At 37.4% G+C, this 72089-nt stretch overlaps 1 long non-coding RNA gene and 2 pseudogenes across 1 annotated transcript; all 3 read right to left on the bottom strand.

Annotated features, from left to right (window-relative positions):
- Positions 1-10309: 10309 nt before the first annotated feature.
- LOC116559231 lies at positions 10310-14222 on the bottom strand (annotated as a pseudogene).
- Positions 14223-28263: 14041 nt separating this feature from the next.
- Positions 28264-44528, bottom strand: LOC116559530. The gene is made up of 3 exons (XR_004272496.1): positions 44501-44528; positions 38646-38651; positions 28264-28383 (listed from the first exon to the last, which is right to left on the bottom strand). It is a non-coding gene; the product is annotated as an uncharacterized LOC116559530 (long non-coding RNA).
- A 1668-nt stretch (positions 44529-46196) lies between these two features.
- LOC116559230 lies at positions 46197-49045 on the bottom strand (annotated as a pseudogene).
- Positions 49046-72089: the final 23044 nt, after the last annotated feature.

The following is a 72089-nucleotide window of genomic DNA, read 5'->3' as shown; positions in this document are numbered from 1 at the left end:
ACCTCAATTTCTCAAATTCACTTGCAATTTCATTACTGTATTCTAAGCCAAGAAGATTCTTGGAAGCCAGTGCCTGCAAGAGCCTGTCATACTTTTTACTTCAAGAATTAAAACATTATCCATTTACTCTTGCTTTCTACATGCATTCATTAAGGAGTGCAAATTACACAATTAGATGCATTTTGTTGCTCAAATGAAAATTTCATATGCCAAAATCTGAGCTCAAGAGTGCCAATTGGTAAATCTCAACCTCAGATTCTGCACTGCATACTGATTTGTATTTTTGCTTGAATCTTTTCTACTTGAAGGTTTAAAGTATCACTCTTCATTCTAAGTATTGTTTTCTTAGAATGCTTTTGATTTCTAACTGTGGTGAGAATGATGGATTGAGATTAGATAGTGAGATTCATTGAGTGTTGAATGTTATTTACCACTGTTTTTCTTCTCCATCACTAGATAAAAATGAATCAAAATGAGTTTTACTGTAGAACATGGCAAGTATCACTACTTTAAATAAACTTCTCAGTACGAATCAGGAAGCCTCTTTATGAATACAACAATGATTTTAAAATGCAATAAATTAATAGTGTAGAAAATCTTTTTATCTTCCATTGTAATTATTTCTTAAGTGCCATTCAATAGCCACAAATATTTTATAATTATATTACATGAGCTAACATTTAGCAAATATGCACTTGGGCTAGGCACTCTTCTACAAGTTTATTCATTTTACCTCATTTACTCTTTACAAAAACTCATAAGTAATTTTATCCCTATTTTATAAATACATTTTCTAAGCCACAGAATCAGAGCTAATAGGCAGTGGAACCAGGATTGGAATGCAGATTAGCTTCATTTAGAGCTTATAATCTTAACCATGAGGCTATGTGACTCTCAATGAATATTCATTGGAATATTCATTAATGGAATATACATGCACATATCTACATATGTAAAGACGTGTGTGTGTGTATATATATATCTACTTCTGTGTCTATACGCTCTTCCAGTACACCTGTTCTTCCAATATGCATCTATTAAGCATAGTTTATTAACAGAGAAAGATTTTAAATTCTAATTTGTTGCCATTTAGGTCAATTGAGATGGGATATAAATTGTATCATTCAAAAGAGAAAAGTTGTTATAATATGAATTATTATTTTGACACCCAAATAATACGATTAAGCTTATTTTAACACAAATGGAATCTAAAAGTTTGCCTTCATTCTTTAGTAATATGGGAAGCATTGTCCCAAATTTTAGTAAAGGATAATTTTATCTATAAAATTCTAGGTTTATGCATATTTGGCAAAAGAACAGTTTAGAAAGTAAAAGTTATTCCAAGCTGCTATATTAAAAATAAAATTGCTTGCATTTTGCCATAATACTCTTTATTAAAAAGTTAAGTCTATTTTAAGTGGCTCCATTTTGTACCCAAATTCATCTGAAATACTTACTAATCTACTGACATTCATTTTTTCCTCTAAAGTGATACCATGGTTTTGGGTCCCCAGTCATGCTGTGCAGAATAAAAATGGTATAATTCTACAAGTAACATTAATGCTTTCATAAATTAGAAACTGTCTAACACAGCTATTTTAAAGACCAAAATAATGAAATGCTCAATGGACTCAAAAGAATTAACATAATAAATAGACGATAATTTCACATGTAAATTATACCGTATTTCTTCTTGTATCCAAAGTCTGTAACATTTCTTACTATTAATTAGATATTTTGACTAAAGGAAGCATTACATAAGGTGGTAGGAATCTAAAATTTCAGACAAATTGCTACTAATGTAGTATAATATTGTGTTAATGGATATTCAAACTCACCAAGAGACTGATCTGGCAGTATGAGTTACTCTTTCTGTTTTCTGAGCTCTATCATCCTAATAGCTGGGAAATTTAGAAGAAATCACCTCATAGATCTTTCTACAAATTGAGGATAGCAATAGTTACCAATCAATACAACATCAATTAATCAAGACATAATATGTTTAGACAGTGCTTATTTTAAAACATGTGTTTTGATTATTTACAATATTTTTTGAGTAGTGCAATCTCATAAACCTACATTTTTTCTTTACTTGTCTGGATTTTGTTTACTTTTGCCCAAAGAAACTCTATAACATAAATGTGGTTGTTTCAATGAGTCCTGACACATTGTGAAGATAAAATGTCAGTGGGCTTTAGAAAAAATGTTTATCGTGTATTTGATAAAAGTCCTTAATTATTTACTCTTTCACTCATAAATGCATTTATTTATTCACTGAATATTCTTTGAGTGCCAGTCACTGAGGACAAGATGCTTAATAAGACCAGCATGACCTCTACCTTCCTGGAGTTTAATAGCCATAATGGAGACAATTATTAGTGATCACGTTTGCTACAAGCTAGGATATATGCTAAGAAAGGACAAGGGAATAGTGATAGATTTCAACAAAGAAACTCAACTGAGGTTGAAGGGGGCAATATTCTGAAAAACTGACATCTAAGATGAGACCTAAAGGATGAGTGAGAATTTGCTGTATGAAATTGTTTCTGGAGGAGGGAACAATATGCCGAGGTGTTCTGAAGAAGGAAATGAACATGAGCCAGTGTTCATGTTCATTGTTGTGGGCAGAGGAGAGACGCGGGTGACTTTGACTGGAGTATGGACAAGACCACATCTTATAAGTCTCAAAGGTAGGGTTAGAAGCTTGAGATTTTTCTCCTATTCATATTAAGAAACTGTTGAAGCGTTTTAAGCCAGGAAGAGATTGGATAGAGTTTGCATTTCAAAAAGAAGACTAACTATCGTGTGGAGAATGGATTGCAGAGGCCAGAGTGGAAGCCAACAAGAGGTCGTGACAGTTGCTTGATAAAAGATGACAAAGTCTAGAATGCTTTGCCCAAAGCAGTAAGGATGGAGAAGGGGACAGAGAAAGGGACACATTTTGGGGACAAAGTTGCTAGAATTTTCAGTAAAATACGTGGATGACTGACTTTGGTATAGTGCTCGGTAAGTATCTATATCTCAAATATTCTGTATATAATTCCCTCCTGTCTTTGAACTGTGGTCACATATTCTTGCCTATCTAGTCCACTAATAATAATTCTTAAAATCTTTGCTTTATCTTAGGGGATTTTTAAAATGTTACTTTTCCCATGAAACTGGCTCTCAATAGGAATGAACCCTCAACCAGTATGCTTTGCTTTTTGCTGCATCTTGGTGTTTGCAAGATGTTAGAGTGCAGCAGCACGGCCTGCATAGGTGCCTTATTCCTGCTCCTACCCTATTTTGTAAACGTCTCAGATGCCACAGCAACATCTTGATCATACTACACAGCAGATTGCATTACTTAGTATTCAACAAATATTTCCTGAAATTGATTTTTGTTTAAAGGTAAGAATAAGAACTTATGTGACAAAAACCCAGACATTCTATTTTAAGGGATGTTAGGAATTTTTAAAACAGTAGCATTATAACAATCAGTGCATAGTACAGGGGTTACTATGTATTTGATTGATGTTCTCTCTGGCTCACTTAAAAAAATCTATGGTGTATGAATGCAGATACATATATCTACTATGTGACCGCAAAAACTAAAAAGTAAAACTAAAAAAAAAAAAAAGATTAGTCACAGGCACTGTTTTAGTATAAATATTTCTGGTTTTAGTAGTTAATGATGCCAATCTCCCAACATTGTTGTTAAATTCTTTCACCTATGTTAGCTCTGTGACCACCAATGAGATTGTGTGTGTTTTTTTTTTAAGAACAGAAAACATATTTTGCTTTGTCTCTTCCAAGATGTCTGTCCAAATTCCTAATGGCATTGACTCTGTTTCCCTGGTGTCACCCCCATATTCTCACAGCTAATGGCATTCTTTTTGGACTCACCTTGCTGCCCTCTTTGTAGCCCCACAACCTAGGGCCTAATTCTGTGAGTATATATTCTCCAACTGATTTCTTCAAATCTAGTTTTATTTCTCTGCATCCATACTCTCAGAGTCTCAATGATTGTCTGCTCAGTTGTTGCCTACTTGCTAATTTCTCTTGGAAGCATTCAGCGGTAAATTTTAGATCACAACCTTGTCATATACCCTAGAAAGGGGGTGAGTCTGCCTTTGTTCGTCCTCATGGGGATTTTATATCTTAACTATCTCATGTGTGATACAATTCTCAGCATATGCACATAACTTTTTGGCTCAGTGATCTAGAAAGAAGGAGAATGAAGAAATAGAAAATAGGCAATTGATACAAAATTCACATTTTCACATAGGTTAATGTTTGTGACAGAAAATGCTGATTATTGCACATGTCTATTCTGTCTTTCTTTAGAAATAGAGCTCCCAAATTATTGTTGGGGATATGTCAACCCAAATAAAGATTATATTTTCTAGAAACCCTTGCAAACAATCGTGGCTATATAAATACATTCAGGCAATGGCACCCAGAGAGAATTGATGTGTAGGGCTTCTGGGTCATGGCCTTAGGGGACAAGAACATGGTTTCTTCTTCACTTGCTGGAAAAGTGAGCAAAACAGTTAGAACTGGGGTAGTCCTTTCAGACCATGAAATGGAAGCCATGTATTGAGGCTGAAAACATGCAGAGATATTATTGAATCCCCAAAGTGAAGAACCACCACTGCAGCCCTAGGTCACTTCTATTATGATACTTAATTAATCCACTGTTACTTTGTTTTGGGTTGAGCAGCCCAAGTTGAATCTAAACACAATCACACAACGTTTCCCTTGATTTCTGGAGAAGCCCCTGCTGTTCATTAGGTACTTTATGTTATTTAAAACACATGGCTAGTAGTAGTAGAGCTTGGATTTGAACTTTCCAGTTTCCAATTTGCATTAAATTGTTGCACAATGCAAGGAGTACATGGTTAGCATTGTTTCTAAAATGCATTTGCCTATGAATCTGAATTAAAGAAAAACCCCACATCTATGTTCTTTCGTGTACTATCTTAAGTCTATAGTATTACTGTTATAAGTCTATAGTATTATTGTCATATAACTTTATGGGAAAGTTTTTTTTCAACAAATTTAACTCCAATACACTTAGAGAGGACCTCTGTGACTTGAAAATGAGTTAGGGACATGTATTAAATTAGCTTATTACAACAACTTAGCTTGTGCCTGAAGAGAACCTATAATACAGTGGCTCAAACAAGCTAGAATTATTTCTCTCCCTGGTAACAGAAGAAGGCACATTGCCCATGATGGAGAGGCAATTTTGCTTCATGAGATCATCCAAGTGTCCCGTTACTTTTCTTCTTGTTACTCCACAAATTTCTGGGTTAGAAGCTCACAATTTTTTTCTGTAAAGTATCATAGTGAATATTTTAGATTTTGAGGACCATGTCATCTCTGATATATCTGATGCAACTCCTCAGCTAGCCATGTCTGCTGCAGTGAAGATTTGTCCTTGAGCAGCTCATAATTTGCCATGGGAAATATTCAAATAAACAAATATCTGCCATCTAATACAATGCATGTGCCAATATGTCTATGCATGCAAATACACACACACCTTTATGAGATACAGATGTAGAACAAGACTGGTTATAGAGTATAAAAGAAAACCAAAGAAGAGTGTTCATACCTGAAGAAGTCTTTACTTAGTTTAAATAGGCATTCATCAAGAAAAAGCACATAGAGGAAAGGAATTTTTTTGCAGAGACACATAGAGGCAAGAAATTTCTTGCAGAGAGAGCCACAGAATTGTGTTAGGATGGCCAAAGTTATGCTGTACTAACAACCCAAAAATTCAGTGGCTTAAAACATATTTTTTGATAATGATAAAGATTTGTTAAAGACTGGTCTCAGCTATGCAGCAGGTCAAACTTCCTGAACTAGCAGCATTTCCACCATCTAGAGCATCCCCAGTCACTGCAGCAGGAAAAGGCACCATGGTTACACCAATACTGGCTCTTACTTTTCCCCAGAATCACACGCATCACTTTTGCTCACATTTTCTCAGTCACAAGAAATCCGGTGAACACGTCTTAATTCAACAAGATGGGAAAGTGCAATTTTACCATGTTTCTTAAGTAGCTAGCAGAGGATATTTGTAAGCCCTAATGTCAACCACACTTATTAAGGACTCAGAGACGAGAATGCAGGAGTAGCGAGAAGCCAGGTGACTGGAGCTTTTAGAAGAGGGACATTAGATGAATTGTGATCTATCTGTATGAAATTATCAAATGTGCTTAAAGAGGATCCATCCAACCGAAGGATAGTCATGATGGTAGTGAAGAGAATAGATTACAACAGGAAAAGTATTTTTCTTCCCAGAGTGAAAACGTGTATTATGGATAATTTCAAAATGTGAGGATGAGGTTAAGAAAAGAGTCAGGAATGTTACACAAATCTATTCATGTGATAAAATGACATAGAAGTGTACACATACACACACACACACACACACACACACGTAAAAACTGCTGAAATCTGAATAGGATCTTTATATTTTCCCAATGTCCATTTTCTGGTTTTGATATTATGTAAAATGGGACTTCAGGAGGCTGAGGAAAGAGTACATGAGGCTTCCCTGCACTGTTATTTCATTTTCTGTGAGCCTATAATTATTTAAAAATAAAATAAGATGACTCCAATATTTTAGAGGGTTTTTAAAAATTGGAACTAATAATTAGAATTTGCACAGTGCTGTGTATTTTGTCATCACTTTCACAAACATCATCTAACCTGAATAACAACCCTCAGATATTTGACAGATTGTAAATAGTAATTGTTGGAATCGTTGTCTTTGTGAAAAGGTCTTCTGTGGTCCTATTAAACAGTATTTAAGAACAAAAGTAATTAAAGTATAACGTAAGAGGAGCTTTTAAATCTATCCCCCTTTGGCATATTTTTAAACAGAATATTGTTCCTGGATGACTCACAGCACTGGCATCTAAAATGATGTGTGATGGAGCCATATATTTTTTAGGCAATGTACATCATAACACTGTCACATGATGAACCTGAAAATGAAACATTTCTTAGTTGACCACAGCAACAATAATATAGAATCCAAATAAAGAAGGCCTAATGCCCTTTCCTGTTTTCTTTTCTCAAAACATATAGTGGAAAATGTGTGGGTCTTGAAAATCTTTAGAATATTTTCTACATGGCAAATTATTACCAGCTATTGCCAATGACAAATTGGAATAAATACTCATTCTTTGAGACCAGGCACAGTGGCTTATTCCTATAATACCAACACTTTAGGAGGCTGAGATTGGTGGATCCCTTGAGCCTGGAGATCAAGACCAAGACTAGGTAAGACAGGAGACCTCATTTCTACACACACATACACACACACACACACACACACACATACACACACGAAAAAAAAAAAAAGCAAAAAAAGAAATTAAAAAATTAGCCAGGCATGGTAGCATGTCTGTGGTCCCAGCTACTGGGGAGATTGAAGTGAGAGGATGACTTGAACCCTGGAAGTCAAACCTGCAGTGAGCTATGGTCGTGCCACTGCACTCCAGCATGTGTCACAGAACAAGACCCTATTTCAAGGAAACATTGATTCTTTTTTTATGTAAAAAATTAAGTTTTGGTCCACCATGGGGTTTTTGTATTAATTCTGATTTTTTTAAAAAAAGATTACATTAAAACATTATTTATCTTGATTACTGATTATTTGTTTGTACCCTTAAGCTTTCTGCCCAAAGCAAGTGCCTCCTCTGCTTCTCTCTGAGTAGAAAAATAGATGATTCTTTAAGACAGTGAGGGAAGTTGTCTACCTGCAGATAAGCACCAAATGTCATTTCACCTGCTAGCCTCACCCTGGGCATCATACTTGACTCTGTATCTTAATATCGAAATGATTTTCCATGTTATCAGAGAAAATAAATCAGCTAATCTCTGGCAAAAAAAAAAAAAAAGAAAAACAGATCTCTACAAATGATAAAATGATTTTCCATAAGGAATTTTATAAGCAGGTTATTTGACATGACATACAGTTTTCTTTATGAAATGTATACACCTGCATACACTGAAACACAAATTTTCATTGTTTTCAAAATCATTTGGTTTTGACCTTACTTTGCAGGACTCTGGATTTTGTTTTGGTTTGCTTATTTATTTTCTTTCTTTTTAATCTGTTGTACACCTACCAAATCTCAGGAGATACGCATCTAAGCCAATTTGTTAGCTTTTAGATTTATCATAGTTTCCAGTGGTAAGCTAAAGTTAATGAGTTAATAAATAAAAATTCATCAACATATACATATCATGTCCTTGACAAGAAAGTATCATTTGTGTTGTAAGTTAATGTTCAGAAGTTTTGTTTTATACATGGTTGAACTTCGTATAAAAAGGGAGATATTATCAAACCCAAGTATTCTTCTATTTATTTCAATTTTCTCATTTTTATCATGAAGGGAGAAATTAATATGAAAAGCTTTAATTTATTTTTACAAAGACCTCATGAAAAATTCCTGGGCAAAATTCTTTAAATTCATATCAGATTGCTGTCCTGATAAATTCCAGGTGCTTATGTCACTCTTGGATGAAAGAGCATATTGTTGATATCCCATTGTTTAATGTAATTGTTCATTATCACACTTATACCTAAGAATATGAATTCTAGCCAGTTGCCTACATCATTGTTGGTCTTTGTTTTTAAGTGGTTTTCATTTTCATCACATATAAAGGGTAATTAACTTGCTATTTATCTGATCTTATATGAAAATAATTTAAAGGAAACTATGGGTTAGAATTGCAAAGAATCTAGGCTTATTAAAGAAGTGGCCAAGGTGTAAGATATGTATCTATATCTATATATGTGTGTGTGTTTGTGTGTGTATATATATGTATATATTATATGTTTATATTATTATTATTATATATTTATACATTTATATAACTTAATACCAAGATTATATCAAGAGGAATTTGAAGGGTTCTATTTTCTTCACGTTTTATTAAACTGTATTTTCATTTCCTGAATATCTTTACTTACAAAGTTATGCCTAAACCAAAGAAACCCAGAATTGTTTAAGGAATGAAAACTTAAAAACAATTCTAAGAAATGCTCTTAGAACCAGTTTAACCTGGAGAAGAGGAAACAGAAATCTAACTTCACACAAGGGACAAGAACAGTTATAAACAGCAGCATCCTTTACTGGGAAATGCTCAAATGGAAATAGTCCTTAGATGCATATGAGGCATTAAATTGGATAAAACAATAAACTTTCTTCTTAAAAGGAATAGATGAGTTATATATTTTATTTTTTCTAGAAGAATTTTAAAGTTATAGAATCATTTGCCTAAAATAGCTTAAATTTGATTCTATTCAAAGAACAATCAATAGATATATTGAAGTCATCTTTAGAACTCTGAGTTCCTGAAAGTAAAAATTTCAGCTCCCAACCTCTTTAACCTGATGTGTATCTATAGCAAACTCTTAAAAAAAAGAAAGCCCTAGATACCATTTTCTTTAATAGGGTGCAGTGATAAAAATCAGGAAATAATATATCCCAAATAATGACTTTTAATCCCACTAGGAAGCTACTCTTTGTTTCTGTTTTAAATGTTATTATTCCAATTTTGAAATATATTTCTGGTACTAACATAATTCTAACTCTATTTTTAGAACTTTGGCAGGACAAAAATTAAAAAATAAAAGATATCATTAAATAACACAGTTTTTCTATAGTGATATTATACTGGTTCCTTAGCTTGAAACATATCAGTATTTCAGAATACATTCAAATATTCCACATTCTGTTCATCCACTATCACTGGAGACACTCAATATCTCCAAGTACTAGGAACGGACTCTGTGTTTAAGCCTGCCTAAAATTCAAGGGATCCAAAAGTCTAATGAGAGACTTGACAAAGTGATGCCTTAAAGAAATGTTTCAGTTTTTCCTACTTTTAAAGAATCCCAAGGGTATTTTTTGAACTGACTGTCACTCTTGCAATTGGTGTAGCAAAGTGCTTGGATCTCCTGTTGGTGTGTATTCACTGATTACATTTAGTGTAGTTTTTTAATGTTGCCGATCTAGATTTAAATTGAACTTGTCATGCTGGAGTGCATGTGTCCTGGTTCTGAATCTCTCCAGTTCTTGTTGCTATAGTGACCAGGAGACATCAGGAGGAAAGTAGAAAAGAGGAATTTTCACTGAAGCATGCATGTCCATGTGACACCCCTGTAAAGCAGTAGTTCTCTTTACTTCTGTACCTTTGAGGGTTACTGTAGCAAAAGGAGTTATCCTATTTTGCAGGTTCAGCTTTTATTATAAATTTTAAAAAGTATATTTTTGGTTAGTACTAAAGTAATAATGGTAACAATGACAGAATTTAAAAGACAAAGATTATTTTTATTCTGGATCCCAGTTGTCTCATTATCTTAGAAAAGTATTTCATAGTTTTCACTATTTTCCTTCCAGTTTTTCAAGCAGCGGTTCTCAACCAGGAACACATTTGCACCCCAGGAGACGTTTGGCAATGTCTGAGATTTTGGTTGTCTCAAAGAGGGGGTGCTGCTGCTGGCATCTAGTGGGTAGAAGGTAGGGTTGCTGCTAAACGGGCTACAGTGCATAAGACAGTCTCTGCAATAAGAAATTATCTGACTCAAAACGTCAATAGTGCTGTGACTGTAAAACCCTACTTTAAAGCAATGGTGACTCATTTTAAAAACTGACACTACCCTGTGAATCTCCTAGGATGACAAGTGACAACTCTGAATAAGGGCTGATATTCTAATTGTAGTAATGGAGTGGGCAGAAAAAAGACAAGATATTTAGACATCCGTCTAATATATTACTATTCACATCCATTAGTCATTAAAAGAAAGAGTTTCCACAGGAAAATACATGTTTCTTAACTATTTGATCAATCCTATTTCTATAATGCAGTTGTACAAAGCTTTTCTTATTTTTGCTTGTCTTAAAAAACACAAGATTGAGAAGTAGATAAGAGTTCAGTCTTAGTCATGTGACTATTTCTTGGGGTCTACGCTGGGTTTCTGGGAGCTAGTATTTATGATGATAAAGAGTAGTATTGGTTGAGTCTTGGGAACCTGCCTTGATGTACATTTTCCTAGCTGTATTACATTCTGGAAAATAGAGTTTTAGTCATAGAAAGTTGATTTTCTTTGTTCAAGTCACTTAAAAACCCTAAGTTTAAGTAATTTTTTTTATCAACAATAGATGAATAAGGGAGAGCATATGAGTAAAGTGGGCACCGAGCTATGCTCAAAAGAGAGGATTTCACATTCAACAAGATAAAACACTTAGTAAGGCTGACCACAGTGTGCTCATTCCATCACTTCCCCCAGCCCTCAGGTTTCTTCTTTATGTACTGTGGTACTTCAAGAATTTATGATTGGGTGCATCAGGCATTTCCTCGTTCTTAAAATTGAGTTAACATAGATGTGTTGTAAGTTTCTGCTGCAGGGTAAAAACAAAGATGAAAAGATGATTTTCTAAGCTCATTTCTCCTGGACTTCTCAAAGGAAACTTAAATTATGTATCGGTCTTAAGGGCAATTGATGTAGGACCTCTTTTAGAGTAGTATTTTTGCCTCCTTGAGTGTTTCTTCCCCTTCTCCCTTTTCTGGAAGAGATCCTTTGATTACCCTTTGGGACCTCATTACCCTCGCCTCTTCTCAGTTCATGTAATTTAAACTGGGTTGGCCCTATCTCCAACTCCACAGAATGAGCACAAACTCAAGATCTTGCCAAGAAGTATCTCCTTGGCTATAAATCTGATTCAGTGACAGGCAATGGAAACATGATCAGGCAATGAGATATATATTTGAAGATTATTGGACATAATTGCCAGTTGTGGGGTACAAACAACTGAAAATTAAGCTAGTAAAGAGAAAAAGCAGAGTCTGGAGAAAGAGAAAGACTAACTCTGACATAATTTGAGCAACTGGATCCAGCAGCATCTGAAGTCAGATATCCATGGATATTTTAGTTATATGCACCACTAAATTCATCTTCTTTTCTGTTTAAGCCAGTTTGATTTCATCTGCTGCTGCTCAAAACCAAAAGTGCTGAAAATGTAGTAAGGGGCAAAAATAGAAAAGTGAAATAGGTGAAAATCAGATGATATTTGTGTCTTAGCAAATAATGTGCTTTTTTCTTTAATCTTTCCTTTTAACATGTAAACTTAATTTTAAAGAGATGTTTCAACCAGTTTAGCCAATTTGTTTCTTGACTGACACTTTTTTTCTCCTAATGGATGTGTTACATTTTGAAAGATTGACTCTGATTCCACAGAGAGTTGATTTTCTTTGTTCTTAGTATCACAGGATAGGCTTCCAATGAATAAAAGAAAATTTTTGTTCACTGTTATCTATTGTGTAGTGAACATGATTGACTTGCTAAACACCAACCATGAGACCAGTCAATCTTGTTGATTCAACAAAAGTATCACCTGCCATCAAGAAATCTTTTCAGTTCCTGAAGCTAACTTGCAAAATATTTACAATAATCATGCCTGAAAATGTTGAACATAGTTAAGATTCTTTATCTCCTTTACTGAGTAATGATTTGAGAAATAAGAGAGAGGAATCATTCAATTTGAAAAAGCAATCTTGAACTGTAAATGCTATTTAAAAGCAAATAATTGTTTTATCTCTAAGTGAAAAGACTCAGCAAACTTTCTGGACTAAATGACTGTCAGTTATGGACCTATTTCAAGTTAAAATTAGCATCATCAGAATTTGGGAAATTTAAGCATTAATTATATGACAGAGTACATTGCAATTTTTTTTTTTCACCAAAGCACTTTTTATATGAGGCAAAGAGGAGTCTTACCGAAGGGATTACGTTCCAAGCAGACAAAACTCAACTGTTAGTGGCACTATTTTGACCTGGTATATTTTGCTTCCCTTTGGTCAGAAACGGGTATTCAGGTTTTACTTTTCCCAGTGGGGCAAAAAGAACAAAGCAAATTGGAAGAGACTTCTACTCTACTGACACTGTTCCTCAGATCCAATATCAACCCAGACAAGCCCTCACGAGCTGCTCTGTAGGTTGATGTCCTGCTGCTGAGTGACACAGGCCATACTACATTTGCAGGGGCAGAAATGAGACAGGAAGCACAGGTACAGGGTCACTTGGGGATGAACAGGCATCCACAGCTTCAAAACTTCATGGAAGGGGTAGTCGTCATAGGAAGCCCAGCTCACCAAGGCACAGACCCTCCAGTTCCTCTTGTGGCTGAGTACGGTGTTCATATCCTGGCTGCTTAGTTCAAAGTCAACGACCTTAGTTCTCAGCAATGCACAGACTTGGAGATCACTACCAAGTTCCTCTCCATGGGGAACTAGATCAGAACCTGGGCTGTAGTTTTATTGTGCTTGCCTGCAATCACCTTGATCTTGGGATTCTCCAGGATGGAAGGGGCCTGAGGCTTGGCCCAGAGTCTGTCAGGAGAGCCAAGGGGGGTATAGATGGTCACCAAGATGCCTTCGGACTGGCAGTACTGGATTAACTTCTCCTGAGTAAGGTACAGGTGGCACTCAATCTGGTTAACTGCCGATGTATACTTTAAGCCAGGTTTGTTTAAGATCCTTTCCACCTGGAGATGGTTACAGTTGGAGATACCAATAGCTTTCACCAGCATCTACCCCCTCTTCTATGGCTGCCATTTGTTCATAATGTTGGGATCATTGGGAACCACATTGTCTGACTCATCCAGTGGGCAAAATTCCTTTCCAGGCTTAAAGCTGCTTAGCCAGTGAATAAGGTGGACATCCAGGTAGTCCAGCTTCAGGTTGCTGAGTCTTTTGGCAGGCTCTTTTCACCAGGACCTTCTCATGGTGCATGCACCACAGCTTGCTAATGAGCCTTATGCTTCACCACCTGCTCCCTAAGCATCTCCTGATTGGCCACCCCCACCTCATTCTGGTACCCGTGGGTGCAGTCGATGTGGTGGTACCTGACATTTCTCTCCACCTTCACAGCCTTGGTCACCTAGCCTGGAGGGGACTTCCAGGTGCCCAGCCCCAGATGGGAATCCTGGTGCTGTTGGTGAGGACAACGTGGCTCGCCATGGCTGCTGCGCTCCCTAGACCCCCACCCAGAACGTACGTTGAGATTTTTAATATCTAAGTTGTCTGGAAAACCCAAGTGGTAATTAGTAATGCAAAGTTTGGAGCAAGTTTTCATTTGAATGCAAATACTATTATTATCTTTAAGGCATGATTCCTCAATATTGGCTGCATGTTGGAACCAGTTGGGTTTAAAAAAATACTGATAATTGAGATACATGAGATAGAGTACTGCCTGCATTAGGGATATGTAAAAACCTCTCCAGGTGATTCTAATGTGCAAAGTTTGAGCATAATTGTTTTAAGTCATTAATTCTGTCATTTTAATGTTCATAGAAATCACCTGCAGGTGTTGTTAAAATCAGTTTCCGATTCAGTAGGCCTAGAATGCAGTCCGAGATTCTGTATTTCTAACTCTATTGTTGCCAGTGTGGATATCACATTTGGAGTAGCAGGGTTGTAAGGCATTGGTTGCATTTTTGGAGTAAATGGGTATAAGAGAATTTTCTAGTGTCCACTCACTGCCTATCTTAAACTAAGACTGGAAATCTCTTGTAATGTACAGGGTTGTGGTAATTGAACTTAACTTGTAGAGGACTTTCTATTATAATGAAGACTTGTTGAGAGTTGCTATTCCTGCTGATGGTACTACTTTTATAAAGGGTGCAGGGAAGGAGAACTGGGATGCTACTAAGCTTTCTGATTTCATAGCCTCTGGCTCTGTTCAAAGGGGTGCTTGGGCAAAATGGCAAAGCTTGACTGTCATACCTTCACCCACACTCTTCCCTCCTCCTCTCCTTCTGGCCTACTAGCCCAGCCAGCCACCTTCCTGCAGTGATTTTCTCTACCAATGAAAACACAGCTTTGAAGATCTTACTCCCTCCAGTTGTACCCCAGTGGGAGACTCTTAGTTGATTCCAGGTTGGCAGCCCTCTTTGTGGATAATTCAGGAATGTTATAAACTTCCATTTGGAAGTGGAGATAGAATCTCCTTTCCTTCACTTTGTGTTCAGTGTTCTGCTGACTTTCACCACTTCCCAAAACAACATCCGTTTCAGAAATAAGATGTAGAAGATGTAGATGCAACTATATTATAGTTTGTGATATATTAGCACCCACACCATATTATTATAGACCATGAGCTAAGGTGCTAACTTGAACAAAGACCCCAATCCCTATGTCTCAAAAAAAACAAATCAAATTCTGTTTGGTCTACTTAAATAGTAGACAACATAAACATAACAACATGGAGAAATTTTTATTTTCTTAGCAAAATCATCCCCAAGAAAGTCATTTTTTGGGGTGAACGTTTTTGTTAAGTTTTGATAGAGTGGGGAGTAAGACCTTCTAAGGGCATGCTTGAGGAAAAAGATAGAAGTTTGCTCTTAGAGTTGAATAAAATGCATTTATTTGGCCAAGTGAGGTATGTAAGTTGAGCACAGGAGCTTGGAACAGCAGAAAAGACTTGGCAGTTGTGTCAGGAAGAGGGAAGAGGGATGGTGTTACTAATGGAGAGAATACTTTGGTTAGGACAAGTGGATATTAGATATCTGGAGGAAATTTCAGTACATGTTAAAAATGTTTTATTTTTTATGGATATATAGTAAGTGTATATATATTTATGGAGTACATTGAAATGTTTTGATAAAAGCGTGCAATGTATGAAAATCACATCACGGAAAATGAGCTATCCATCCATTCAAGCATTTACTCTTTGTGTTAGAAGCAATCCAATTATTTTTTATTTTAAAATTTACAATTAAATTATTATGGACTATGGTCACCCAGTTTTGCTATCAAATACTAGATCTTATTTATTCTTTCTATTTTTTTATACCCAAATAACCCCTGTGCTCCCTCATTACCTTTTCTAGGCCCTGGTAACCATCATTCTATTTTCTGTATCAATGAGTTCAGTTGTTTTGATTTTTAAATCCCACAAATAAGTGAGAACATGTGAAGTTTGTCTTTCCATGACCAACTTATTTCACCTAACACAGTGACTTCTAGTTCCAACCATGTTCCAACTCATTTTTTATGGCTGAATAGTACTCCATTGTGTATATGTATCACATTTTCTTTGTTCAGTCGTCTATTGATGGATGTCTAGGTTGCTTCCAAATATTGGCTATTGTGAACAGTGCTGCAACAAACATAGGAGCTCAGGTATTGCTTCAATATACTGATTTCCTTTCTTTTGGGTATATACCCAGCAGTGGGCTTGTGGGATCAAATTGTAGCTCAATGTTTAGTTTTTTTGAGGAACTGCTAAACTGTTCTAGTTAGTGGGTATACTAATTTACATTCCCTCCAACAGCATACAAGGGCTCTCTTTTCTCCATATACTTGCCAGCATTAGTTATTGCCTGTCTTGTTGATACAAGCTGTTTTAACTATGGTGAGGTGATATCTCATTGTAGTTTTGATTTGCATTTCTGTAATGATCAAGATGCTGGGCACCTTTTCATATGGCTGTTTGCCATTTGTATGTCTTTTGAGAAATGTCTATTCAAATTGTTTGCCCATTTTTAAATTGGATTGTTAGATTTTTTCCTATAGAGTTGTTTAAACTCCTTAGCTATTCTGGTTATTAATCCCTCGTCACTGGGGTGATTAGCAAATACTTTCTCCCATTTTTGTGAGCTTTCTCTTCACTTTGTTGATTGTTTCCTTTGCTGTTCAGAAGCTTTTTAACTTGATGTGACCCCATTTGTCCACTTTTGCTTTGGTGGCCTGTGCTTATCAGGTATTACTCAAGAAAACTTTGCCCCAACCAGTGTCATGGAGAATTTCCCCAGTGTTTTCAGGTAGTAGTTTCATGGCCTGAGGTCTGATATGGTTAGGATCTGTGTCCCCATCCAAATCTCATCTTGTAGCTCTCATAATTCCCACGTTTCGGGAGGGATATGGTGAGAGATAATTGAGTTATGGAGGTGGGCCTTTCCTGTGCTGTACTCCTGATAGTGAATGGGTCTCATGAGAGCTGATGGTTTTAAAAACAGGAGTTTTCCTGCACAAGCTCTTTTTTTTTTTTTTTTGCCTGCCACCATCCATGTAAGATGTGACTTGCTTCTCCTTGCATTCCACCATGATTGTGAGGCCTACCAATCCACGATGTGAGTCCAATTAAGCCTCTTTCTTTTGTAAATTGCCTAGTCTTGGGCATGTCTTTATCAGCAGCATAAAAACAAACTAATACAATAAATTGGTACTGGGAGTGGGACAATGATGAGAAGATACTGAAAATGTGGAAGCGACTTTGGAAGTGAGTAACAGGCAGAGGTTAGAGCAGTTTGGAGAGCTCAGAAGAAGACAGGAAAATGTGGGAAAGTTTGGAACTTCCCATAGAGTTGTTGAATGGTTTTGATTAAAATGCTGACAGTGATATAAACAATAAGGTCCAGGCTGAGGTGGTCTCAGATGGAGATGAGGAACTTGTTGGGAACTGGAGCAAAGGTGACTCTTGCTATGTTTTAGCAAAGAGACTGGCAGCATTTTGCCTCTACCTTAGAGATTTGTGAAACTTTGAACTTGAGAGAGATGATTTAAGATATTTGACAGAAGAAATTTCTAAGCAGCAAAGCATTTAAGAGGTGACTTAAGTGTTGGTAAAGGCATTCAGTTTTGCAAGGGAAGTAGAGCATGAAATTTTGGAAAATTTGCAGCCTGACAATACGATAGAAAAGAAAATCCTATTTTCTGAGGAGAAATCTAAGCCGACTGCAGAAATCTGCATAAGTAACAGGAAGAGCCAAGAAGGATGGGGGGGGGGGGTAGAATATCCCCAGGGCATGTCAGAGGTCTTCACCACAGCCCCTCCCATCACAAGCCCATAGCCTAGTAGGAAAAAGTGGTTTAGTCATCTGGGCCAGGGATCCCTGAGCTATGTGAAGCCTAGGGACTTGCTGCTCTGTGTTCCAGACACCCCAGCCAGGGCAAGAAGGGGCCAACATAGAGCTCAGGCTATGGCTTCGGAGGATAAAAGCCTCAAGCCTTGGCAGCTTCCCCGGGGTGTTGAGCCTGCCAGACTACAAAAATCAAGAATTGAGGTTTGGAAACTTCTGCCTAGATTTCAGACGATGTATGGAAACGCCTGAATACCCAGGCAGAAGTTTGCTGTAGGGGTGGGGTCCTCATGGAGAACCTCTGTTAGGGCAGTGCAGAGGCAAATGTGGGGTGGCAGCTCCCATACAGAGTCCCTACTGGGGCACTGCCTAGTGGAGCCATGAGAAGAGGGCCACCATTCTCCAGACCCCAGAATGGTAGATCTACTGACAGCTTGCACCCTGCGCTGGGAAAAGCTGCACACACTGAAGGCCAGCCAGCCTATGAAAACAACCGGGAGGGAGGCTGTACCCTGCAAAGCCACAGGGGTAGAGCTGTCCAAGACTATGGGAAACTACTTCTTCCATTAGTGTGACCTGGATATGAGACATGGAGTCAAAGGAGATGATTTTGGAGCTTTCAGATTTGACTGCCTTGCTGGATTTCAGACTTGCATGGGCCCTGTAGCCCTGCTGTTTTGGTCATTTCTCCCATTTGGAATGGCTTTATTTACCCATTGCCTCTACCCCTATCTAGGAAATAACTAACTTGCTTTTGATTTTATGGGCTCACAGTGGAAGGGACTTGCCTGTCTCAGATGAGACTTTGGACTGCGGGCTTTGAGATAATGCTTAAATGTGTTGAGACTTTGGGGGATTGTTGGGAAGGCATGATCAGTTTTGAAATGTGAAGATGTAAGATTTGGGAGGCATCAGGAGTGAAATGATATGGTTCGGCTGTGTGTCCCCACCCACATCTCATCTTGTAGCTCCCATAATTCGCAAGTGTTGTAGAAGGGACCCAATGGGGGATGACTGAATTATGGGGGACAGCTCTCTCCCGTGCTTCTCTCCTAATAGTGAATGAGTCTTAGGAGATCTGATGGTTTTAAAAATGGGAGTTGCCTTACTCAAGTTCTTTTTTCCCTTCCTCCATCCACGTAAGTAACATGTGACTTGCTTCTCCTTGCAATGCACCATGATTGTGAGGCCTACCAATCCGTGTGGAACTGCAAGTCCAATTAAGCCTCTTTCTTTTGTAAATTGCCCAGCCTCAGGCATATCTTTATCAGTGGCATGAAAACAAACTAATACAAGGTCTAAGATTTAAATCTTTAATCATATTGATTTGACCTTTGTATACAGCAAGAGATAGGAATCTAGTGTTATTCTTCTGTATATGGATGTCCAGCTTCTCCAGCAACATTAATTGAAGAGATGCCAATACCATACTGTTTTGGATACTATGCCTCTGTAGTATAATTTGAAGTCAAATAATGTGATTTCACCAGTTTTGTTCTTTTTGCTTAAGACAACTTTATCTAGTCTGGGTCTTTTGAGGTTCCATATAAATTTTGGGATGGTTCTATCTATTTCTGTGAAAAAAGTTATTGATAGGGATTACACCCAATCTTTAGATTGCTTTGATTATTATGTACATTTTAACAATATTGATCTTTCTCATCCATGAACATTGAATATCTTTCCATTTTGGTGTCCTCTTCAATTTCTTTCATCAAAGTGTTTTATAGTTTTTATTACAGAGTTCATTCACTTCTTTGGTTAATTCCTAGGGATTTAATTTTATTAGTTCATTTCTTCAACATGATGTACACTAGGAATCATTTTTCTTATTGCTTTGTGGCAACTGTAGTAAACTATCTGTTTCCTATAAACACAACGGGGCATTTTGGTATCTATTTTATAATCATAAAATGTAAATTAAGTTATATCACTCCTATACTCAAAACTTTCTAGTAGTTCTCCACCATAGGCAGAGTAGAAGCTGATGGTTTTATAGTTATCCTCAAGATCCCACATGATTGCTTTCTGACCTCATCTCTTTTTCCTGGCTTCCACACCTCACTGTTCTTAGAACAGGCATCTCTATTTCCTCCCTGTGGTCTTTACCTTAGTTCTTCCCTCCCTCTAGAACACTTTGGTATCACTTTGCTCAAATGCCTCCTTCTCAGCCGATAGATTTAAAGTGGCTATGCTCCCTCCCTGCTTCCCAGGACATTTGTCATGCTCTACTTCATTCTTCCATACCACTTTTCTCAGTATGTTTCAGAATATATATATTATTTTCATTGTTCTCCTCCACCCTCTCAAATGCAAGCGCCATGCAGCCAGGGAGTCTATCTGTTCAATGATGAATGTTCAATGTCTACAACACTATCATGGAAAAAATAAATGCATAGAAGTGCCCATTAAGATTTCCAAAGTGCTCATAGGAAGTCAGCCAAAACCTGATTATTTGAACTCTTCTTATTGCATTGCTTCTTGTCAGTTGCTAGCAAATTTAGTAGATTGGAAATAAATAAAATTTTCCCCAATGACCCTCCCACCTCAGCTCCAATCTCTTTTAAGACACCTAATTTTCCTATGTTCAATCTAAAATATTTGAAGGAATAACGTTAAATTCTTAGAACACATCTGAGGCTGTCCTGGCAGGAGTTCATACTGTGTTAATACTTTTATCTGTTCCTCCTGTTCTCCTATTTCCATCACCTGCCAACTATTCCTCAAGGGTACACCCTACAGATGGTTTCTCTTTGGCCCAGGATTTCTCCATGTTGTGTCCTATTTATCTCTTTGAATTTATACTTGGCCTTCCTGTATCTCTTCCAGTAGTTCCATACCCACATTTTTTTCCTCTGTTTAGGACCTTTGCTTAGAGTCAAGAAGATCAGGGGTTCAATCCTGGCTTTGTTACACAGCTGTGTAGTCTTGGGCATGTTATGAATATACTCTTAGTCTCAGTTTTTATATCTATGAAATGGGAATATTATTTCAGTTCCTTCCTGTATGCAAGATAAGGATGATTATGTTGTGCTTTTGGACAACATCATGGTGAATGTTAAGTGAGATGGAGTTGAGTATTTATAACTAGGTGGTCAATAAGTGTTTCTTCCCTCATTCTTCCCTTCCTCCTTTTATTAGTTTCTGTTTTATCATAGCATCATAAAATCTTTAGTTTTAAAGGGACATTAAGTCCATTTGTTTCAGCTACTTATCTAAAAATCTGTCTTTATCATCTTTGCAAGCAATTGTCATTCCTCCATGATGACTAGAAGCTTTTATTTCCTTCTAAAGCACCCAATAATCTATTTGGCATAGATAAAACTAGTTCTTCTCTTATACTGAAATTGAATTACTCACCCTAAGACTTCTATTTTTAATGCTGATGTATGAAAAAATCTAAACTATACTGCATGATAATCCTTCAGAGAGATGAAAATAGTTATTCTGTCTTTTGGTGTTTTTAAACATTCATACAAACTTAGCACAGTAATTTTGATTTCTCAAAAAAATGACATTTTTTATTTGCTTTCCATGGCAATAATTTTTTTTGTGAAACTCCATTTCATAAGACAATAGAGCACAGTGATTAAGGACACAGCTAGGGAGTTAGAATAACCTGAGGTTTGAGTCTGAGTTTGGTGACTTATTAGCTGTGAACCTGGGATAAACTTCTTTAAATGTTGTGTGTCTTCACTTAAACTGGATAATATTAATAAAAGATATTCCACGAAGGCTGCTGGGGGATAAAGCAGATGATGTGTTTAGCACACTTAGCACATTGCCCAGCATGTGGTTTGTGATGTGTGTCAGTGGTTGTTGAGTCTTGCCTGTCATACACAGCCTGCATGGTGCAAAACTAGAGCAAGTCTATCTCCCTTTGTTCTGGAAATTGTAATTTTATCTATGCAGTCTTAGATAGAATTAGGTTTTGTTGGCACCTACATCAGTCAACTCATTCTCATTGCATTTGGAATCAGTAGTACTAGGGATATAAGTAACATGTTCTCAATGAGGCATTACAAATGCCAAAGAAATGAATAGAAAAGCCAATAAAAGGTTTAAAATGAATGAAATAAAAAAAAAATCTATAGCTAGGGAGATCATATGTTAAGAAAATAAGTCCAGTGGGACAAGAGTTTATGAGTTTATCCATTTACTTTTCAAAAACTATTTGTTTAGCCTCACCTTTTATCCAGACAACAATGCTAGGCACAGGCATGGTCCCTCACCATGGCATTCTCAATACGGGCAAGTATAACAAAGAATTAAATTCAATGTTATATAGACTCACCTATCTTCATAAACCTAGATGAAAGAACAAAATACAGTATCGTTTTATTTTAATTTGGACTGTGGCATTTGAAAGCATACAAGATGAAAATGTTAATAAAGTCTAACTTTATTTTTTAAATGAAGTAATGTGGATCTCAATTTTTTTTAATTCCTCAGAATTGCAGGGTATGCATGTTGAGTAACTAGAGTGACCCACTGACTTTGTTGAGTCTATTTCCATGTAAGCCGGAATGCACAAAAAAAACAGCCAGCGTTTGTTGGAGCTTGACAAACGGTGTTTGTGTTGAGTTGTGCAGGAACTTTAAAATGCCTCCTTTTTATAAAATGGGACTCTCTTAATTTGTGATTACCGATTCCATTATCATCTAAATGATTCTTAAAATGTGGCATTTATGACACCAATAAAATATCCTTCAAGTTATCAATAAGACTTCAAAGGATGACTTAGGATGAAGACTTTCAATCATAATCAATCAATGGCAAAGCAATATAGCAATCGTGTTAACCATGTGGCAGCAAGGAGTTGCCACCATGCCTTAGAATGATCATAGCTGTGAGAGCGATGACATTGTGTAAGCATTCAACAGACCAGGGAAAATAAATCTATAGAGAGACACTGTTGCTTGAACCAGTCAGGAATAGCAAAATGTTACTTAGGGATTTGATGCTATTGGCTGAATACTGACTGAGCTACTGAGCTATTCTCAGGAAAAACTTTCTTTTTTTTAAACTGGATACTGTGGTACCGAACATACAGCAGGGAAAATAATATAGGACTATACATGTGATCAAAGCTATAATTAAAATATAAAGTAAACACATACAGTTATTAAATATTAAAAGAGATTTAACCCACTGGCAGTTTCAAGATTCAAGCGATTTCAAGAAGGGGAAAAACTGAGGCTAATGAGAGGGAAGTCGTGCCAAGTGAGAAATTTGGTTTTTAGAGTAGAAATGTTTTATACTCCATTACAGAGGTCTTGGGTCTTACCTTCTGTGCTCCAAGTATGACAGATAGGTAGTGTACCAAAATTTAAGCTTTGTTCTTGTGGTGTATAAAGTCAAAAACACCCACTAGGTGTGATTCAGGAAACATGTAGTCTCTAACTGAAAGGGTGGTAGAGGGGTTTTTCTTTTATTAATTTTAACTTAGTGTTCAAATAGAATGTAGTCAATAAAGTTTTATGTGTTCATTTATTTTTAAGCATGAAAGGTCTTGTCTGAGCTTCTTCACATAGTATGAAAGAAGGCAGTGCATTATAGTGATAAATACATGGATTTAGGAACATAATTTCTTTTTATTTTTCTTTTTTCTCAAGGAAAAATCTTACTCTGTCATCCAGGCTGGCGTGCAGTGGTGCAATCATAGCTCACTGCAACCAGCATCTCCTGCGCTCAAGAGATGGTCCTTCCTCAACCTCCTGAGTAGCTGAGATTACAGACATGCACCACCATGCCCAGCTATATATATATATTTTTTTATCAGAGATGAGGTCTTGCTACATTGCCCAAGCTCAAACTCCTGATCTCAAGCAATCCTCCCGCCTCAGCTGTCCAAATTGCTGGAATTACAGATATGAACCCCCATGCCCATCCAAGGACCAAACTTCTTGGGTAGGCATCCCAGCTATAAATTGAGATAAAAACAGTACCTACTTACAAGGTTGTTGTAAAGTTACATTAACATGGGCATAATGCTTAGAACAGTGCCTGACATATATAAGCACTCACTATATATTGTCTGTTACTATTATATACAAAAGCAAAACAGAACCAGAGCACAATCTCTGAAAATACCATCTTTCCTTTCAGTTTCTGCCTAAAAGTTTAAAAACAGAATAAAATATGCAAAAGAACAGAATTAATTCCAAGTAATCAAAATATCCTACCTTTCTCTGTCAAGATGGTAAAATAAATGTGACAGTGGAAGCCCTTTCCTACCCACTTTCTCTCTGCATCATCCCAGGTCCCCAATAAAATGAAGAAAAGGATAGAGAAAGTATAATAGAAGGTAACAGGAGTTCAGCCCATCCCAAAAATGTTTATGGAATATTTAAAAGTTAAAACCTCAAAGAATGCTGAACCATTTAAAATCCATTGTGTCCAGAAGGAAGAAAATACAGGTACAGAAGAATGCATTACAGAAACACCCTATCAGTGACAGGTATAAGAAGGAGCAAATGTGGTTCTTGGAAGAATTGGTGGAAATTGTCAGGCCCTGGACACCACCCACTGTAGGAACACTTCCTGAATGTTTAAGGGCAGTGAAGCTCAGCATAAACAACTGGCTACACGAAAACCAACATCCTAACAAGAATACCCATGCTGAAACTGACACAAGAGCAGAAAATCAAACACCGCATGTTCTCACTCATAGGCGGGTGTTGAACAATGAGAACACATGGACACAGGGAAGGGAGCACTACACACTGGGGTCTATTGTGGGGAAATGGGGGAGGGACGGGGGTGGGAAGGAGGGGAGAGATAGCATGGGGAGAAATGCCAGTTATAGGTGAAGGGGAGGAAGGCAGCAAATCACACTGCCATGTGTGTACCTATGCAACAATGTTGCATGTTCTTCACATGTACCCCCAAACCTAAAATGCAATAAAAAAAATAAAGAATATCCATGGTGAATTCAATGCAATTTGCCACAATAACACAGAAAAAAACATTCCTTCAGTTCAGAAAATCTTGCCAGTGTTTCTGTCCTTACTGCCTTTTAGCAAATGGGAATTATTTCCCCTGCCCTTCTCTCTCTGCCTTGATCCTTTTTCCCCTCTCTTCTTCCCTCCCTTTCTGGAAAGGTTACTCTTCCTCATTTATCAATCTTGGCGTTCCCTCAGAAACCTCTTACCTGTTGAGGCTAGCTCTCTAGGTAGCCCTCAAGGGAAAGTATTTAGTGAACCCCCTTTAGCCAGGGAAGACTTAAAAAGGTAGCACTATAGCCAAGAGAATGAGACTTGGAGCATTTGTTCACACCCACTTCATTTCTGGATGTATTATGGAGACCCAAATGCTAGTGTCAGCAAGGAGTCTAGATAAATAGGCAGCTACTGTGCTTCTCCCTGCTTCTACATGTATTTATGAATTGCTCATTTTCTTTATTTTCTACTCCCACGTACTTAAGAAATGGTTGTTTTACTGAGTAGATTGTTTCTAGAAGGCCTTCCCCATCTGCTTGCTGACTCTCAGATCAGGCTTCAGAAACATTTTCAAACAGTACTTTGAGAAAGAGCTGGTGCTGCTGTTTTCTCTAGATACATGTTAGCTTTTGTTTCTCCAGTGGGTCTCTGGCTTAGGCCTTTTTGGAATTCCTCATGGTGGAATCCAAAGTTAGTTAGAGGGAGTGGTTTCTAAAATGTATGGGAGGTGATAAGAAAGCTTAACCTGAAGGGTTATTCTGTATGTCAAACCCAGTATGTTCGTCATGTACGTTTTTTGAAGTTTTATTGACAATCAGCTGAAAAGTACGTGCTGGTTATAGCACAATATTATGCAACCAAACATTTTTAAAAATCTTTGAATAGGAGAACTTAGTTTTTAAAAAGTCAAACAGATACATATACACATACACACACAAACACAGAACAAAATATTGAAGTTGTTTAAGTCTAATTGGATAGCTTTTTGCCCCAACGTTCATTTGAACTTGAAAACAACAATCAAATGTACCAAGTCAAAGGAATGATTTTCCTTTATTTTTCTCTCTGTCTCTCTCTCTCTCTCTTTCTTATTTAAACTAGTCATCCTGGTTTTAAAACATGAGATACAAGTCATCAATTTCACTGTGACTTAGCAATTTATTTACACAATTTTAGTGCTTTGGACATAACAGAGCTGAGTTTTGAGCTTGATAAAATATTGTTATCCACATAATTCATTTTCTGCTGCTTCAACAAGGTGTTTGGATTTGTGGGAACTCCCATTTGAGGTTGAAATTGAATTGAAAATTCATGTGAAGGCTACACAGATGAGGCAAGTCTGACTTCGGGGAAGGGTCCATTAAATTTACTCCCTAGTCTCCAGCATGAAAACCTGCTTCTAAGGCCTTGAAAATAGCTCCTGTTATCATGTCGATTGGAGTCAGCAAATATAACTCAAATTCAAGATGAGTATAAGTTTGTTCCTGCATATGTGTAATAAATTGCTAATATATATTTAATATATTGGTCACATTGAGTTCAGTATAAGTTACTAATGTTTAACACAATGATTTATTGGTTCTTCATGGACAATCCTTATTAAATATGTTATTGATTTAACTGAAATTAACAGTTCCCTATTAATTCATAATTCGTCTTTTAGTGGTAGTCATAAAATTTAAAAAAAGCTGTGTCAGTCATTAATTTAGAAGCAGACCCCACATAAGAAGGTAGAAGTAAAACAGTAACAGCTATTTTCTCATTGGATACTAAGGAACTTTACAGCCAAAAAAAAAAAAAGTTTGAATAGAAAAAAAAAGTTCTTCTTCCCCTAAATTTTGTCTTTTATTTAGGGAAATGGAAGGCAATTTTCTAGACTCTAAGGGAAAAATACTTTCACAATCTGTGGAAGCCAAACATTGAGTTTGTTAGATCTTTATATTTTATATAGTATTCCAACCTCACAAATAGAAATACAGGTTTTTTCAGAAGATGCATTAAATTAAGAGTCCCCAAAAAGGAATTTTTAGCACTCCATTGAAAAATCTTCTTGTAGATTGTAGCTCAGAATTCAAAATGATACCTTCTTATATCTTTAGGAAAGGTATGAGTGGCAGAGAGACTGGAGATGATTTTTTTCTCCCCATGTTCTACTGAAAGAGCACTGTCAGCCAAAGGCTGTAAAATTTATTTGCTTTGGGGGAAATGCTGTTTATTCAAATCAATTAATGCATCCAAGAGTCTCATATACAAGTCCACAGCACAAAGATTAACATCATGAAGGAAAGGTGTTAAATCTGGTTAGCAGAAATGATAAAGATGAATGAGACACAGCCTACAGTAAGAACATGTACCCGAGGGGGTGCATTCCCAATGGGAGGATTTTACTTCCAGTGGCTCCTTAGGAAGTGGTAATAAAAACATGGCTGTGAAACATAGATCTAGCCTAAAGAAAGTAAATTGCTTGACACTGTAGAGCATAGTATTTGAAAAGCATGGGATTCCTGAAATTTGACCTGCTTACTATGAAATCTTGAGCAAGTCTAATCTGTGCTTCAGTTGTCTCATTCTTGAAATGAAGATAAAAAGAGTATCTACCACGTAGCATTGTTAAGTTATATAAAGTACTTAAAACATAGTAAATTTAAGTGTTTTTTATTGCTATGTCTAATTATTATTTTTATTATTACATGAATATGAATTGTCAAAACAGCAAATCTGGGCTCCAATTCCCATTTTTATATTTATGAGCTTTGACCTTGGGCAAGTTACTTAAACTTGGCAAAATGTCCATATGTACAAGCTGGAAAAAGTGGAGAAATTCACCTTTTCAGTCCTCTTTTTAGTATAAAGTGGCATAATGTATGTAAAATGTGGGATACTTAGTTACCACTCAAAGAATAATTCCTCTCCCTTATGACACAGGTAAAAAGAAAAAAACAGAAAGTCTGTGAAGCTTTCTCTTTCAGTGACCTCTATACATCAACTGCATATGTGAGCTATTCATATTAAATATGAGTATAGAAAATGAAAATAGGCCAGGAACAGGGGCTCATGCCTGTAATCACAGAACATTTGAAGGCTGAGGTGAGAAAATCACTTGAGCCCAGGAGTTGGAGACCAGCCTGAGCAACATGTCAAAACCCTGTATCTACAAAAAAAAATTTCTTTAATTACCCGGGTGAGCACCTGTAGTCCCAGCTTTTTGGAATGCTGAAGTGGGAGGATTTCTTGAGCCTGGGAGGCAGAAGTTGCATTGAGCTGAGATGATGCCATGGCACTCCAGCCTTGGTGACAGAATGAGACCCTGTCTTAAAAAAAAAAAAAAAAAAAGAGAGAGAGAGAGAGAAAAGAAAAGAAAAATCGCAAATAGAAAAATGGCAAATAGAGAAGGGTAACTATTGCAAGTGTTAAGTGAGTGAGGTACCCTTGTTTTGCATCCACAAGTTGAAGGTCTTTGATATGGTTTGGCTGTGTCCCCACCCAAATCTCATTTTGAATTGTAACTCCCAAAATTCCCATGTATCATGGGAGGAAACTGGTGAGAGGTAAATCATGAGGGCAGGTCTTTCCTGTGCTTACGTCTATGTAAGATGTGACTTGCTCCTCTTTGCCTTTCACATTCCACCATGATTGTGAGGCCTCCCCAACCATGTGGAACTGTAAATCTAATAAATATCTTTCTTTTGTAAATTGCCCACTCTTAGGTATATCTCTATCAGCAGCATGAAAATGAACTAATACAGTCTTCAAATAGGATCAGTTATTTTGAGAGTGTTTATGGACAGATGCCCTTCCTATGTGGCTAATTTAATCACTCACCTCCTCTCCTTTTTGGGAGATTTTAATTTATTATTTTCATAGTTTGAAGTTGTATGCTGAAGGAAATCGTCCATGTTTCACTATTCATAAACTGTAGTTGGTAAAAACACCATCACACATATTCATAAGATTTAATGTCAAATGTATTTATCAAGTGCCAAAAACTCTGACTCTTGTCCAAAAACAAACAAACAAACAAAAAATGTTAGTGGGAGTACATACAATAGCTTCAGGCATGGTTGCATCAAGAAGATCAAGTCATTTCCAGATCCTGCCTGGCTTTCTTGGCTCAAAAGTTGAAGATTGATGATTTAAGGTCCTGGGGAGACTATCAGGCATTTTTGTGCATTATAAGGATAGAAATCTCTGAAATTCCATTGGAGAAAGCTTCTATTCCCACCTTCTCTTCTATTCCTAGTTCTAGCAAAAGTTTCCCAACTCTATCCAGGCAACCACAAAAGGTCTTGCATGCATTTCTCAACCCATCAGTGTAGTCAGAGGGCCAGAAGTACACTAAATTATAGACTGAAGTTATCTAGTTTGAAGACTGGTTCTGGAAAAGTTTCTGAACATGACTTCCTTTCTCAGATGGCTGCCTTTGGAATGGAGTTTGGAAACTTTGCATAATAACTGAATGTTATTAGAGTTAATAAAAGGGTAGTCGAATGTGTTGTTTTAGAGGAGAAATATAACAGTTTCAATGGTATGCCTAGAAACATTTTTGAAACTTAGTTTTTATCATTGTTATACTTTATTGTGGTGAAAGAAAATGGTGTTTAAACATGAAAGCAAGAGAGCACAAAATAAATGAAACCCTGTTAAGGTCAGTAGACCAGAAAAAGAAAGCAGAATTTCCTTGAGTGCTAATCTGCAAAAGGATGTTTGCTTCTAAATACAAATTGCATCCATTAAAAAAAAACATGTAGTAGTTGCCTTCTTTCATCTCTAGAAGCTCTTGATGGGTGGAAATGCAGACATGCATTCCTCTTTTGTCAATCCCGTGATCTCCATTTGTTTCCCCAGCCCCCTCATTTATTGGACACACGGATTACAACTTGCTTCCTGTCTCCAGTTTGTGCATTAATATTCCACTAGCATTCAAAGTGATAGTCTAGCCTTCTTTCTTCTGGATTGAATGAAAGAGCTGAAAGATCAATGGACTCAGTCACCTCTGGGGTCTTGAGCAAGCCTCTGCTTAGACTTGTTCTTTTCATTTGAAAACATTCTTTTTTTTTCCCCATTTATTTTATTGCATTTTAGGTTTTGGGGTACATGTGAGGAACATGCAAAATTGTTGCATAGGAACACACGTGGCAGTGTGATTTGCTGCCTTCCTCCCCATCACCTACATCTGGCATTTCTCCCCTTGCTATCTCTCCCCAGCTCCCCACCCCGCACTGTCCCTCCCCTATTTCCCCCCAACTGACCCCAGTGTGTGGTGCTCCCCTCCCTGTGTCCACGTGTTCTCGTTGTTCAACACCCACCTATGAGTGAGAACATGCGGTGTTTGATCTTCTGCTCTTCTGTCAGTTTGCTGAGAATGATGGTTTCCAGGTTCATCCATGTCCCTACAAAGGACCCAAACTCATCGTTTTTGATGGCTGCATAATATTCCATGGTGTATATGTGCCACATTTTCCCTATCCAGTCTATCGTCGATGGGCATGAAAACATTCTTAACACAGGATAGACAACTGCGGGTAAATTGTTTTTACCTGGAGTTCTTGAGTGGTCTATTCCCCAAGAGCCCCCACATGCCCTGTATTGTCTCCCAGGAACTCCTAGGATGTCCCAGTGATGCAGCAGTTAGAAGGTAAAAACCAGAGCGATGCTCCAGTGCTGTGGCTGGAGGCTCTTCTGCCTGCTTGGTGCTAGTGTCCTAATGGTTGTTGAACATTCTGACCATCACTTGGCTCCAACTCATTCATTCCATGTGGGAACACTGGCCTTGTGCTCTTGGATCTTCTGATTTGGAAGAAATATTAGAAATCTCAATTTATACATCAAAATTACAAAAATACTTTGAAGTTGGAAGTGAATTAAAGGTATTAAAATATTTAAAATCAAAGAAAGAGACTACATTTGAAGAAAGAGGACAGTTTTGGTGGTCGAGGATAAGTGAGGCAAAGAAAAATGTTCCAGGCTGAAAGAACAAAACAAACACAAGCAGGAAGAACTCTGTTTATGTTGAATTTAAGAGATTTGAAACTGGCAGCTCTATGTTTATGTTGAGTTTAAGAGATTTTAAGCCAGCAGCTCCCAAGCCAGCCATGGATAATTTATTCTTTGTTTGACCAGCTTTGGGTTTGCTCTACACAGTATTTTTTAAAAGAATAATATACTTCAGTAATATACTTTAGTTCATGGATATCCTGTAATTTTTAAAATAATTCATCTTTGTTGGACATTTAGATTGCTTCCAAATTTTTGCTGTTTTAAACAACCTTGAAAAATACCTTACACATAAATTATTTTTGCACATCTGTAAATTTTGGACAGAAGGGCAAAATAAAAATCCTAGAAGTTAAATGGATGGATTAAAAGGGCATGGACACATGGAGATGGTTGGAATGCCTATTACTTATTTGCCCTCTATAAACCTTGTGCTAATTTACACTTCTGTGAATCTTGTGACTGCCTACTTTTTGTAAATGTTTGGCACTAGGTTGATAATTATATTTTAATAAGCACAACAAATTCTCAAATGGTAATATCTATTTTATTATTAACATTAAAAATTTTTTTCAGATGACTTATAGAATAGATTTGAACCATTCTGAAAAATTCAGAGTTTTTATTTCTATTCTCCCTAGGCTACTCATAAAGAGAGAGGTTTACTTATTGGATTTTTATCAGTAAAGGAAACTCACATCTAGGTTCTTAGACTTATTCTTCCACTTTATATCACTGGGCAAGATTTTCTCATGGTCCTAGCTCCCTTCTCCCAGCAATGAATTCAGCTGGGAATGAAATCCTATCAATGGCTTACTGAACAGTTGTGCCTACTCAATGGGAGTGAGATGTAGAGTCAGATCTTAGAATATCATAAAAACAGAACAGAATTTATGCCATTTCTACAAGGTTCTTTCTGGGTTCGGATCTTAAAACTTTTGTAGGCATCCCTCTTCATCTCCCTCTCCATGAAAGCATGGCTTACTTCTAATTGGTCCAACTCTTATCAGAATTTTTCCGTAGGAGCTGGAGCATATCTCTCAGTGCCTTATCTTCCTCAACCAATTTAGGGAATATATAGAACTAATGACTAGTGGCCCAACTGATGGAAAATACAAATTTAGAAAATCTAAGCTTTTTCTGTTCCAGTTATGTCAATCTTTTTTTCCTGTAGCAGATACTGAGTAAATAACAATGAGGAAGATCCCAAATGATACCCATCTGAATGGTGTTTAAAAAGTAAGCTTAGGCCAGGTACACTTTGGGAGGCAGGTAGTTCGCTTGAGCTCAGGAGTACAAGACTAGGGTGGACAACATGGTGAAACTCTGTCACTACAAAAAATACAAAATATTAGCTAGGTGTGGTGATGTGGATCTGTAGTCCCAGCTACTTGGGAGGCTGAGGTGGGAGGATTGCTTGATCCTGGGAGGCAGAGGTTGCAGTGAGCCAAGATCATGCCACTGCACTCCAGCCTTGGTGACAGAGAAAGACCCTTTCTTTTTAAAAAAAAAAAAAAAAAAAGAAAAAGAAAAAGAAAAGAAAGAAGTAATCTTAGTATTAGAGCACTTATCTTAGATTCATAATTGAGTCTAAACAACAACAAAAAAATTGATGTTTTATTTCAATGTGGTGGGCATTTGTCTCTTTTTCTAAGGGATAATAATCATGAAAATCTATGAAAAATTATTTAGCAGTGCCGAGAATTTGCTGTCTTTTTTTTCTTCTAATCTCTCAAAGCAAAATAGTTGTACAGAGAACTTTAAATTTCATTAAATATAAATCATTTATTATTCCACAAATATATATTGAAATCCTAGACTATATCAGATGCTGTTTTAGGTGCTGAGGATATAGCAGTGAAAAAAAAATCGATAATAGGGTGAGAGAGAAGGAATGAATAAATCCGAGTAGGTAGTGCTATAGAGAAAAATAAATCAGAGGAAAGGAATGCTAAGGGATGAGGAGGTTGTTATTTTACACAGGTACATGGGATGGTCAGGGAAGATTTCTCTGATGGGTGACATCAGAGGCAAGAACCCATGATGCAGGGAGAGAGCTGTGATGGGGAGAGAACATTCTAGGCAGGAAAAGCAGGGAGGTAGAAGCTCTGCAGAAGGGTCATGCAGGCATGAAGGAGGTACTTAGAAAAACACAGCTGATGTCTTTGGACCAGGTTGGGGAGTATGACTGGTGAGAAGTGGTCAGATTCTGCATGTGTTTTAAAGGTAGAAGTGATGGGATTTGTGAGTAGATTCAATATGTAGTACAGACAAAAGATAGGAGGAGTAAGGATGACCTCAGATTTAGGGCCAGAACAACCGAACCTGTCAATTTGTCATTTACTAAGATGAAGACACCACATAAAAGTGGTTGGTTTGTGCATGAGGTTCCTCGTATATAAAAAATAGGATAATTGCAATTAGTACCATGAAACCTGGAAAGAATATATTCCCATCTCCCATTCATTTGGGGCAGGTGCTCACAGAAAGGAGTGGCAGGCAAAATTGCACATATTTCCATGCTATTTGTCTTTGTGGTTACTATGCATAATAAATGTATGAATGAAGCAACTTCTACTAAGTGACAGAGCTGGAATGACAAAAATATATATATGATACAATGTATTTGATATAAGGGATGTAAAACACAATTTCTATATGTGTCATTCTTTCTTGTTTGATTACAGTTTTTACTTGGAGCTTTTTATCTCACTTGGTGTTGGTATAGAACTAAACCACCTGAAAATGTTTATCTTTATCCAAGTCCTATTTTCCTGGAAAACAGCGGTGGTCAAGAAATCTCTCCACCTTTTTATGTTAGGGGAAATGACTTACTGCAAAAAATCGCATATGACTTTTCATATTACTTTTATACGATTTGCAGGTGCTCCCTCACCTTGTTTACTTACGTCAAAGTCAAACACAGACTGCAAGTTCTCATTAATTATCTCATCAATGATTAGCTGAAATGTTCACCTCCATTGGACAATCTGGACAAAATACCCATTAACTTGAGCTGACCAAACTGTAATCAGGTTTCTCACTCCCACAGGTCCTGGGACATTGACTCATCTTTTTTTTTTTTTTTTGAGATGGAGTCTTGCTCTGTCACCCAGGCTGGAGTGCGGTGTGGCAGGATCTAGGCTCACTGCAACCTCTGCCTGCCAGGTTCACGGGATTCTCGTGCCTCATCCTCCCAAGTAACTGGGATTACAGGCACCCGCCACTATGCTCAGCCAGTTTCTTTATATTTTTAGTAGAGACAGGGTTTCACCATGTTGACCAGGTTGGTCTCAAACTCCTGACCTTGTGATTTACCTGCCTCAGCCTCCCAAAGTGCTGGGATTACAGGTGTGAGCCAGTATTAGAACACAGAACAGCACCTCCTTAAGAGTCCCTATGAAGAATGGGTTGACCTCAGGGAAAAACATTCTCTGACCAACCATGCAAAGACAATATACCCTGCTCGCTACCTTTCCCACACCCAATTCTTCCTAGTCTTGCTTGCTCTTTCCCATAAAACAAAAACCTTTTTTGGCTTGATCTTTGAGACATCCATGGATCTTTGGATTGGGGCCATCTCCCACTTCCACATATTTCAGTAGCCTTTTTGAATTAAATCTCTCCTTCCCCAAGTCTAGATTTGGTTTCCACTTGACTTCCTTGATTAACTAGTGGTTTATTACTGTGTGTGTATATAGTGACTCATTTCTATTCAACAGACATTTGTTAGACCTGCATACTTAGTGAGCTCCTGGGGACACAGCAGTGAACAAAATGGACAAAACTCCTTCATTATTTGAGTTTACATCCTAGTTTGTAGAAATAGATAAATGAACAAAATATTCTGTAGGTCTGATGGTGATTCCTGCTATGGAGAAATTTAAATCTAGCAAGAGAGAGCTGGTTTGGATTGGGTTGAAAGGGCTACATTTTAAAATAAAGTAGTCTGGGATATATTTAGGTTATTTCCAATTTTAGAGCTGGAAGAAAGGGATGACTGTGGGTCTCTAATCCTGAAGTCTATAAATGGTTAATAGTGAAGGCCTCTGAACACAAATGATGCTCAAAGTCAAGTAAGGAGGTCCTGTAGCCATTTGGAGACATTTATAGGTATTTGATTGCTTTGTTTCAATCCAAGGTCATGGAAGTTAGAGGGGTTAAGAAGTAAGATTTCCAAATTGGAGTCCTTGAGAATACAGGGTTATTCTCCTGTATATCTAGAAGTTCCCATTCCAAAGACCTTAGGTCAGTGTAACATTAGCAATAAAAGCAGGTGCTAGAGGGATCATCCCTGGTTAGTTTTTGGTTATTTGCTTTTGGATTTTTTTAATCTCCAAAAGAATACCGTGTCCCTGTCAATTAATAACAGTTCTGAAATTAGGATTAGTTGATGATTTGGAGAGTTATGCATTCTAGGTGTGTTTTTTAAAAAGCTAATGATTTGAAGGGAAGTATTTTGTAGTGTTTTGACAGTGTTTTTAGCATTTTAACTTACATAGGTAAAACATTTCCCTTTTAAATGCTTTCTGTTATACGTCTGTCAGACTCTAAGTTAGTTAAAATGTTTTTTTTTAAAAATGACACTGTGACTAGTGCAGGTTTTATGGAAGCAAAGTGGCTGAAATTTTGAAGACTCATTTATGAATTAATTGAGCTTATTTATAATTATCATTTGGCATCTCTCAACAGACATCCTTCTGTAATCAGAAAATATAAATCAACTGAAGTTACAGTCATATGTCACTTAACAACAGGGCTGTATTCTCAGAAATGCACTGACAGGCAATTCCATTGTTGTGTGAACACCATAGAGTGACACAAACCTAGGTAGTGTGGGATGCTACACACCTAGGCTGCATGGTACAACCTTTTGCTCCTAGGCAACAAACCTGCACTGCAGGTTACTGTCCTGGATACTGTAGGCAATTGTGACACAATGGTATGTGTGTATCTTATATCTAAACATAGAAACGGTACACTAAAAATATGGTATCATAATCTTATGGAAACATTTTCATATATGCAGTCTGTCTTTAACTGAAACTTGTGTATGCTGTGCTTGACTGTGTATGGATGGATTATTTCCAAGGTTCCCCAGACTAAGATACTAAATACCAAGGCAACATTAATTATTTGAGGTTTCTTTTGTAGAGCTCAAGAAAACAGCCCAGGTGAAGCCTAGGTTTTTTGTTTTTTGTTTTCTGTTTTCCATTACATCTGGTTGAACATAGTCCATCAGTGTCTAATAAATTTCTCATAACAGGCTTTAAAATAACACCACAGAGCTTTCAAATGGCTAGTGCTCAAAACAAAATGGATAAATTGGAAAGCTTCTATCAGATCTGATAGGCTGATCCTCTTTGGTACAAATATTCAGAAATATAGCTACTTCAATTCTGTAGGCACTTTAAAGGTAGTTAGCTGGTATTTAAACTTAGTTGGGTCATACATCCCAGACTACTCAAGAAGCAATAAGATAAAGCCATCACTACTATTGCATCTTATCCCAACAATGATAGTGAATTATGAAAATTATCAAAACTGCTTCATATTGTCTAAGCTCTCCATGAATGAAGGTTATAAGTTATAACGCCTATCACTAAACTGGAACAATATAGGATAACAGCTTACTTTTAGGGTATTTTGAATCAGTATGTATAATACTGGAGCTTATCCTGCCATATTAAGTTACTAACAATTGGAGGGAGAGGAAAATACCCTTTCTTTTTCAATGAGTATGAATTTCTTTATTTTTTTTATTTTATATTTTGTTTTCCGCAAAATCAGACTCAAACAAATATCAGGACCTTCCTATTTTCTATTCTAGTCTTCCTCCATTTAAAGGACATATAATCAAATGTAGAAACGTATATCAATCATCAAATTTTTCATCTTAACTCACCCACCATCATCTGAGTCTCTACAGTGACTCATGGCTGATATTAGTGGGTTGATTGCTCAGCCAATGAACAGATTTTAAGCAGAATATTTGAACCAGCCTTCAAAATATTTAAAAAAATTAAAGTATAACTAATTATGTCAATTATTAGCACATCCAATGGGATTATCTTCTGGGCAGTTGACCAGTTGAACAGTTACCAGCCTGATAACATCTAAGCTTCAAGTGGGCAAATATTGACTATGTAGCCACAGCCTCAGTTGCAATGTGACTTGAAGTTTAAAAAGAGCTGAACCAGATAGTTTGCATAGATGTCTGAGCCATCTGCATGGCTTCCCAAGGTAGGGGATTTAATAGAGGGTGATATTATTCTATTCAGTGATGATAGAAACTAATATAGCTTCACAGCTGTGATTTGTGGCACAGGATAGGAGGACAGTGGCTACATCTGAAGTGAACCACATTTCTATGGGTATTTTTCAAAGGAACAGATTGTACCAAAAGCAGACAAAACATCAATGCCTGAATTCTGGTGAGTTTTGCTAATAGTAGCACTATTCAGTCGTTTTTAGTTGGAATGGCTGTGTTTGCATTGCTGATGCAACCACTTTGCCATTGGAAAATCTGCCAGAGCAAATTGCATTCCTAGCAGCACAAACATCATTTATTTGCTCATTCATTCAACAATAGTTATTGAGGACTCATTCTGTGTGAAGACTGTGTTAAGTTACTAGAGACAGAGTTGTAAATAAGATTCAGTCCTAAAGGAACTTTCTCCCTAGTGGGACATATGAACGAATTAACATTTACAGTTGATTATAATAATTGTTGTGTCTCATGTAAGGTCAAGATGTACTGGAGCTAATTACAGGGTCACCCAGTCTGTCTTGGTTAAGGATGGCTTCTCAGAAGAAGTGGTGTCTAAGCTGAGACAAGGAGAAGAAATAGGAGTTGGTTTGATAGGAGTGCAAAAGTTGGGAAGAGCATGTTTTCTATCCAGAAAGATCACCATGTGCAATGTTCCTGAACTAAGTGGGAGCAGGGGATGATCTCAGAGGGCAACAGGGCTCACATGACATGGAGAGTTGTCAGATAGGAAAGGCACTTGGAGCCTTATCTGAAGTTCAGGGAAGGGCTGTCAAAGGTTTGTAGACAGAATACAGGAATAAGTTTCAACATCTAAGGGTAGTAGAGAAATCCATTAGCAAAGCTAAAAAAAAAAAAAAAGAAACAAAAGACCCTTCAACTTTTATTTCTAGTTAGATATCTGTTTAATATACTAAATAGAAAAATACAGATGGCTGAGGCTGAGAGCTTCTAGTATGGATATTCTATATCTTTCTAAACTGTTAAGAAAAGATATTATGATTGATTATAGCACCTTTTGAATGTAGTCATGCCCCATATTTCATAGACAGTTCCATCTCTCTTTGGTGAATTCAAAAAGAGCTAAATCACAGCTTCATGAATAGAATTTCTTCTCAAAATTTAAATTTTAAAATATGTAAGTACAATGGCAATTGAACAATCCTTCTCTGTTCTGCTGTGGAAATGAACTTTGTTTTTTTTTTTGTTTGTTTTGTTTTTTTTAAATTCCAGCTAAATATGGAGAGTGAATAATTATAGTAAAACTGGCCTTACTGTGTACATCTGTTTTTTTTTTTTTTCCATAATTGCTTTAATTACAGGATGAACTCCCTGGGAAACAAAAATAAGTTTTACTGCAATAGATTATATTATTACATTTTATGAAGTTTTGAACTTTTGTTAAATTATTATTGTTAGTTTGCTCATGCATAAACACTCATACCTTCGAATACCAAGGATCTATCACAGCAAGTTCAAGATACTCAACAGCCAGGTTTTACCCAACTTTAGGAATTTCCCAAGACATTGGCCTTATGCTTATTGTTCAAAATGAGGCCCTTTAGAAGCTACATCTGCCTCACCCTATCCCAGAGAAGACCATGTCAAATTTTAAAAGAACCCATCCTTTAATCAAAAATGTGAGACAGGGCTACTAGATTTAGAAAAAAAAAAAAAGAAAATGAAAGGAATAAAAGGAAAATAGGGAATGATCCAATGATCTTTGGGACATGTTTTTCCTAAAAAAATTACTTCTTGTTTACTTGAAATTCAGATTTAACTGTGAATCCTGTAAATGTTTTTGCATGTGGCAACCCTACATAAAGGGAATCTAGCAACATTTTCTGTGGAGGTAATAGCAGTTTGTTCTTTTCTACCCACTTCCCTCACATGTGCTACAAAATTTCCCTGTCCACAAAATGTTCATATCTTTTTCCATCCCAATAGCATCTAGTCCTTTCTAGGTCTCTTCTCCCCTACCTCTCCATCCATTCCTGTATCCTATGAATTGCCCTAGCTTCTTCACAAAAGAATGGGATGGAGTATCTGTGCATTAGGAAGAGGAAGTTGTGCCATTTGAGAAATTGGTGGATGCCTGGGAGAGGGTAAAACACTCTAAACATTCCCAAATTAATTTGGGTTCATTATATGTATAGGAATTCTATCTCATCAGAGTCACTAAATATTTCATTTCTAAAGTACTGAGCACATTTTTTGCCTATACATCAGTGAAATTTAAAAGTAAGTTTTGCCAAAATTAGAAATTAGTTCTATGATTATTGGTCAACTAAATTAGATCTTTGGACTAAAGTGTTTTCTAGTCTGTTTTACACTTTATCACATTGTTTTTATTTTTCTTCACTATCACTATGTTATTCTAAATGTCAGTGTGTAGCTCATTTTCTTAGAAATCAAATCCAAACCTTGAATTTATAGTTAATCATGTTTCTAATTGTCTAATAAATTTCTAATTGTCAAATCCACCTGTATGTTAAAATAGGAGAAATATGGGATTGCTCAATATTATTCAGAGTTGGGAATTATAGACAAGATTCATTAAAACATTGAAATAAGGAAAATAGCTATTAAAATGCCATTTTTTTGTGTTCTTGAGAAAAATCCAATAATTCTTTTTTCTAAGTCTTTGAGAACTAAAAAGGGCTTTCACAGCTGATTGTGTTTATATTTCATGGAAAATTTCAGGTTTATTGTTAGAAAATTGTAATGCTGTTAGCAATAATGGCAAAGCCAAATGTTTACAATATAATTACCATTTTCCTAGAATATGTGTGGTTTGGGAGAAAGAAATTTAGATGAAGAACCTCTCAAAAGATTGCATGTGGCTAGGACCTTTGTCCGAATGCAGAGATAATAGTAGCATTTCATAGTAGTCATTATAATTGAAAAGTAACTTAAGGATTTTTGGCTCCTTATAATTACATTGAAGGTGGTTTTTAATTTTGCAGGGAGCATTTTGGAAGAGGTAGTTTAATCAGTATCTAAAATATCAAATGATGGAAGTCACTGTTCTAAGATTGAAAACATTTGCCTTGAAATATACATTGATTTTTGTATAGATTCTTCCTTCAAATGTTTCCAGTTTTTCTTTCTATCTGTTTCAACCACAAACAAAACCAAGGAAAAGATTCTTCTTACATTCTTGGCTCATTGTGATATCATAATCACCCAGCTTCAATCTCTCTTCCTTCCATCATTTATTCTACTATAAGATTAATGATCCTAAATGATTACTTTCATTATATGTAATGATGACCTTTCACTTACTCTATTGCTTACTTCTTCAAATATATACCCTTCATTCCCTGTGCTGATGGAAAGCTTTTTTCAGGAGTAGTCATCAGTCAACAACAATCTGTGCTTATAGATGACAGATATCCATCTACAACAAAAGCCATGAGTGATATAAAAGAGCTTTGGGAAAGGAGCTACAAGACTGGCATTTACCTTTCTCTGTGTACAAACCTGAGCAACTCACTGCCTTTGAGCCTCGGTTTTCTCATCTGTGAGGCAGAGAAAATAATGGCTGTATTGTTGAAAAGCAACAATTGAGAAGAGTTCTAGTGTATTAATAAATGTTTCAATCTCTATATTTTATTCAGTGAATTGTAAACTCTTTGAAAAATGTTCCATGGCTCTTCATCATTGCCTGGGCCCATCAAGTTGAGATTTCTGATCGTGACATTTTAAATGCCTGAGTATCTGGTACAATCATACCTATGCACTTGTAAATTGTTGTTAGTGTTTATCAGGCACAAATTATATGTTGGGCACGGTGATGAAACCTTTGTACCCATTTTCACTTTTGAACATCACAATCATCCATCCTATAAAAAGGAATCTCAGGCCAGTGAGGTAGCCACACCTGTAATCCCAACACTTTGGGAGGCCAAGGTGGGAGAATTACTTAAGGCAAGAAACTTAAGACCAGACTGAGCAACACAGAAAGACCTCATGTCTACAAAAACATTAACGAACATTAGCCAGGCATGGTGGCACATGCCTGTAATCCAGCTACACGGGAGGCTGAGGCAGGAGGATGAATTGAGCCCAGGAGTTCAAGGCTGCAGTGAGCTGTGATTGCGCCACTGTACTGTACTGTTGCCTGAGCAACAGAGCAAGACCCTGTCTCTACTTTTTTTTTTAAACAGTGCTATTAGTACTATTTGTATTCTTTCTTATAGGTAAGAAAATGAGCCTTGGAAAAGTTATATAACTTCTCCAAAGTTAAATCGTTGGGGAAGAGGAAAAATCAGTATTCGAACCCAGGCAGTTCAATTCTATAATCTGATGTTTTAGCCACTGAGCTATACTTACCAAAGAAACTTCTTTTTGGACTTGGATAATTGTTGTCCCTGAAAATATATATATATTTGTACCTTTTGTTGCATCTATTTATATCTCAAAGTCGATTCTTTTTTCTTTCTCTCTTCACAATTCTATTGTTATGACTGTGCATTGCCTTTCCCTGCTAAATAGGTACACCAAATCCTAAACTCTCTCCACCCTCACTGAGCACTTTTGTATTGTACTAGCAAGAACCACACTGGATTACATTATCATATAGTTTCTCTGATGCATTCATATATTTAGAAACTGCCAAACTAGACCTACCTCAGGAATGAGTACCAAGTCTTTTACCGCTTTTGCACATCCTAATTTATGCAGAAAAAGTAATGGACAATAGAAGGTGTAAAAATGCACCAAAAGAACAATTGTTAATTTCTGTAATAATCTTTTGAGATTTGCAGTCTTGCAGTGTTCTGGAAGCTGTCTATTTAAGTTCTACCAATGTTTCAGAACCAATTTCTATTTCTGAAATAAGCCCAAATGATGGCAAAGTCTCTTTCTCTTCTAAGCCAATATACTACTGCTGACTGTCCTGCCCGATTTCCTCCAGTGGTAATGTCTTGCAAATCTATAGTGTCATATTACAACAAGATGATTTCCACCGATGCAGCCAACATACAGAATCTTTCCTTTACTATAGGATTTGTGGTAAAGAGCCTAAAATTAAGGCCCATTATTTAATGTGCCTGGGGAAAACCAGGAGGGATTTGAGTGGCCTACCCACAAGCTCTCCTCCCTACTCTGCTCCTGAGGATAAAGCCCCAGACCAAAAAGCCCTCCTTATCATGGGGACCATGCACAATTTCTGCTTATTCCTAAGTGGTATGTTTCAGCTTCCTACAAGACAGCAGACTTAGTCAAATAACTGAATCACATCCTCCCGTGGGAACCAAGGGTCGTCACCCCATCCTCTTGGTGGTGCAAAGCCTAACTCCAACAGCTGCTGGATATTTACTCTGTTCCAGGGTGCACATGCTCCTATGTGATTCTGCATGCACTGTATCCTCCTCTCCCTGGCTGTGAGTATGTGTGACTAATAAGCTGCTATCAATCTTATTAATCCAGTGTTTGGCCATCCCATATCCCTCTTACAATAGAGATGATTCAAATAGGATTTTTCATGTGAGCTTTTATAGACACAGCCATTCCTTCCATGTATCCTCTTTTTAACTCCTGGCAAATACTAACTTGTTTTCCGTTTATTTCTTTTCACATCAAGACTGTTATGTACACATAAAATGATATAATGTATAAACATCGGGGATTGGCTTTTTTCGCTCAGCTTAATTCTCTGGAAATTCAGCCTGGTTGCTATATGTATCAATACTTCATTCCTAGAATTCCACTGTATATGTCCAACTATTTGTTTACCCATTCTCCACTGAAGGACATCTGGATTGTTTCCAGTTTTTAGCTATTATGAATAAAGCTGCTATGAACATTCACATACAGGAGTTTTAGTAAACATAAATTTTCATTTCTCTAGGATAAATGCCCAAGGCTGTAATTGCTGGGTCATACGGGACTTGCATGTTTAGTTTTTAAAGAGACTGCCAAACTGTTTTCCACAGTGCCTGGACCATTTTATATGCCTATCAGCAATTTATTAGTGATTCAGTTCCTCCTAATCCTCACAAGTCTTTGCTGTTCTCACTATTATTTTAACCTTTCTGATAGCTGTGCAATTACATCTCATTGTGGTTCTGATAAATTTCTCTAGTGGCCAATGATGGTGAATATCTTTTCATGTGCTACTCAGAATCTGTATATCCTCTTTGGCGCAATGTCTGTGTCTTTTGCCCACGTTCAAACTGGAATCGTGTATTCTTTTGACATTGGGGTTTGAGAGTTTTTAAGTATATTCTAAAAACTAGTCCTTGGTTGAAGATGTGGTTTGCAGATATTTTCTTCCATTCTGCAGGTCAGGTGATAATTTGAGCCACTTATTTAAATCTCTGGAGCCTGTTATTAGGAATCTTCTGTGATTTCTAGGCTAACAAGGGGTACCTTCAATTAAACAGTCATCCAGCAGGGTTAAATGAAAACCACTACTCATCATATCAATGTACTAAAGTGAAACAAACCCAAGATTCAAAGTTGAAAATCGTGGGCTGGCCATGGTGGCCCATGCCTGTAATCCCAGATACTCCAGTGGCTGAGACATGAGAATCACTTGAACACAGGAGGTGGAGGTTGCAGTGAGCTGAGATAGTGCCACTACACTCCAGCCTGGGTGACAGAGTGAGACTATCTCAAAGGACAACAACCACCTCCCCAAAACAACCAGAAAACAAAGTTGAAGATTGTGGTTCTAGTTCTGGCTCGATCAGTAAGTGTTACAGGATCTCTCTGGGGCTCAGTTTCATGATTTGCAAGGAAGGATCAGGCACCTTATCTAAACTACTATCTTATTCTACCATTCTATGATTCTTAGTTCAGAAGTTAAGCTGAATAGAATAAAGCTAATTTTCCTATTATAGTAACAATACTAACATGTAGGTTTTAAAACAACTGAGAATGGAATACCTTTTCTTCTTTGTTAGTGAGAATATGCTAAAATATCACAGTGCAACATTACATTTAGATTCCTATTGCCTTTTTCCTTTCCTGGCAGTGCCCAACAAATGCATCTCAGAGTTTGCTCTTTATTGTATAGAACCTTGTAGTTTAGATGATAGACTTGGAGTCTAACAATATCCTACCACTAAACTGGTATATGTGCTATTGGAACATTACTTAGCCACTATAATCCTCAGTTGTCTTTTTTTTTTAATTTGGTGATAATAAGAGCACTTAGCATGAAATGTTTCTGTGAGAATAAAATGAGATGATCCATGTGAGTGCTCAGCACTCATTCATTTTCCATTAGCACAGAGTAAGTGTTCAATAAAAATTATTAGCAGCTGTTGGGGCTGCTGCTGTTGTTATACTAAGTGATATAGTTTGGCTCTGTGTCCCCACCCAAATCTCATCTTGAATTATACTCCCATAATTCCCATGTATTATGAAGCGGACCCAGTGAAAGATAATTTGAATAATGGGAGCAGTTTCCCCCAAACTGTTCTCATGGTAGTGAATAAGTCTCATGAGATCTGATGGTTTTATTAGGGATTTCCACTTTTGCATTTCTCTCTTTTTCTTTTGCTGCCACCATAAAAGAAGTGCCTTTCACCTCCCACCATGATTCTGAGGCCTCCCCAGCCATGTGGAACTGTAAGTCCGATTAAACTTCTTTTTCTTCCAAGGCTTGAGTTATCAGCGGCATGAAAACGGACTAATACATTGAGTTACCCTAGATACCTAAGAAGCAGCCTCAAAGAAGCAGATGGGGGCTCTCAGGAGGGGGAGTGCTTTCTTTTGTTTCCTAAGGTTTTTAAAGCAGAATGTAGTTCTCAGCTGATGAAACCTACATTAACCATTATACAGGTAATTAGATTTGCCACTCACTAAAATGGCAAAGGAGGAATATATAGAGATCTTTTGCAATTAATGTTCTCACCTTGCCTTTTTCAGACCCCAGTGAGCTATTACCCTAAAATCTCTCCCTTCTTTCATTCCAAGGTCCCCAAATCTTTCCTCACACCCTCCTTTGCAGCCACTACTCTCTGGTCTCTGGATAAGAAATTTATTAGGTAGGCCAATTTATCCTTGCTAATTCTGTTCTCATTTTCATTTCCCTATGTCCTAGACTCTGCCCATTCACAAGTGCTCAGGAGCTAAGTGAGCAAGAATAATTCCTTCTTGGAAGCAGTGGTCAATATTTCAAATCCTTATAATTTGATATCTTATCTTCTTATCACTGCCACATAAAATATTAGCAATAAACAGAGGGACGGCTTCTAAAAACCCTGACACTATGACACAAACAGCTTTCAAATAATCCTCCTTAAAAAAATCTCAAAGGAGTTTTCCCCGTCAAATTGTAACATTCACTACCTGCCTGAATGAGCAGAACCATTGGCAAGAATTGGCATACTGATGCTTTGTTAAGATTCTCATTTATTTCCTACTCAATTTCTTACATTTCCAGGCTGATTACTTTCCATTCCAGAAATGCAGTTATTTCATCTCTACATGGCTGCTTGTTTCTTTTTACACCTGTACAATAACTGCTTATAGCCAAGGGGTTATATAGTGAATTTAAAGACAATAGCACTGCATACTGTGGGTTTTTCAAAGCAGAAGTTTTATTTCTCAGAAAGTTAAATTCTTTTTCTTTTAATGGAATTAGTGAGTCAGGATCATATTATACATATTTTTTTCTTTCCAGAACTATGATGACACAGGTAATTTTATTAAGCTAAGAAGCTCAATTCATGTCACCTGTTCTTTCATAAATACATCAGTGCAACTGGGAAAATAATTTTATTGAAAATATTAAATTTGGTGCAGGTTGCTTTTAGATATCATTTTTATCTGTCACGTAGGACCTTCTCATCCATTGATTTGCCCTGGAATGGGGATGTTTGTGAATCAAAAAATGTTATAGGGTGGCTACTGAACATATCTGTAATGAAGAATGCAAATAAGCATGCAGTCCTTGCCAGCAAGGAGCTTACTACCTATTTGGAAATGCAAGGAATATACACAAGTGACGTTGAATTAGAGTAACAGGAATCAGTAAAATCTAAGACAACAGTAAAGAAAATCCACCGCGTTGTGTGCAAACAAGAGCCAACTATTGGGTGGAGACTGTTATTAGAGGGAGAGAGAGACCCTGAAGGCTTATTAAGAATAAGAATTATTCTTTTAAAATTTTTTGTATAAAACTGCATCTTCTTTATTTTGCATACTTTAATTTCAGAACAAAATGAACAACAACAACAAAAAAACCCTAATATGCAACATCCAATCCTGTTTTCAAATTAGAGAGGGGATGGAGTTAGAGGCCCTTGTTTCCTGCCTTAAACACAAGGACAGGAGAGAAAAAACACAAGACATCAGCAGAGGGAGCCAAGTGAGACAGAACCACTCAAGGCTGCAGTCGGAGCCATGGTGACACTATGCAGACGGCACAAGGTTTCCAAGTATAAGCTCATCGTCTACCACCTCCATGAGAGATGCATCCTCATTGCCCTCAAGTGGGGAGGGGGGATTGTGTCAAGAACAGCAGCACTGGCTTCCTCTTCTGCCACTTCACCTTTGTCAATACCTAAACCTAGCTTGTTCATGGTATACGCTATTGGGGTAGGTCTGGGAATCCTCGGGAGAAGCCTGAAGAGACCCCCACAGTTTGAAGCGGGAGCACCACCAGGTCTTTGACAGCTTTGTTGTCCTTGTCCACCTCAGCCTTCTGCTGCAGTGTCTCCACAAAGGGTTGGTTAAGGTTGATCTCCAGGTGCTTTTTGGCCATAATGTAGCCTAAGGTCGAGTTGTCCAAAAGTGTCTGGGCTTCACAATCTACTTCATATGGGCTGTTCAGTTGTGGGTGTCAGTCACAGTGCAGCAGAATGAAGAAACAGCCTATTGGAGAGTGTCATCTTCTCAGTCTTCTTATTCAAGATTTTTTTCAGGACCTTGCAGAGGTTCACAAACTTTGCCTGGCTCTCCTCCACTTTCTTCTTCTCCTCCCTCCTCAGGTAGCTTAAGACTCTGCTAGATAACTATGACCAAGCTCTTCCCACCAAACTCATTGAGCTGCAGCACGCAGTACTCATCAGTGAACTTGGTCATATGTACTGCCTCAAAGCCCTTTCTCTGCACTTGCTCCATGAAAGCAGAGTTGGCCACTTGCTCTTTGCTCTTGCAGGTGATGTATAGATGGACTTCCTGTCTCCATGCAAGAGACATGCTCTGACAGAGATATCATCTCATCTCCGGACTGGGAGGTGTGATAGTACAGCAGCCCAGATAGGCATCACAAGTTAATGGAGTCCTCAGGGATCCCAACCTTCAGATTTTCAGAGAATTCTTCATGGAATTTCTTATAACATTCCTTGCCTTCTGCCAGCTCAGAGAAGAGCTCAAGATACTTGTCAACAGTGTTTTTGTGTAGACTTTCAGGATTCTGCTCTTCTGGAACATTTCTTGGGAAATGTTCAGGGGCAAATCTTCAAAGTCAACCACACCGTAGATAAAGCTGAGATACTTTGGTATCAGCTCATCATAGCACATGCCAGACATAGATGTTTTTCTTTTCTCTCTTGTTGTCAAAGGGGTCAAAGAGAGCCTGATGAGGGATAAATAGCAGTGCCCTGAATTCCAACTGACCCTCTACAGAGAAGTGCTTGCCTGGCAAGTGGTCTTCCTGGTCATTGGTGCAGCTCTCATAGAATTCTCCATACTCTTCCTGGATGATATCAGCAGGCCTTCTGATCCAAATGGGCTTGGTCTTGTTTAGTTCTTCCAGATCAATGTATTGTTGTTATTGTTGTTAATCTTCTGGGTTTTCTTTCTCTTGTGCTTACTGCTGTTATCCTCCTCATCTGAACCCACATCTTCAGTCTTGGGCTATTTGTCAGCATCTTTATCATCCTCTTCTTTCTCACCTTTCTTTTCCTCTGCCTTATTATCACTGACTTCCTTCACTCATTCCTTCTCCAAACAAAGGGTGATGGGATAGCCTATAAATGAGGAATGCTTCTTTGACCTGCCTCTCTTCCAAACACTCTATCTGGTCTTCTTTAAAGTGGAGGATCACTCTGGGTCCCCTGGCAATGGGCTCCTCATGATCAGCACGTACAGTTAAGAAACTCCTATCATAAGACTCCCAGTCATAGTGTCATCATCATTGTGCTTGATGATTACAACCACTTTTTCTGCCACCAGGTAGGCAGCATAAAAGCCAACACCAAACTGCCCAGGCCTGGAGATGTCTGCAGCAGCCTGAGGAGCCTCCATAAACACTTTAACACCAGACTTGGCAATAGTTCCTAAATTATTTATGAAATCGGCCTTGTTATGCCAATGTCTGTGTCTACCAAAGTAGGATGTGTTTCTGAGGGTTGAGGATGATGTCAATTTTCAGCTCTTTACCACTGACTAACTTGGAAGGTCCTGTCAGGTTCTCAAAGCATCTCTTGTCCAAGTCATCGGAAGCATTAGAGATCAACTACCAAATGAAAATCTCTTTGTTGTAATAGCAGGTATTGATGATGAGAGACATGAGTTGGGCAGTTTCTGCCTGATAGACCAAAGTCTCCATCTCCTCCTCTATATGGTACACCTCTGCAGGCGTCTTGAAAGGAAAAGACTTACCAGTGCTAGTGAACAAGGTGGGCTGGGACTGTCCAACATGCACATGGCTCCAAAGCTGCATGGGAATGACTCAGGAGCAAGAGTTGCCTTTTAATGAATGGGTTATTACCTGTCAGGCATTGATTTGTTTCAATTTAGGAAAAAACAATGGTATGGTTATTTTTAGATCTACTTTTCACATGAGGACAATGCTGAGACTTTTTACATAAATGTTAATGAGTGGTCCAGGTGAAATTTAAACACAGACATATTTGACTGCAAAGCCTGGGTTCTGTTTGCAACTTGTATTTTATAAAAAAAAAACATGCCAGGCAATGGGTAGGAGGATTTGATCTGATTATTGAAAAAGCAGTCAAAGACAAAGTGAGAAAGAAGCACAGAGTGACGGAAGGAGAAAGAAGAAATGAGAACATTTTAGGCTACAAAAATAGCATGAGAGTGGGGGGCAAAAAAATATATAGAAAGTGTTTGACAAACAATGGGTATTATGGATTTGCCTGGATCAAATGTAGGGGATGCTTATAAATGTGCTTAATAACATAGGCCCTGGATTTAGACAGTTTGGTTTAAATTCCAGCTCATCCATTTAAATCTGACCTCTCCTAGGCAGATTGCAACATCACATAGAATAGTTGTGATGATTTAAAGAGCTAGTGCAATTTAGGTGCTGGTAATACAGATGTTTTTGGTATGTGAAAATTCATCAAGCTGTACAATTATGTGCACTGTTTGGTATGAATGTCAGTAAAAAGATTTTTTTTTGGTACAAGGAGCCAATGCATGTGAAGCATTCACTGAATGTTAATTTATTATTCTCAATATATTCAGGACAGTGAGCTATTAGAATAAGATCTTAGCAGAATGTTGGCACATTGTAAAGGGCCTCTATTACCTGAGAGGGGTCAAAGAAGAATTGGAAAGATGGGGATGTATTCACAGTGTTGTTAGGAAGCTATCTTTGTCTCAGTGTATAGAATGAATTGGAATGGCAGAAGGGTATAGAACAATGAGACCAATGAAAAGATTGTGCTGTCACACGGAAGTCCCGTAATATGGTCCTGAGGCAAGTGATGGTAAAAAACAGAGAGATTCCACAAAGGAAAAAATCAATAGGATTGGACAGTGGGATGTAATAGGGAAAGAAACTAAAGATTTGAAAATAACTCTCTAGTCTTTACAGTAAGAATGATTGGAAGAAACACCTGAGTGGGAAAGCAATGGCAAGGAGGTTAATTTTAGATAAATCCAGTTCTAAGTGTCAACATCTGGTTGACAGCTGGATGTGTCAATCAACAATAGAGGACACTCTCCACAAACTAGTGTGTCATTTATAAGACCCAGTTAGTAACTACATAAAGTATGAATAATTTATTGTGATTATTACACAAGGGAAAATTCAGAAACCTGGTAGTATGAAGAGAAAAATTTTAGATATGTTTATGTATGTATTTCATAGTTTTTCTCTTTGGTCCTATAATTAAACCAGATTTATCTCTGTTTCTAAACAAATAATTCAGAAAAAATCATCTTAACCTATAGAAATCTATGAAATCCCTAAGTTTAGTGACATGTTAGTTACAAGGAGTTAGACTTCTGTAACCATAGATTGTCACATGATAGAGAAGTGCAAGCATCTGTTTTGAAGACCCCATATATTCTGTCCTTTAAAGAATGTTTATGATCTCTTGAACTTACTTTTAAGAGATTTAGAAAGAGAGCATCAATTATTTTCTGTTTACAAGCACAACTGTGTGGTTGAGGACATTCTTATATATTTACCAAAAATCAGACCCAGTCATAATATATTGAAAACTTATATCCACTACGCAACAAATACTGGATGAAACCTCACAGAATATTAGATTAATGTCATTTCCGTTTCTCTTGTATTAACATAATACAAAGTAAGAATAGCATCATTCAACTTTTGGATCCAGGGTAAGTGTGTGTGTGCGTGCGTGTGTGTGTGTGAGTGTGGTGGGTTTGTATGTTTATATATACACATGATTGCATGCATGTGTAAATATAAAGGGATGGAAGGGAAATTAGGAAATGATTTTAGTCTAGTTGTCCAAGGGAAATTGATTTTATAATTAAATATTTAGAAAAATTCAATCCTGTGGTAATGTAACATGTTGAGCCAAGGTATCTTAAAAAATCTCCTTAAAAAATACCTATCTTTAAAAGTTCTGTCACTCAAGGCTTTTAAATTTTTCTGAAGTCAAACATTAGTATTTGCATGCTAGTGTATGCAGAAAATGACAATAAGACAGAGGATATGTGTCTACTAGCCATACCTCAAAAATAACGGTGTTCTTTCAGCACACACAATTTGGGGTACCCAAGAGAATGCAGAGACAAGGTTAAGTCATTAATGAATCTGCCTCTGAAGTTAAGAGCTAGAAAGATGTTATTGCTCTGCAAACCTCCTCTCCTCTCCATCTGCCCCAGACAAAATGTCAGTTATTCACTGGTGAATACATCAATGAAATTTCCAGATTATCTCCTAGGTGCATAAAACTGCTAATATTATAAATAGAAAGAATTCTAAGATATAATCCCGGCTCTCAAATAGCCTAGTTAGGTACATGGGTAAGCACTTAAAAAGGAAACCTAATAATGTAAGTAATTGTATATAATTTAGTGTACAAAAAGCATATAATGTAAAATAGTTTGGAGATTAAGAGAGAAGGAAGCCAATCCTAGTCGCCCACTGTGTGCTAAGTACTAGGCAGCGTGAATACTTGAATCAGGACGATTTTTCCTCACTGCTGTACCCTCAGCACCTGGAAGAGTGCCTGGGATGAACAGAGACTGAATAAATATTTGTTGACTAAATGAGGAAATAATTCTCTCATTCGAGATGCACAAAATTCCTAAAGAGTAGATATTTCCATTTTATGGATGTCAAAAGTGAGAACATGAAAGATAAGTAGCATGTCTTGATTCACATAATGGCACAAGATAAGATTTAAACCCAGGTCCACCTGTCACCAAAAATCTAACTCTTGCCACTGAAAGGTGACAGAACTCAATGGAAATGAACCAGTTCAGGGTTGATTTGAACAAAAATATGCAGTCTAAGCAAATTGGTCAGAATTCCATAAAAGAGTGATTATTTTTTAAGTGAATATTGTAACTGATAACATAAAGCTTTAAAATTGTTAAAGCTTAGGTACATCTGATCTAAGGTAGTGGATTATCAGCATATCAATATTTAATTTCCAAAGAACACAAGCATTGTTTTTAAGGGAATGTTAGTATTTTCTTATAGTAAAAAATAAGTAGATGGAAAGAATGACCTTCAGCTTTCTACAGGATTTTACATCCAACAATAGAAAGTGCCGCATGTAAGATTCACACTTGACTAGACCGGTGACAACTGCAGCCCCATCCTAACGACCTGCAAGAAGTGCTGATACAAAACAAGGGAAAAGCCATGGCATAAAATTGTAAATGAAAGTTTGGCTTTGAAAGTGTACTTTATATACAGTGCAGAGTTTCACAGTTTGATTGAAATCAGTTTTTCTTTCCAACAATATTGACATACTGTTAGTAAATATTCTAGTGTAAATTAGAGTATAATAGATTTAGCAATAACAAAACAAAATCAACTAGATAAGCTAAAAACAAATTATAAAACTAAATGTAACATCTTGTATGTGGAAAAACAGACTACAGTGTCTTAGAACAATAACAACAATGAGAATGGGTTGTCTTTTTTGTTTATTTATATCAAAAGATATTAATCGAGAGTACATATTCAACCCAATGCAGGGCATGCGGCATCATTACGATGCATGCAGTAGAGGAGAGGTATCCTCAGATATTATCCACCTATTTTCAACAGTGTGGATTTCTGACACAGAATCAACACAGATCCATCAAAAGAGTAATTGCAGAACTTTCAAATAATAATCAACATGGAGTTTTTTGTCAAATCGAATCAAGGGAGAAAAATACATTGCATCTATGCATTTTTTTCTCAGTTACCCACACATGCCCTTGTACCCAGGGGGCCAATATCATTGCTACCTATTGAAATAGCAGTAATAGTTTAACTGTACTTGAGTGATATGGCCAGTGCTAACACACTTTATGTAATTTATATATATAAATTAGGAATTATCTTAAACAATTATGGAGGCTAAGAACTCCCACAATCTGATATCTACATGCCGGAGACCCAGGAGAGCAGATATGAGTACAAAGGCCTAAGAACCAGGAAAGCCAGTGTTGCAAGTTCCAATCCGAATGTAGGAGAAGACTGAGGTCCAGCTGGAAAACAGGCAGAAAGTGAATTATTCCTTGGCCCTCCTTTCTGTCCTGTTCGAGGTTCCTCTGGTCGGATGGTGACAGTGACACTGGGGACAGCAATCTGCTTTACCTTGCCTACTGATTCAAATGTTAATCTCATCCACAAACACCCTCATCGACATAGCCAGAATAATGTTTGACCAAATATCTGAACACCCCATAATACAGTCAGGTTGACACATGAAATTAACCATCACACTGAATAAACAGGATGATAGAGGAAATTTTATCTTCATGGAATCAGGCATGGGAAAGCAGTACAACCAGACCCGCAGCCTACATCTTAGTCTGAAAGCCGTGCTCCCTCCCACCATGCTGCATGGCCTGCAAGGCCTCCCTGCAGTGCTTTGGGTGGTAACTGCAGGCCATCAGGGTTGGCATCTGGGATAAATTATGCTGTCCACCCCTGAGCCTTATGATTATCAATTCTGAATTTTAAAACACAAAATAGTTTGCACTGAGGAAAAGGATAATATAAGTGTGGCTGATAAAGGAAGGTCAAATAGAAATAGACTGTAAATGCCACGCAAAAGAATTTGGAATTTGAACTGAGGGCTTCAAAGTATGATGACTAGCTGGTCCTGGTTTGCTTCAGACTCTCAGTTTTAAAAGTGAAAGTCCTGTGTCCTTAGAAACCCCTTAGTTCCAGGCAAAAAAAAAAACAAAAAAAAAAAGAAACAAAAAACCAGGCATCTGACAATAGAGAAGTGAGGCTCAATTTGTCTCTTGTGAAAACTGATTTTTGTTTCCTAATCCATTGCATACTAATACTATTTTTTTTTTTAATTTTGAGATGGAGTGTTGCTATGCAGCCCAGGCTGGAGCACAGTGGCTCAATCTTGGCTCACTACCACCTCCGCCTCCCGAGTTCAAGCAATTCCCCTGCCTCAGCCTCCTGAGTAGCTAAGATTACAAGCACCTGCCACCACACCTGACTAATTTTTGTATTTTTAGTAGAGACGGGGTTTCACCATGTTGGTCAGCCTGGTCTCGAATTCCTGACCTTGTGATCTGCCAGCCTTGGTCTCCCCAAGTGCTGGATTATAGGCGTGAGCCACCGCGCCCAGCTGCATAATAATACTTCTGTAAAATGCAATAAAGTGAATCACTAGAATGAAATGGAAAAAGATATACAAGCTCACACTTTCATATTAAATTTAACAGATGTAAATTACTCTAACAAATGGCTATAAAGGTTACTAAAATACTTTTAATTTCTATACTTATCTTGTGGAGGACCAGCTACAACCCATTTGAGATGGGTCCTGGTATAAGGACAACACCAATGCGGAAATGAGGATCTATTTGTACAGTTTGAAAAGGGAATAGACAGAGTAGGCACTTTTATTCTGGTATGATGGATTGCAATTGGAAAGGACTAGAACAAGGAGATCAGATGGTAATAGAAGAGGGCAAGGAGACCAGAAGGTAATAGAAGAGGGAGGTATGAAGGATGGGCAGACAACAGGTGAGCAAAGAAAGGAAATCCCAGTGACTTGAATACAGAGATCAGGCAATAGAAATAGGGCTCATCTTGAAGTTTCTCACTAAATGAAGTCTTCTGTAGTCACTGGCCTTAAAAGCTAGAGAAATTACAGACATTTAGAAATAATAAAACAAAAGCAGAATGTAGAGTGTTTGAGAGAGTGGGCTTAGGTTGTAAGTAAACTGCCCACGCCCAAATCCAAATAACCCTAGTTGTTATTAGTTACTTGACGAAGGTGTGTTTTCATCACTCTGCCTCAGTTACTTTATCTATAATATGCCACTTCTACCTATGCCAAAGTGTTGTTGTAATATATATTGAGATTTTTATATATATATAATATGTACTCATGTATATTATATCCTACATAATTTGTAATTTACTATGCATAATGAAATATGGTATATTTATATCTATGTACATATATAAATGTCTATCATTTAGTACTATAATTGACACATAACTAATGATTACTCTTTGCTCATTGTAGATATTAATAAAGTATCTCAGTAACAATCATTCCAATTTCATATCTTTTGGGAAATTTTTGTCTCCATTTACATAGTGATTTATAGTAACCTATGAAAAAGTATGATTCCTTACTTATCAAGGAAAATTTATAGCATATTCTCCTGTTGACTTTGAAATTCATCAGTACTTGCCAATATTGTACATGCTGATTTATTCCACAATTATTTCACTCCCTCCAAAATACCATGCATTGTTTAAAACAAAGAGGTTCATCAACAGTGGCCAATCTGGCTCTATTTGGCTTGTGGCTATTTGAAAGGCTCCTTGCAGCATAGCTACCAAAGCCGTCCTTGTATTGCTTCTTAGCATTTCTTCATTTTCCCTTGGTTTTCTTTGATCTCATTTCTTTATCTTCCTCATTTACTCTCCACGTACTGCTTGTGCCTCCTGTTAGGGGCATATGTTTCATAATGGTACTGGGCTTGGTTGATACCTATCCTGGTGAAGTTGTTCCCCGTAGTCAGCACCAGCATCCTCCTGGTGCATATACAACATAGAAGGAGTAAAATTTACAAAAGCCCTTGGCAGTAGGACACCAGCATGTCTGAGAATAATAACAGGACGAGGGTGTGGCCAGAAGAAGCAGGAACAAGAGGGACCAACAATGGACATTGAGGTCCAAGACAAGGAGGGAGTCAGATTTAGTAGACCTCTGGATCGTGGCAGGAACTTTGAGATTGCTTTAAATGTGATGGAATTCATACCACTACCATAGCATGTGTATACCTATGTAACAAACCTGCATGATCTGCACATGTACCCCAGGACTTATAGTATAATAAATAAATAAATAAGATTCAGCATACTATGGTATGAACTGACTTACATACAAAAATGATCACTCTAGCTGCTGTGTGTTGACTATATCTGTGGGCAAGGGTTGAAGCCACATTACCAAAAAGACTCAGTATTCTAGTATAGATCTGTTCATTTCTCTTTGCCAATACTAGATATACTGTTGATACCATAGGCTTTGGTTTTACCTATTTCTCTATACATTATTTGAACTTGGAGGCCATATAAAACCACAGAAAGGTCAGCATAAGGATAGTACAAGCACTAAGAGTCATGAGAGCTTCTGATGTCCTGAGAAACAGAAAAAAAACAAACAAACTTGGTGGACTGTCTGATCCAGGTTTTGTACTTTGTGAGGCTTAACTGCCATTAAGAGTAACGCAATGGTGTTCCTGGAAAAAACAAAATATAAAAAGTAGATCTATAATTTTTGCTGATTTCCAAGGTGTAAATACTCCCACCATGGCCAGTTTCAAGCCACCAAAGGGATGCCACTGATGGGGAGTTGGGAAGAGATATGCACAAGCACTTCTTGGGAAGCAAGCCTGTGGTGCATGAGATGAGTGTGAATTCTTCCAATGGATTTCCTATTTTATTAGCTTCTTTGAGCGGGTGTCAAACCTGGAGTGCTGGATCATCCAAGTCCCATTTCATCTCTTTTGACATTTGAAATTCTCTTTAAATAGCTTCCTTGATCTTTCTGCCCTTTCCTTTTTACCCAGTTATCAGAAACATAAGATACCTACAGGGGATGTCTTGAGGTCTCAGGATAGTATATTTGAAGTACAGCATATAGGTTCACCCATGTTTAAGTATTAATCTTTAAAAAAATCACCAGTTTTTATTCTTCACATCAGTTGTATTAGGTTTACAGATTTGTAAACAGATGTGGTTGTTAACAAAATGGAGAAACAAAATTCTATTTACTACACTGACATTTATAGTATAAATCAAATTACTTTTAATCAAAACATTTTTAAAAATTCATAATGTCTACAAGTCAAAAAAATTTCCTGGAATTTTTAGCTTTGCATACATGGAAGTATTATATGCTTTAAGTGTTATTTTCTATTCAATTATTTTCCAGAAATAAATGGAGGATAGCAGACCTGTGGGTGAGCTTTAAAATTAACTTATCCTACCAGACCACTGAAATTCTCATCTGTGAACAGGGAAACAGATCTCGTGAATGAGAAATGAACTGAAGAACTATCCATTATTCTTGGCAAACTAAATTACAGTCTCTAGTCTCTATTCAAGAATCAGTGTTCACCTGGTTTCAGAAGTGATCAGTAAGACTGACAAGAAAGAGAAAATCCTTCCTGGGCTAACACCTTTGCATCACTAATAAGATCAAGTCATTAAATCATGAAAGGCATTGTGAAAACCCTGGGTTGTTGTCAGACAAGCAACATTTTATGAAGTTAAGGATATCTGAGCTTCTGGCAGCCAAATGGGTATGAGGAAGTTTAGTGCTTAAATTCGCACACTTCAAACTGTGGGCTCCTTCAAGGTGGAATGATTATTAATAGTAAGTTATTAGAGATTCTCCCCTTATATCTTGGCTATTGTAAATAATGCCTCAATGAACATGGAAGTGCAGACATCTCTTCAACATACTGATTTCAATTCCTTTGGGTTTATACCCGGGAGTGGGATTGCTGGATCATATGGGAATTCTATTTTTTCGTTTGTCTGTTTTTTGAAGACTCTACATCCTGTTCCTCAAAATAGCTGTAGTAATATAAGGGTTTCCTTTTCTCCACATCCTTGCCAATGCTTATTTCATCTTTTTGATAATAGCCAACCTAACAGCTGTGAGATGATATCTTATTGTAGCTTTAATTTGCATTTCTCTTATGATTAGAGATATTGAGTATTTTTTCATGTATCTGTTGACCATTCATGCATCTTTTTTTGAGCAATGTCTATTCAAGCTAAAAAATCAATATTTTGCATATTCTCACTACAAAGAAAGATGATAAATGTTTGTGATGACAGGCATGGTAATTAGCCTGATTTGATCATCTACAAGGTACGCATATCTCAAAACATCGCCTTTTACCTCATAAATATATACAATTATTATTTGTCAATTAAAAATAAGACTTAAAAAAGTAACTTCTTAATTTGCAAAGGAATCTCTGCCAATATACCTGCTAATTAAATTACTAATCAGGCAATAATTCCCAGTGTTACATTACCTAGAAAATGAAATGACAAGGTCATAATCATCCAAAGCATTATTTTAAAAGACTTGGGGAGAAAAGCTAAGCAAGCCATGGCTGGCTGAAGAGGCGAGAGGATATGAACACATTCAAGTGGCCATAGTTCATTAAACCACCTTCCTGTGCTATTCGGAAAATTGTGTTTAACTAGCTCATTTAATAGCTGGAGTGGACCATTCAGATGGTTAAACAAATGAGATTCATATAAGCCTCGTCACCCTGTAATTCACATCTCATTTGCTCTTTCCTTTGTGCTAGCATCTCCTACATCACTCTTACTGTCTGGACAACTCTTATAAGCTCCCCTGCTGAAAACTTGCAAGGCAGTGTTCAGTTTTGTGGATGTAATGTATGTTCTGCTATCTCCTTGAAATGGAACATAGGCAACTTTAAAATGCTATGTCGCACTGAGACTTCAGGAAACACCTATGCAATTTTTTAAAAAGTAAACCTAAAGAGGACCAAACTCTGCTTTTCTAAACCCAACGTCTATTCCTGAAATCTCATGTTATAGAAGTCTAATTCAGCAAAACATTCTTTCATACCCACTGAACACTCTGAGAGTTAGCAAGCATCTGGTATTTCTGATAACCCTATGTGCTGACTTTACAAACCCTTCTGAAGCATCAAAATGAAACTGTGTGAAACTACCAAGCCGTTCCATTGTCCCAGAGAGTTGCTGACACCTAAATATAGCTCATTTTTGCCTCTTACTTTTACCCAAGACATTTGTGGTTATCTCTGATAAGCTACCATATTTTACAAACTAGTAAAGCAAATACGGACTACAGATATCCTCTAGTAAATTTTAATTATATGCTTTCTCTTTACAAGGAAATTTTTAAACCCAAGTGTCTGTTGAGCTACATGGTAAAGAGGGAGGTGAAACATCCCTCTCAAAGATAGATTTTTATAATTATAGGAGGTCTGCTAGGGTCTTGAAGGCATTCAGATTAGGATGTTTCTTTCTTTCCTAGAAGTGATCCAAACATTGATCTGTAAGGCAATTTTATTGAAAAATGTCACAGTTACGACTGGCCAGGGCCAGAGTTGTAGGCAGTAAAGAAATTTACCAAGAAAGGTAAAGAGAGGCAGATTTATTAGAAAAAATACAAAGATACATTCCAAGGGTGCGACAGACAGGACAGCAGAGAAGGGGCTGTCTGCCGAGAGGCAGGGGCTGCAGGGAAGTTTTACAGGGTTGTGCTGAAAGGGGCTACCTGTGGAATGAGGTCCTGGTGCTGGGGCTACATGTGGAAAGAGGTAGTGGGTTGTTTGTCATGGGCTAGCTCTCAGAACAATTATTTCCCCAACCTGGGGCCCCTTCCTCATAGATGCTGACTTAATAGGACTCCACAAAAACAATGTATGCCAACCTCAAATTAAAATAATTTTCTAGAAGATCTCAAGACTTACCTCAAGTACGAATACAAATTTTAGAAAATTTGAAATAGTTATGACCATCTCATTACAATTAATAATGTTTCCTTTGGCCGTAATATTGAGAGTCTACTCCAAAGAATGACGATACAAAGATGATTAATAAACATCATTACCAACTTCAGGAAGCTTTCGACCTCTTTAAGGAGGCGGATATAAATCCACATTTTGTGGTAATACAGAAAGTCCTACAGAGTTTCAGTAAGAGCGAGGTCCATTCCATTATAGCCTCCACTGTGCTCCCAATGCTTCTTAGGATGCCCACGCAGAGTAAGTCACGTTGTTAGCATTTGATGAAGGAAGGAAAACTGAGAGCATACATGTGTGATCCTGAAATACAAACAATGTACATTTTATCCAGACTGGAATTCAAACTGCTTCCTAAGAGATTATGCCTCAATTGAATCTTAAACCATAAATATAAATTAATTTGGCAAAATAAAATGTAAAAGGGATCTGGGTTTCCAGACAAAGGAAATACCATAAGCACAGAGTCATGAAGTAGCATCCTGCTTCTGGGAAATAGAAGCAGTTTAGAATTATGATGGAGTGAAGAGCAAGATGAGAAGAGCTGGGAGGGGGTGGCTGCAGAAAGAGGAAGAGTCGGAAAAGTCGTTGGATGCCTCACTAACAGTGGGCCTGGATCCATGGGGAGGTTCTAGAGAAGGGAGTAATTTGTTGTAGCTGCCACGGTGATAGTTCAGAGCTCTGGCTCTGGGAGGAATAAATTAGCAGGTGACAAATGGGAGGAGGGAGACCTTGAGAACAGTTCTAAAGCTACTGTAAGAGTGTAGGTGAGAGGCACAATGATGACAAGAATGAGGACAGTAATTATAGGTATTAGGGTAGCAAAACATTGGATAAATATTTAGGTGGTATAATCAGCAGGACTTGATAATAGATGGGAAATGAATGAAAAGTAGCAGGTAAGGATGTCTTCAATGTTGTCACCTCACCACCGACTAAATTGGAGAATACAGAAGGAGTAGATTTGTAGGGAAAGGTCAAGCTTTGGCCATTTTGAATTTACGAAATGGCCATATGTGTACAGCCCATCCACAAATTGGATATGTGGGTATGATGTTCTTGAGAGAGGCCTGAGTTGGAGATACTGCTGTTGAATTCATCAGTGTATCGGTGGTAGGTTAAGCCATGTGAATGAATGCTATCACTCAGGCTATTATGTGGAATGAGAAGAGATAAGCCCTAGACAAAGACAGAGCAAACAGAGAGACAGGAGAAAGACCAAGAGGGCAAGGATAGTTTCTGTAAAGTATTGCCTGATGCATCAGATTCACCCAGGAAGCTTGTTAAAAGTTCGGGTCTAGGCTAGGTGCCAGTGGTTCACACCTGTAATCCCAGCTCTCTGGGAGGCCAAGGCAGCTGGATCACTTGAGGTCAGGAGTTCGACACTAGCCTGGCCAACATGGTGAAACCCTGTCTCTACTGAAAATACAAAATTAACCATGCGTGTTGGTGAATGCCTGTAATCCCAGCTACTTGGGAGGCTGAGGCCTGTAATCCCATCTGTAATACACCTGTAATCCCAGCTGCTTGGGAGGTTCAAGAATCTCTTGAACTCAGGAGGTAGAGGTTGCAGTGAGCCGAAGTCACGCCATTGCACTACAGCCTGGGCAGCAAGAGTGAAATTCCATCAAAAGAAAAAAGTTCTGGTCTAGGGTAGGGTCCAGGAATAAACATTTTCACCATCTCCCCAAATTATGTTCATCTACCTGAGAATTTGAGAATCAGTGTGATATGAAATTTCCAGAAGTAAACAATAGTTTGATTCCAGTTGCTACAGAGAAATTCTTCAGAGGGATGTAAATTGTTTCAGGCCTTTTGGGAAACACTTTGACAGTGTCTACTACAATTTTTGTTCTTAGGACTCATCAATTCTAATTTCTAGGAATTCATCTCAGAAACTAGCCCCCCATATGGACAGAGAGAATCTACAAACATCTTCATAGCAGCATTGTTTTTATATGGCCAAAGATATAAAATAATCTAAATGTCTACAAGTCCACGAATTCTTGTTTACCATACTTTGCATTGTGTCAGTAAAATAAAGTGGGAAAACACAGATAGAAGTTACATAAGAAGTAGAGGTCAGACGGTGGAAAACAACGGAAGCAGATCATTCTTCCAAGAGGTTTGTCTGGAAGGGAAAGCATAGAAAAGATCCCAGACTAGATGAGGATGCAGGATCAAAGCTGGGTTTTATTTGGGATGGAAGATGTTTGAGCATTGTGTAGAGTGAGTGGAAGAACAGAGCAGAAATGAAGAAGCAAAGGCAAAGAGAAAGTGGTAGCATTCTCTCTCATCCTCATCTGTATCCCAAGATAACAATTAGAATGGATATAATATTACTCAGAGTGGCCACTGAATGCTTCATCTTGGCAATGTGCATATTCTGTCTAGGTTTTGTAAGGACCTTCTTTTCACATTAGATTGCAAAAAGCTGCCATATTTTGTTATTTTTTGTAGTAGCAGCCCAAGAAGAAAAAGCAAAAGACAGGATCATCTACGTATTCTCTTCAAACTTTCAAAGTGCAAACATGGGGTTTTTCAGTACGTTCAGGACAGTATCTATACTGTGCAATCATGTAAGACACATTAACTAATGCTGGAATAATAGGGTTAAAATAATCCTCTATCCATCCTAAATGCTTGAGGAGATGGACATCCCATTTTATATGATGTGATTCTTGTACATTACATGCCTATATCACAACATCTCATGTACCCCGTAAGTATACACTACTGCCTCCCAAAATTAAAATAAAACATTTACCAAAAAGAACCCTCTATCCATTACAGAGTCACTTCCCTAGCCTTCTGGCATTGCTACTTACAAAATCAACAATACTTCAAGAAAATCAGATTCCATGTTTCATTGCAAAATATTCCTGGAAAAAGTTTGTGACTTAGGGTTCTAAACCAGATCTTATTTTCCATAAGAATGATTATATAACTCTAAACTGTTTTTCTGATCATAAACATGATCTCATTAGAGTAAATATATAAAACAATGTACCTCTGTAGTCACTCCAATTAATTGTATTGTCTAGCCTTGTAAAATCACAGCTATATTTTGGGCAATAATATAATATGATTATAGTATATTAAATGTGGCTCTAGCCATATTTGCCATCATGGGCTCCTTCCTTTATATAAAAAAAGTCATATTTTAAAAAGTTTGCCTTGACTTTAAAGTTTTTTAAATTTCATAAGAAATTAAAATGTTTTTATGAGCCCCTATACAAGTATTGCGGGCCCTCAGCACTGTTCCTACTGGGTCTAATAGAAAAGTTAGCCCTGCATAAAATGGGCGTAAATAAATGGTAGCCTGTATAAGAATATACAACATGTGAAAAAATGAACCTCCAGCCTGGGCAACACAGATCCTGTCTATAAAAAAAAACAAAACAAAACATGTACCTCAGAACTTAAAGTATAATAATTAAAAAAAAAAAGAAATGATTGTAAAATAGGAAAAGATAAACTTACAAAAATAACAACCATGCAGTGAGTTGAATAGTGATACTCACACAAAATATCCAAGTCCTTATCCCTGGAACCTTTGAATTTGACTTTTTTTTTGGAGTTGGGGGTCTTTGAAGATATGATTAAGGATCTCAAGGAGTGGGACCTACATTCAATGACATATATTCTTATAAAGAAAGGTTTGAGGCCAGGTATGGGGGATCATGCCTATAATCCCAGCATTTTGGGAGGCCAAGGTGGGAGGATCACTTAAGACCAGGAATTCGAGAGTAGGCTAGGCCACATAGTGAGAATCCCATCTCAAAAAAAAAAAAAAAAAAAAAAAAGCCTAGTGTGGTGCCCCATGCCTGTAGTCTCAGCTACTAGGGAGGCTGGGGTGGGAGGATCACTTGAGCCTAGAAAGTCAAGGCTGTAATGAGCTATGATTGCACCACTGCTCTTCAGCCTGTGAGACCTTGTCTCAGAAAAAAAAAATCCTTCAACAGAAATTCCATTTGACCTAGCAATCCCATTACTGGATATATATCCAAAGGATTATAAATCGTTCTATCATAAAGTCACATGCACATGTATGTTCACTGTGGTGCTGTTTACGATACCAAAGACCTAGAACCAACCCAAATGCCCATCAATGATAGACTGGACAAAAAATGTGGCACATATACACCATGAAATACTATGCAAAAACGATGAGTTCATGTCCCTTGCAGAGACATGGATGAACCTAGAAACCATCATTCTCAGCAAACTGACACAGGAACAGAAAACCAAACACCTCATGTTTTTACTTATAGGTGGGTGATGAACAATGAGAATACTTGGGCACAGGGAAGGGAACAACACTCACAGGGCTAGGTGAGGGGGTGGAGGGAAAGGGAGTAGGGGACAGCAGGGCCGGGCAAGAGGGAAAGGGATAACACCAGGAGAAATGCCAGATGTAGGCAACGGAGTGGGGATGGAGACAGCAAACCATCAGGGCATGTATATACCTACAAAACAATCCTGCAGGATGCAGGATGTGCACATGTACCCCACAGCCCAAATACAGTTAAAAAAAAAAAAAAAAAAGAAAAAGAAAAAATCCATAAAAAACAAAAACAGAAAAACCCACAAACCTTAAAATTTAATTTTTTAATTAAAAATGATGAGTACCTGTAGTCCTAGCTGCTTGGGAAGCTGAAGCAGGAGGATTGTTTGAGCCCAGGAGTTCAAGTCTGCAGCGATCTATGATTACCCCACTGTACTCCAACCTAGGTGACAGAGCAAGAAACTGTCTCTCAAAAAAGAAAAATAGAACCACATCTAAATATTAGTTGCTAGTAGTAGAAAGTTTACTTAAATATTTGATAAATTTGCGTGCCTTTTTAAGAATATGGATAGGGTTTTTTGTTTGTTTTTCAATGAGATAAACAAATAGCCCACATGTTTTAGGATCTGATCCTAACAAGGGTGAACTGATGATTCTTTATTTCTTTCCTTGTGGAGTTGAACAGGATTATATATTTTTTCATTTGTTAGTTTGCTGCTTCTGTGGCTTTTATTCTCTTAACATCAATGGCACCTTCAAGAAGAAAATAAATCATTAAAAATGCAAATTAAAACAGAAAAATATACCATTGCATGATCTATAAATTTGGCAAGAATTTAAAAGATGTGTAATATTGAGAAATACTGAGGGATCTGGAACTGTCACGCAGAGCTGGTGGGAGAATAGTCTCCATTTAGTGGAGATCCATCTGGCAGTGCTAAGTCTGATCAAGCCTGTGAATGCTGTTAGACATAGAAATTCATGTCTAGCTCCTAGATCCACACAGATATATGCGAGGATGTCCATTGCTGCACTCTGTGGTAGCAGAGAACTGGAGGCAATTTTAGCTTTGTTACTAGGAGAAAGGATGAAGAAATATATTCTGTACAATAACAGAATGATCTTCAACTGTCATACGTAATGAATTTTAAGCATGACCACGTTGGTCTTAAAAACAATATTGTGTAAAAACAAAAAAAAACAAAAGAAAAACAGAGATTTGTTTCTTATTGTTTCTCATTACTATTCACATCACTTAATGTGCAGAAAACACTGTACATTTTCAAGATGCCATACATCTAAATAAATGTTTCCAAGGAGTCATATATCTACATAAATCTGTAAAATATGGATTAAAAGGACTTTGTAAAAATACTCTAGAGAGGATACCTATGTTAAGGAAAGGAAGTTGGAAGTGGAGAAGCATGCAAACATTAAATAAAAGCAGAGAAGGCAGAGGGATCATTGTGTCATGAATTGACAAGTGTAACTTAAATTCTGAATACTTTAAGGGTAAATAAAATTTTTAATGGGGAAACATCTTGATGATACGCAAAATGTTGGGTTTGCAACTCAGTGCCAGTGGGGACTATTGAAAACAGATGAGTACCACTCCCTCCAAATAAGCACCCACTGCTCAGCTAGAACTCTGATCCCTTTAGAACATGCCAACCTGCAATTGCCAGAACTACTTTTTTCAAGAAAAAATGTTAATTTTGAGGTATTATCTTTCAATGTTAAAACATTGGTTATGTTAAAGTGTAATTTTTAAAAGAGGGTATAACTATGAATCTCCTACAAATTTAAAATGAGTACATGTAAATAAACATAAAATCAGTGCATAATCAAATATTTTACTAAACTAATGAGGAAAGCAGTAAGACGCTATAATTAGCTTATAGGAGATTCCAAATGACAACATATAAATAAATGTTTGTAGATAGATTGATATGCAATCAGGATCGCTGAAATAAATGTACTTGGCCAGGTGAGGTGGTTCATACCTGTAATCCCAGTCCCAGTATTTTGGGAGGCTGAGGCAGGCGGATCACGAGGTCAGGAGAATGACACCATCCTGGCTAACACAGTGAAACCCTGTCTCTACTAAAAATACAGCAAATTAGGTGGGTATGGTGGCAGGTGCCTGTAGTCCCAGCTGCTTAGGAGGCTGAGGCAGGAGAATCACTTGATCCCAGGAAGTGGAGGTTGCAGTGAGCCAAGATAAATCCACTGCACTCCAGCCTGGGCAACAGAGTGAGATCCTGTCTCAGTCAATCAATCAATCAATCAATCAATCAATCAATAAAGCTTAGTACATGTAAGTTTAGTCAATATTCATAGAGCAATAATAATGTATCTCCGTTGGATACAATTTGCATTTTTATGGACAGGAGTCACTTGTGTTATTATATTCTACAGAATGGAGAGTTGCAAAGCAGCTCAAAGACAACAAAAATCACTGAAGCCCCATAGAGTCAGATAGCCCAGGCAATTCCTAGTTTTCTATTAGAAAAAAATCCAGTAATGCTTTTGTTCAATTTCTGAGTATTTCACATTTCCCCTTTACAATAATGAAGTCAATTGAAAACGAATAACAACAACTGTACAGCACAAATATAAGCTATCTTATGTTCATTTGGCTTCTAAGCCTCCTCTATCTGACATACTATGGAGATAAAAAGACTAAGCCTTGAATATAGTGGTAGTCAGAGATCCTACAAGAATATTTTAAAACCTCCTTTCCCTCCCATTGAAAGACCCTCCTTCTGTCATCTTTATGTAAAGGCTGGAACCTGACTTGTAGGTGTAGAAACTGTCAGATAAATGAAAACAGGTGTTGTTCACACTATGTCATTGGAGGTCAGAAAAAGATATCCCCATATATGGTACTTTGACATGCAGAGCTAAAGAAGCAGGCTCATGCGCTCCCCATGACCTTTCTTTAGCTCCCGGTCTCTCTGATCCTCTTTCTTGAAACATCTGGAGAGACTTTCTGAAATTTTCGTATCTGACTAAGACAACTTTTCAAAAACAAAACAAAACAAAACAAACAAACCCAAAAACAAGAATTTTCTTCAGATCCCCTCCCTAGAAATCTCACCAACTAACCAGGAAAGATTAACTACTGGAGAAGAGAAGATGCTGGGAGTCATCACCATCCCCAGACAGATTTTTCATCGGTTCTTCTATGAGCAATTGGGAGATCCTACCTATGGGACTCTATCTGCATAATAAATCAACCTCTGTTCCTGTGCAGTTCTGCCCCTCACCTTCTCTCTAAAGTCACACCCTGTTTTCAAAGAGAATCATTTACAAAATAATGTCTACCGCCTAGATCCATACATTTCTCCCTATGAAGATGGTATTTAAGCTTCAACCATCTGGCCCCTCTCTGAGTCTCACACTTTATGTATGGCTCCTGTGTCCATATGCATGTTAAATTTGTATGCCTTTTTCTTCAATCAGTTTAAAGTAAGTTCATTTTCAGCAAACCTTTATAGAGTAGAGGAGAAACTTTTTCTTGGCCCTTAGAGTGTTAAAAAGAATGGTGAACTGGAAGGCACACACAACTGCATGCATCTTCAGGGACCTAATTCATCTAATCAAACAAAACCTTTCCAGTAAGATTCCAGCCATTTGCAAGGAGAAAGGTCATATGGTAGGAGCTGTGACAAGAGAAACAAGTAGAATAAGTAAATTGAGAAAGCAATAGAACATCTCATGGAGAGCAGAGTTCTGAAGCTTTTGCCAATCTCTAAGCTGTGGCCTTCCATTTACTTTTTTAAAGTAGGCAGAAACTGTCTGCTACATTTTTAGTTCCAAAGCCACTTAATCTTTTGTAGAATTTTGCAGTATGTCATCTAATCATCTTTCTAAATTCAATGAGATTCATTCTGTTCATCCCCTTTTGATTACCACCTGAAGAGGAATGCTTTGTCTTTTCAGGATAACTGGCCCCGTATAGCAGAGTAATAAATGCAGTCTGTAGTCTGATCTCAGCTTTTTCCAAAAACCTGTGTTGGTATAAATCCTGAAACATTAACTTGAGCTAAGTTAATTGCAGTCTTGAATTTAAAATACCTACTTCATAAGCTATCTCTCTATGGGGTAATAATTCCTGTGGACTTCAAACCATTTTGTCATAGAGTTAGGTGGGATAGGTAGATATATGATCCAAGTGCCTGCTTCCAGAAAAGCTTTTGCCTTGCTGTTAAAATAATTTAATACTCACTTATTTGTGTTAATTGGAATGGTGTGACCTGTGGTCGCAGACATATTTAATCACCAGTACAGAACTTGCTATGTAAAGAATAAATTTGTTCTGACTTAATGTTTGTTGTGAAATGTATGCCATGAATTTCCCCCGGTGTTTTTGTTTAAATCAGTTTCATCTCTGTCTTGGAGAAGGAATGATGTGCAGACAGCTCCAATGTGCTTTTTCAGCAATGTTTTAATTTGATCTAAAAACAAAGACCGTTTCTGATTTGTTTTTCCATGTTCCTCTGATCACTGGTGGCATTTTAAAGCCTATTTAGGGGACCATCTTGAGTCATTATCAGAACTTTCTACCTGATTTGGCTTTTGGCCTAGAATTGGCATTGCTTATGTCTTCATTTGGGATGGCAGGGAAGTTGAACATGGCACAAATGGCCTTTTCTAAAAAGCATTCTTCTCTGGAAGATTGCTGGTGCTTCCTTGGATCTAGATTAGAAGGGCTACCTTTAGGCATATGTTCTAAACACTACAGTGAAGAGATCCTCCTCTGTGATTTCAGATGCTCCCGTAGGATCAACTTTTCTGGAGCAAAAGGTGTCAACTACTTCAAAAGAATTACAGTTATTTATAAATCATAGTTCCATTAGAACCTTCTCTTCCGAGAAGAGTATGAGGAACCAAATTTGGAAGGCTAGGCAATGAATGACTTTTAAAAACAGTTATTTACTAGGTTCAGAAAAAAAATCTGTACATCTATTTAAAGTAGTTTTTTAACCTTGGCACTATTGGCATTTTAGGCTCTGTGTTTTGGAACATCCTGTGCATTACAGAATGTATAGCAGCCTCCCTGGCCTCTGCCTATTAGATTCCAGTAGCACCTCAGCCTCCAGCAGTGAAAAGGAGGCCTAACATGACTAGCTCCATTTTGCTCCTAACACATCCCCCTGAAATATACACAATGATATCTTTTAGGTTAACTGCTTTTGCTTATCTCTGCATGTACATGGAGCTAACTATGGGAGGAATTTATAGTTTAACTTTAAAGCAAAGAATGATAATAATCCCTTTCCCACAACTAACCCTACAGGAAATAAGGAGAATGTATGCACAAGTGACAGCGTTATGTTAAAGACTATGGGAGCATTGTGCCCTGACCAAGGACAAAGAGGTCAATGACCTGCCCCACCACCCACTCTAACCGATGCTAATACCCAGATGTCTGTGGCCATCACTCACCTCTGGATCTCAACCCTCTCCCTTTTCCCCCTTCCCCTAATATAAAAGGAACCCAAAATTCTATTCATTTAAGATGGTTCTTTAGGACACTAGTACTCCATCTTCTCGGTTTTCCAGCTTTCCAAAATAAAGTCACTTTCCTTGAGCCAACACTTTGTCTCTTGACGTACTGGCTGCCATGAGAGGTACCAGCTTTGGACTCATCTACACTCCCTCCTCCTACCTGATGCCCCATTGTGACAACCAAATGTGTCTTCATAAATCAAATTGCACACCCTCCACCACCTTGATTACAACTGATGTCAAGTGAGGCAGGGTTGTAAAGGGCTGAAAGGGCCATCCTTTATTTCTCTAAATTTGGTTCTTGAATAATCAGGAATGCACCATTTTAAGAAAAAGCAGAGGGAATAACAATGGCATCAGTGAGAAATCCATTCTATTTTAACATCGATTTCATACAAAGCACCAAGCCATAACGAATACCATGCAGGCATGCAGTGTGGTTCTGGATGACTCTCTTCTACTTGTTCTTTTGGTATGGTAGGTGTGTCTATATAGATTCCCCTCTCAGATTGGATAATTTGATTCAAAGCACAATTTTATAAATCAATTCCATGGTGGAGAGCAACACTTTTGAGAACAATAACAAATTGATTTTGTCTGCATTTTTTTTTTGCTCTGTTATAAAATTGAATAGGGCTCTCTTAAGAAAGGCCACAGTTGTGAAATCTGTGTCAGATAATAGAGTTGATTTATTTGTATGAACTCATCAGCTCCTCTATTAGATTCGCCAATTAGTCTAAATTCTTCCTCATTATAGAAGATTTCAAGAGTGTAAACATTCTCCCCCAGTTAAAACCCCAAAGATCGTCAAACTGAGCATTTATGATGCCTTTTTGTAAACAATGCAACCATGGTGGCAGCTTAAATAGCTTTCCTGCGGCTCACCTCTTCAGAATACAGAATGCGTTTGTTTAAAAATTGTACTTAACTTTAACTTCACCTCTGGGCCCAAGAACAAGCCGTAGATTTAAAGATTATTAAGAAAATGAATCAGGTTTGTGCCATTTCTGTTGGTAGACGGCTTTCTGTGGGTAGACAGCTTTCTGTCCTGAGAGAACCTTGATTTAATGGCATTTTTATCTTTCTTAATTATATTCAATTTGTTAAGAAAAATAAAGGTGATAAATTACAATTTTAAGATTATCTGAGCCAGAGACAGGATTGCATTTCAAAATTAACAATCGCAACTTTCTTTCTCAAAAGCCTTCTCTAATTTAGCAGATGCTCCTGTCAGCCAGGAATCAGGAGATGGTCTTTCGATCCAGGGACTTAACCTTTCTAGGATTCTAGGCTTTTCTGAAGCCAGCATCAAAGCATCTCCAAGTCCCTTGGCTGGGAAAAAGGAAAGTAGTGACAACTCTTTCTAGTTACCCATACCTCAAAGGCAGGAAATGGTATCTTGATGTTTTCTTCACTGAAGCCTTAAGTTTTAAAGCCACGGTCTCCTGATTCTCAGTGGACAGGAGCATCCACTAAATTAGGGAGGGTTTTTAAGAAGGAATGCTGTGATTGTTAGTTGTGAAATGTAATCCTGTCTCTGGCTGTTCTAACCTGTTCAATCAGCGGTCTTTTCTTACCTAATTACATGATTTTAAGAAAATCTAATGAGGTGCTGTCAGATTTACACTGGAATTATTTTAAATGTTATCACAGTAGCCATGGTGATGATATATAAATGGACAAAATGCCAAAGATCTGGAGAAATGTCACAATTACACCCACGGTCGCTCAGCACAGGCGTTAAGTCAGCATATTTTAAGCCGTTTGGATCCTCAAGAATATGGGCTATTTTAGTCAGTAAAAAAAAGTCACGTAAGATGGAAACAGTTTAAGTCACATTACGGAGCTGATCTTTATTTCTTTTTATTAATACTCCAGCAGGTAAGAACAGGATTCAGATCTATTCCTTCACTGCTTTTCAGTTCTTCGGGTATTGCTATTTGGCTTTTTAAAGGACTTGTAACATGGACTTTCTTACGAAAATTTTAGTTATTTTAATGCTCTAATTATGTTTTCTATAGCTCTTTGGGACGATGCAACAAGGAAATAACTTTTTACATACATTAGTTTTAAAAACCTGGAAACAAAATAATTATAATACTCATTGATCCCAGTTATCGATGAAGCTGCCACTTTACCAACATGAGGCTAAATTTTAGTTTCACAGGGACTCAAATAGCTAAGTAGCCAAGGAACTATAAGCATACTCGGCTCCAGTGATAAGAAAGTTAGGGCACAAAGAGGCCATTTTTGAAATTTTCCATTCCTCAAACACCTTGAGAAGAGATTATTTTTATCTACCCTCACATCCATGACACAGGAGCAGAGCAGAGCATGCAGTATTTGCCTTTTCTGTAAATAAACATCTTTTTGCCAGGCATCTTCTTTTTTTAATGATACAGAATAGATTCAGCAAATAAATGATATATATATATATATATATACAGTTCATCTATAGCCTTAGTCTGTTTGGGCTGCCGTAACAAAATACCATAAGCTGGGTAGCTTATAAACAACAGTTACAGAGACCGGGAAGTCCAAGTTAAAGGTGTCAGCAGATTTGGTGTCTGATGAGGTCATAGACAAAGTCTTCTTACTGTGCCCTCCCATGGTGGAAAAGATGAAGTGGCTCTCTGGGGCTTATTTTACAAGGGGTCAACTCCCATTCATGAGGACTCTGCCCTGGTGACGTAATCACCTCCCAAAGGTTCCACCTCCCAATACCATCACCTTGGGGTTAAGATTGCAACATGTGAATTACAGGGGCACATAAACATTCAGATCATAGCAACTACCTCATCCAGAAACTATGACTCATATTGCTC

This window comes from Sapajus apella, unplaced genomic scaffold (genome assembly GCF_009761245.1).
Source record: "Sapajus apella isolate SASKATOON/1434 unplaced genomic scaffold, GSC_monkey_1.0 scaffold23, whole genome shotgun sequence".
NCBI classification, from domain to species: Eukaryota; Metazoa; Chordata; class Mammalia; order Primates; family Cebidae; genus Sapajus; species Sapajus apella.
The sequence above is the reverse complement of the archived record's forward strand: the minus strand, read 5'-3'. Positions and strand labels throughout refer to the sequence as shown.